The following is a 72,089-nucleotide window of genomic DNA, read 5'->3' as shown; positions in this document are numbered from 1 at the left end:
CATAAATAACAGAGATTTGCAGCTGTTTGAAATCTTGCAGTTTTTTTTAACTCACTCCCACTCTAACATGAGGCACTGGAAAACGCAGGGAAAAGTCATTTTTGTTTTTTTTGAATATGGGATTAATTATGCATAAATTAGTGAAGCTAACATTGGTATTATGTAAAACTGGATCTATTAGCAATTACCGGTAGAATAAAAAAATCAAAAATTTCAACAGGTTTTATGATTTTTCCCCTCAAGGTAATAAAAAATGTAATCACACTAGATGACTCTGCTCACTTATTTACATTATCAATAGAAAGGCCAGAGAAGCTACATTTTATATATATACATGCATATATATATATACAATACATGTATATGCTTTTAAAGCAGAAACATTCCTTTATTTCGACAGTTGTTCATTGTTAACCATAATTGTTAACATTATCTATTCAACGAAATTAAATCCCACATGAAATTTTACATTTCAGAATAATGAGTAGGGTTACATTCGTAACAACGAAATTTAATGCCCACAAAACCTTCTCAGATAACAAATAACAAAATTTTATCCCCACGAAAATTTGTGCTTCTACAGAATATAATCAACACCTTAATGCGAGTAAAACTTACAGCAGATGCATTTAGTATTTTTAAGTGCAGTGACTGGAAAAGCACAGTCATTACTCAGACCGAAGTCAACTTAAATCATTATTTAGTGTTAAGAAATAAGTTGTTTGTAAGTGTATTAAAAATACTAAACAAGACAATAAAAGACAAGACAATAACAACAAAAAATATAAGGGGCCTCATTATCTTTTAGAGGGAATCATTATTAATTAATGTTTGATATCGATTGACTGGCAGACCCTGTAAACCTGAGTGATCAATTATGTTAAGAGAAGTTTTTTAATAAAGAGTATCTGTTACCACTTTAACCAGATTATTAAAATTTCATTTAAAAGGTAAGCATGTTGTTGATAGTGAACAAGTCTGTGTGCCAAGAATATTATATGTAATTTCAAATGAACAAGAAATATTATCATCTGTGTATTACTTAGATTGCATAAATTAAGCTTTCTGTATATATTTTTTGATGGAATTAGAAGAAGTCTGAAAGATTGTAACCCCCTCCCAATTTTTTACCCTCCATGATTATTTTAATTTCAGTTTTCATATACAAATCAATTACACTCTATGTCAATTTTAAATTATATTCCACTTGAATATACTGTACACCAAAGAGCTCTGATTTTATGGTATTTTATGGAGATAGAGACTGATTCACCCTGGGGTCTAAATCAAATTTAATAAATCTATTGAAATCCTAGCAGTCTGTTATTGAATTTTAGTTAATGCAAGCATTCTTAACAATTGAATAAGAAAATCATATTATATAAAGGTATACATAATGAGCTAATCAGATCTATACTTTACTTTCTTGAATTTCAACATGTTCAGCATAGGGTACATTACACCCTAAGAAAAATATTCAAAGACATTAAAGTATTGATGAACAGAAATCTCTACACATTGTTTATTTAAGTGAGAAAACACATGCAAATAAAGTATTCAATTTATTTATCTTGGACTAAAAACATTTTTGATTTAGTGTATAGAGGGTCCTTAACAGTCCTTTAATTGTCTTTAGTCTAATCGGGATCGGTATTCAACTTAACATTCACTTTCATTTTAATCATGCGAATGTGATTTTGACAGCTGAAAAGAATATGTATTAACTGGTTGTGAAACTTTGTTGAGGGTGTACAGTATGAGATATGTACATTTTATGTCATCTTCACAAGGAGGGTTTAATTCGAATTGAACGTAAGTTAATACAAATTAAATTTGAACCACATTCACATGGAGAATTTAATGCAAATAAGTTAATTCAAATTAATTTACTGCACATCAAATTTCTTTGCATTAACTCCGTGTGAACACTAAGCAAAGCAATAATTAGAATTAAATTTTGATGCATGCGTAATATAGCACGATTACATGTAAGCCACATGCCATATGTTTGTGGTCAGGCACATTATTTACATGATTAAATACAATGAAACAAATGAAAGCCACCAGTCCTCCTCAATGTTTGGAAATATAGGATTTTTTTTTAATATGATGACCTGAAATTGAAAATACAGTGTTTTATAAATAACTATATTTTGTATTTCCTGTTCTATACACACTAACGGTACATTACTAGATATATTATGTATAATGATATACTGATGATGCTTTATCAATGGATAGTAATTATTCATTTTTATTCCTACATTAACTTATTCAGGTGTGACCGGTTAACAGAGGATGCTTACTCCTCCTAGACACCTGATCCCACCTGTGGAATTTCCAGGGGGTCCTTGTTTTTTGCCAGGCACTTCACAGATTTGTATTGTTTATAGATTTTCTAAGATTGATCACTATTCATTATATTTAATTTTTTTCATTCACATGCATATCTCTTTGAACTCAAAATTGAAGACACCACAGAGGCTTATACATCTGTTTCATATTTGAATATTTTACTAAAGACATTAATGGCAAGGTAACAATTAAACTTTATGATAAACAGTCACGTAACTTTAATTTTTCTATTATTAACTTCTCTTACTTATGTAGCATTATCACCTGCATATGGAGTTTATGTCTCCCATTTGATTCAAAGGGCAAGAGCATGTGTACCAAGTACAAACAATAACTAAAATGAGGCAAGCTATTGGCAAATAAGTTGATGATACAGGTATAGCCAACATTTTGCAAATTCTGTGTTTGTTACAATGACCTTGTTAACAAATATAGTCTACAGATAAGTCAAGTGTTTACTGATGTTTTTCATACAGAAATTGTTAGGCTGTTATTTTCATACTGAAGTGTCTACAGATTTATCCATTCACCCTATTATGACAAGGAGCTCACAGCAGGTGTAACTAGTTGACAGGGGATGCTTATTCCTCCATGATAACTCATCCCACCTCTTTTGAGCTTGAATACTGTTTGTAATCTTGATATTTCATTAAAGGTCTTCAACATTCTAATAGATGGGAATCACTTTATCTTTTCAGTTATGAACATTTCTTAGCAACAAACCCTGTAAGAAGAAGGACCTCTGTTCTACAGCTTGTGGTGGATTATAGAACACATGATATCAACCAAGTTTAAAGGAAGCATGTATAGCCACATTAGAAAGATTTAAGGATTGTGAGAAACCAAATATGACAAATCAGAATAAATTCCATGGGAGTGTGAAAAAAGAGAATAGTAGAGTGTAATCCTCAGGACTTTCTTCAGACTTCCATAAAGTCAGGAAATACTGTTGAACTGACAAAATTAACAAAAATCATGATTGTCAAAAATTCAAGGAAGATGTGCAAGTTAAGACTAAGACGGATTTTAGGAGTTTTGATGACAAAGAATCAACCTTTGGAAATATGGCTTTAAACTTGGATCTCTTTATTGGTAATTGAATTAAACATTTATCTTGATTGTTAATAACCTAACAATTATGATTACTACCATTTAATTTTAACTAATTTTTACATGTAGTTTCTCTCATTGATTTTTTTAAATACATATATTTTCAATTTTCATGAAAGCTAAAGGACAAGGTGCATGTATGACTTTACACCCCCTCCCTCTTTTTGAGTTTTTAGCTCACCTGAGATGAAAGCTCAAATGAGCTATTCTGATCACATGTCTGTCTGCCATATGTAAACTTTTCACATTTTCAACTTCTTCTCAAGAACCACTTGGCCAAAGTTAAGCAAAGTACAAAACATTCTTGGGTAAAGGGGATTTTAAATTGTTAAAATGAAGGGCCAATTTCCCTTCCAAGGGGAGATCATCAGGAAAATGCAAATAGGGTGGGGTCATTGAAACATCTTTTTTCAAGAAGCAATGAGACAGAAAAGCTGAAACTTATATGGAAGCTTCCTGAGGTAGTGTAGATTCTAAATTATTTAAATCTTGCCACCGGGGGTGGGGGGGGAGGGGGGGGAGGAGAGGGGCACGATGGGGCCACAATACGTACTTACTTATAGGAAAAATCTTTAGATATCTCCTTCTCAAGAACCACTGTGGCAGAAAAGCTGATAAGGTGAGGCCTCAATAGGGAATGGATGTTTTACATTGAAATATATAGGAAAAAAATCTTTAAAAATCTTCTTCTCAAGACTACTGGACTAGTAAAGATAAAATTTAGTTGAAAGCTTCCTGAGATAGTGTAGATTGTAAATTGTTCAAAACATGTCCCCTGGGGGTAGGGTGGGGCACAATAGGGGATCAAACTTTTACATTGAAATATATAGGAAAAAATTTTAAATATCTTCTTCTCAAGAAATATTGGACTAGAAAAGATGAAAATTAGGTGCAAGCTTTCTGGGGCACAATATAGGGATTATATTGGGTAAATCTTTAAAATGCTTAATTCTTCTCAAGAACAACAAAGCCATGATGAATCATATTAATGTGGAAGCATCCTCTGGTAGCGTAGATTCATTTTTTTTTTTAACAAATAATGGCCACTATATATCATCTTCGCTAGCCAAGGGCTTCTGATACGCTACTCTCCTCATAAACCCTTGGCATACGGTGCTGACAAAAGACGTGATTGTTTTCGTCACGTGATCACGCTTCTTACCAGGTACGCACAGATTGCGTCATCGACAGAAATAAAAAGCGTATTTAAAAATATAATGTTTTTTAAAGAATAATTAACAAGAAGGTATTGAGTTATGTTGATTTGTTATTAAACAAGTTAAAATGCAAATTTACATCTTCAGTATAGATTCTTAATCACATATTTTGCACGTAGCTTAAGATATTGGATGACTCATAGAATGGCATGTTATCTTACGGATCGTTGTTTACTTGCGTTTTTCATTCCCGATATTAAAGAGTCAAGATATATCCCGAACGCAAATATCGTCATTTACAAAAAACAATTGCTGATTGGTCGAATGATGTCGACCAACTCCAATCACAGCTTGAGAAAAAAATCCCAACTTTTTTTAACACCGTATGCCAAGGGCTTATGAGGAGAGTAGCGTATCAGAAACCCTTGGCTAGCGAAGATGACTATATATATGATGGGGCCACAAAATACAATCAAAATTTTACATAGAAATACATGTATATTGGGGGAAAACCTGTTGCAGAACAGCAGGGCCAAAGTGACTCAGGTGAGTGTTGTGGCCCATAGGCCTCTTGTTTTGTTGTCAGCCCCTAGCTTTGCTTTGAATCTAATCTCATAAATGCTTTCTCATTCAAAAATTACAAAGTCTAGAGTAAAGATTCATTGAGTTAAAAGTAGGGATGAGTATCGAAATGCAAAAAAAATTAATCATGACAATATTTTGACTTAATTGTGTTTTATGATAAATATTGATGCATATCACTTTTTTTTTTACTTCTGTTCTACGTGTTCTACTGTAGAATATAAAAAATCATAAAAGTTTTCACTGTAAAATTGTTAGGAATAAATGCATTCTTCAAACATTATGAAATAAGGTTTGTTTATAAATATAATTTATAAAATAATTAATACAAAATTCTATATCTCAAAACAAAAACAAACAAAAAAAAAAAAAAACGAAAAAAAAGAAATTACATTTTGTAAAGTACAGTGTACTTTACGATGACTTGAATTCTTTTCTAATTTTTAAATTGACAAATAAAAAAAAAAGAGTTAAGATAATTTATTGCTTTTAACTGGAAACCAACTTCAGTTGAAAGGTATCTCCATATACTGGTATAACAATACACCCCTAATTAAAAGACTATGTGCGACAAATAAAGGACATAATTATATATTTAATGAATTTATAATTGCAATAAAATCATTAGATACTTTTAGATAAAATCTGTTGAAAGCAGACATGTCAATTAATTTTGTAAATTTAACCGATAAGAGGGATATGCTGAAGACATTAAGTGTATATGTAGACAACATATTTAAACAAGAGTACATGTTTCAAGGAACACATGTGTCACCTGCTTTGTAGTTTCATTTCAGGTGTAAACAAATCTATGAGTGCATGGTCAGCTTTTTACTTAATTACTATATATAAAGTATGATAAACTGATAGTTCATGCATTTGCCTGTAAAAAAAAGACATACATGGATTAAGTATACGACTGCAATAGAATCTGACAATCAAAGAAAATATGGTTCCTTAACCCTCAAAGACATGTCAAATAAACATTTAAATTTGAATTTATTAGAAATAACTATTTATCATTTTATTAATTGTTTCCAACAATCCTCCAAAAGATTTCAGTCTGTCTTTACTGCAACCATTGTCAGTCTTCACGATCCATTGTTGAATACTGATCCCGATGTATTTTTATGGTATTTTAAATATATGTATAAGTTTGTGTGGTATCAGAATATTATACAGTTTCAAAGTACTTTTTCATGAGCTAAACATGTTTCCAACAAGCATTCAAAAGAAATTTCAGTCTATCTTTACCATGTGTTTACTGCAAATCTTAGTCTACATGATCCATTATGAAATACCCATCACGATTTATTTTCATAGTATTTGAATATACTAAAGTTTGTCTGGTAACTGAATATCATAGCCGGTTTCAAAGTACATAATCATGAGATCATGAACATATATTAATGCTAATTATCTAAACCCTGCCTCTCAAAATTCAATATTCATAAGTTTAATTAACTGCCCAAGATATTTTTTGCAAATAAGGTCAAATGTCAAGGTCAAGTGGATTGTAATGCTGATATTTTTTGCCTTATGACAAATAGTATACATGCTAAATAGCATAGAATTACCACTTAAATGTCAAATATATGTTGTATATCAGCACTATGAACTATTTTAAAGGTCAAGGTCACAAGGTCAGTACCTCCATGATAATTTACAAAAGCTGTAGTGCCAATCAATGTATGTGCAAAATATCAAATCCATACCTCTAATTGAGATATAGGGTGTGACAGACAGACGGACAGCTAGACACAGACAGATGCTTGGTAAAGTGATCCCTCAGTGCCGATCTGCAGGCGACACCGAATAGTGAATGAATTCTAGCAATGGACAGGCTTTCTACAGCGCAGTGTATATATGTGAAAACTTCCTACACACAATATTGTCATTAAAAAGCCCCTGCAACCTTTACATCTAATATTCTTGATAATTACTTTCTTCAAATTTTAATCTGCCATAGCAAGAATGATGCAAGTGATGAAAAATATTTGCTAAAAAGGATCAATTAAAATTTCTAATGTTTAAAAAATGTTTTCTTTACTCTTTATTCATCATAATTTTATGTGAATCTAGTTTTAAATTTTATATTCTGTTTTAATCACCAAATGTAAGATTATCACTATTTAGAAAAAAAATTCTCAATTAAAAAAAAGTTGGGTCTTTTAACTTTTGAGGGGGTGTTAAAACTTCTTATTTTATTAGTCCCCTGTCGGTGAAACTGGAGGGGACTATAGGTTTTCTCCTTCACGGTCTAACTGTCAGTCTGTTCCATTTGGTTTTCCACACTTCTTTGTTTTATTTTACAGCTATGCTCTGAAAAGTGGGGTTTTCCTTTTAATTTATTTAGTAAGCATGTTCTACATGTATATGACACATCATGTTCATGTACACATGTACTTAGAGATCAATATTTTTATGATGTTCATTTTTAAATTAATGAATAAACTACTGTTTTAGAGAGTCTTCAAAATATTTGAACACCGTATGTAATTATTTTTAATTAATCCCCTACCAGTGACACCGGAGGGGAGTACAGGTTTCCCCCTTATCTGTCCATCAGTCTGTCTTTCAGTCTTCGTCACTTGGTTTTCTGGATTTTTTTTTTCTAAACACTCGCAGATACATGTGTATTCAGCTGATTTTAAGTATATGTGAGTGTACCTGGATAAGTTACAGATCAAGTTTGCATTTCATTACACTTTGTTGATTTTTGACAGAATTATAGCCTTTGGGAACCAGATAACTGTGACTTGCCAGTAGCTTATGCAATACTATCAGGATGATTGTTATTTTGAAATTTATTTTCATTTACAAAATAACAATTAACATATACATATAACAGTAGAATGTATAAGGATTACATTTAAAACAAAAGTAGCACATTATAAGTACATGTACATTGTAGGGCAACATACAGTTTATAAAATGATAATGTATAAATATGCAGGAAGGATTTTATGATTGGACGTGTTTTTTTTTAAAACATGCTTGATTAAATGATCATTTAAATTTAATTTCAATATAGATGCATGCATGATGGTGGGCTGAAGAAGAAAACCAGGACAAATGAAAATTCCTAGTGTTCATCAGAAAAAATGATCGAATCATGCAGCCATTTTGAGTGCTTGAATGCCCAACTGAGAGAGCCAGCCAATGCGGAAAATATTTCTTGGAAGTTACACCAAATCTGCTGTGACAATTGAATTAAAGCTTTAAAAGTACATTTAAAAACATACTGCCTTAAAATTACATTTGTATATGGTGTAATTATTTCAAGGAGATACAACACACCTGGTTTAACAGTAAGGTCCATAGCTAAACCTGGATATGGAATTTAGCTCACCTGATTCAAAGGCTCAATTGCAAAGGTTCAATCGCAATTCTGATAAAAAGAAGTCTTTGGTGTCCAACAATGCATTATTTATATGTTTGAGTGTTTTCCTCCATTAACTTTTAACATTTTCTATTTTTTTTTAACATTTGGTCAATGTAAACCACATTTGGTACAATGTATCTCAGCTTAAAAGGAGTTATAAAGCTTATTCAAATAAAGGGCTGCATCCTTTTCCAAGGGGAGATAATGAAAAAATATGAAAAATGGGATAATGTCAAAGACATTTAAAAACTTTCATTTTATGATCTATTTGGTCATATAAGACAAATGTTATCCAAGAGTTTTCTTAATGAGCATAGATTCAAGTTTTTTTCATTGCCCCTAAGGTGAGGGTATAGAGCTGCAGAAGGGGTTAAATGTTTTGCATGAAAATAGGTATAAGTGAAAAACTAGCAGGGTGACATAAATCAAAGTCATATGCAAACATTACAACATCATATGGATTTAATTTTGTTCAAATTATAGACATTGGGGCTAAAAGTAAGGTTTTCATTTTGCATGTATCTATGTGTCAACATTTAAATTTGTTTAATTTATGGGCATTGGGGTTAGAAACGGACTGAAATTAGGGTTTAAATTGTACATGTATAGAAGTGTCAACTTTTTTCATAGGAATATGGAGGGGGAAAATCTTTAAAAACAATCTTTTTAAGAACAGTAGACACAAAATGTCTCAGGCAAGCATTTTGGCTTTTGGCATCTTCAGTGTATTACATTTTCATTCATATAATTTTAAGATCATAAAAGTACACCCTAGCTTTTCTGAAGAAACAAAGTGAGTTTAATTTTTTAAAATAATAAATGATTTTAATGGAAAAAGATGAATTAAGCCTAGTCATAAAGGTCCAGTTTTCATTTTGAAGTCTTTGTGAGGGTTTTTACTTATTTGAGAAGTAATTTGAATTTGTACTTGGTTGTGTGTGGCACATATCTATATCTGTGTAAACCAGTATATTATATGCAAATATTGTTCAGAATTAGTTGACTTATTAATGAAATTAATTGTAAAGATTCAAGTGATCCTTCTGGTCAGGTGTTTTTTTTTATTACAAGTTCTTTTTTATCATTTTTTTTAAAATCAAATTTGAAATTATGTAAAGAGATAGGCATTATTTACTATTTATATTTCAAGTCTCAGTGGAAGTAATGTTTGAGGTCCAAAATTGAAATATATCAGTCTGTTTTAATATTTGATCTCCTAGCCTAGCCCGTATTCTTCAATGTGCTAAAATATTCTCATTATATAAATGAATTAATAAAGTAATAAAGTAAATTTGTATTCATTTTTATCAAATATCTATGTATATCTTAAAAGATTCTTTGTTTGCATTTGCAATACCCGGTAACATGCCTCAGGCTGGCCCTACCAAATCTAGGGACCAAAATTTGTCACTCTCCCTGCCACCGTCCTTTACAACTTGGAGTTTATGATGAACTAGTGAATTGTGTATGAAATTACGTATGACTTGGGGTGTGGTGAAGTTTGAGATTGTGATGGCTGGGGCCATGAGAGTTACTTTGTTCAAGGAAAAAACGCTACTGAAAGACACACGCTTGGGTTTTTCTACAATACAGAGTACTAAATTTCATGGGTGATATTGAGGATATCAAATCTACTTTCAATAAAGAAATCAGTGACAATGTTAAGCAACCTCAACTCCCCCCCCCCCCCCGCTCCACATTTTGTGTACTTGTATGAGAATCCCCCCCCCCCCCCACTTTTTTTTTTTTTCAAATTTCCACTTTGATGATACTGATGGAAGGGGTTAAGAAAAATAATATATTATTAGTCCCCTACCGGTGAAACCGGAGGGGACTATAGGTTTCCTCTGAGTCTGTCCGTCCGTCTGTCCGTCCGTCTGTCTGTCCGTCCGTCTGTCTGTCCATCTGTCTGTCTGTCTGTCCCTCTGTCTGTCTGTCAGTCTGTCCCACTTGGTTTTCCGCACTTTTCTCCTAAACGCTTGCAGATATTGAGCTGATTTTTGGTATGTGGGTGTATCTTGATGAGTTACAGATCAAGTTTGCATTTCGTTTCGCTTCATTGATTTTTGACGGAATTACGGCCTTTTCAATTTTTAGGGGTTTTCCGCAATTTTCTTCTAAACGCTTTCAGATATTGAGCTGATTTTTGGTATGTGGCTATACCTTGATTAATTATAGATCAAGTTTGCATTTCGTCCTGCTTCATTAATTTTTGACGGAATTATGGCATTTTCAATTCTTAACAGGAACCAGATTACACTTGGCGGTAGGGGACTAGTATTGCTAATGCAATACTCTCAGAATGCTTGTTTAATAAGGTTGGATACAGGTGGTATTGAACCAGGGCTTTGGAGCACACTCCATTAAAGAAATTCTGGAAATATTTAAGGAACCTAAAACCAGTTTTCTTCCTTCTATTGATAGCACATTGCCGAGATCACAAATCCACAAAAGTTCTGTTCACTAAATTCAATTTTCATGCTACAAGAGTTGAAGTGTCTTGATTTTATTCCTTAGTAATAATTCATCATTTATTTATTCAAAATGAAAATAAAAAAAAAATAATAATTAAGCACGAGTTTCAGTGCCCCCCCCCCCCCCTAAAAACCCATAAAGTTCAACGAATGAACGCATTATCTGAAGACTGGGTATAAAATTGTTGTCCTTCCTCTTTGTGTTTTATGTATGCATCAAGATCATATCCCAGTCACTGTGGTATTTAAGAAATTTTATGTAGTATGTAGATAACCACTACATGTACAACGTTGACTGGTGTAATTTCATGTGCACCATGTAGTTAAACCTATAATTACAAGATTGGTGAAATCATAGTGCACTTTTGAACGTCACAGAAGTTCTTTTTTGTGACCATGGCAACACCGTTCACTGAAATAAAAAAAGTGAAACAAAGAATTCTGTGTATCTTAGCGTACTCTACTTGTATATACCAAGTTTTATTTAAATCGGGCAAAACTGTAGGAAGAGATACAAGAAGTCCACACTTACAAATGACGGACACTACCATTGCATAAAATCTTTCTATCATATAAAATCGACAAGTAGAGCTTAAAACTAATTCAATGCATGCTTTATTTTGATAGCATCAGTCACTTCTCTTTAAAGGAAGTACATGTATTACTTGTCAATTTATTTGTATTTCTGGGAAGTTTTTTTTTTTTTTTTCAGTTTTACTACATTTTAATTTGAAGGAAAAAAACCCGGGGACGCAAAACACAGCATTTATTTACTGTGGCCTAATGAAATGAGCTTGTTAGTCCGTTGGCCTGTATATTATAGATTTTTGCAAGAGTATCTGAGGGCCCGGAAATACAACATCGTTATTTTGGTATATTATACTTTTATGTAAATTACTGGAATTTGATTCTTTGAGAAACATTTGTTTAAAAAACACTGTGACCCTCTGAATGATGAAACCACGCCTTCCAGATAGAATTTAGTAACAGTCAACATTGCTTGACGACGAGTGATATCAACTCCCCCCCCCCCCCCCAAGAAAAATACCGCCCAGAATGTATGCGCGAGCGCTTCATCTTTATTTACAGTATTTGTATAAAACACCCAGAATAATATAATAAATACTACATGTAGTAGAGGGTATCATTTGAAAATTTACAATGTTACCCTCAACTATATACATGCAGTATTTATATAATATGATGTCCATGGATACTATAATCAAAGAAGTCACTTTTATGCGATATAATGAATTACCTTTATAACGGATTAAAATTGTTCGTCCCTGGCATCTGGCTACAAGCATGTTTTACTTTGTAATGCGGAGTACACTGTATCTATTAACAATAGTCACAAGAAGTTCTTCAAAAGCGCGTGTGTCAACACAAACAAGTTATGTGATTTGCTGTTTCATTTTAATAATTTTCCATACATGTTTATTTAATATCTTTCATAAATGAAATTCAATTCAGTAAACACTGTGCCGTGTCAGCATAATGTGCATAACGTAACTAGAAAACGTAATTAAGATAGGTTGCGGGTTTACTGGGAAAAAATATTCACGAGAAAACATATCCCAAAATTTTAATTGTTCTAATGCTCAGTGCATTTTGAGACATACCGGTATTATCTGTATTATTTATTTAGTTTGCCTATCTAGGTTAATTGAAATATTACTATAAACGCGGTGTAGTTTGTTGTGCAATTTTTTTTATTGTTTTACTGTTGAAATGCGTATTTAGAAAAATAGCGCTTTCTACATTTTTTTCGAATGGAGATATGATTTAAAAAATCAGATAAATTTTTTATAAGGACGTAAAGGAATTATTCAAGAATATTTAAATGTTAAGACGAGGTAAAATTAAATTAAACCTATTGATATATTAAAAAATTAATATGTCTTCGGTGAAAATTTAAACGGACGAGGAGCAATGCAGTTACATTGTGTATTCCAAAACGGGAGGTCATTACTGCTACATTGCGAAAAATTTCAACTCATTACCGCTACATTTCTTTGAATTTCGGGTGATCATTACCGCTACATTTTATCTATAAAACTATTGGCGATTACAACTCACCGCTACATATTCAAATCTGCCAGCAATGGCACGAAATATGCATGAGTTCTATTCAGGCCGGAAGGAGAGTAACAACACGAGTCAGAAAAAAACTGTACGCAAAATATGAAAATGATGAGATTTCCAGACAGCACTAGCACAGACGTCTGAAAGGATTTATTTGAAAAGAAAAAAGTCTCTCGAAGCGAACGATATAATTTTAAAGTAGGTTAATGATTGATATATGAACAAAATACGAGCTTGAAGTGGGGATGCCTGAAATTGAGTTAGGCACCTTGTGGTAAAAATAAGTAGGGGTGCCCCGTATACGAAACAAGTGCCTGTGAGCACTAGGCCCACGTCAAGCAAATGGCCTTCATAGATCTATCAATTCTGTGAAGACTGTGTGTTTTATCCACAGGTACTTCGGGACAGGACCCCCCCCCCCCCCCCCGATATTCAACCCTGGGGCTTGTTGGACATTTTTTTTCACAAATTATATTTATTGCACTTATTCATCATGTGTACCATAGGAAAAAATCGTGAAAACCCCAAAATAATCGTTCCATACAAAAATACCCCACTATACATTATAATGTATAGTGGGGTATTTTTTTTTTTTTTGAGGGGGGGGGGGTACTGTCCACAAGTACCTGTGGTTTTATCCATGAACAATTTCTCTGTTTTAATATTTTCGAAAACGTTTTATTACGTAGATTTTATATACTAGTAAAAAAGTGAGAAAAAAATCTGCTGAAAGTCCTACATTCACTTCCCTCGTGGTGAGCAGAAAAAAAGTCTTATACATGTGTTTGTTGTACTTTTAATCAATATGTTCATGAAAAAAGCTGCTGGCTATAACAAACGAGGAAATGTAGCGGTAATAATCTTTTTTATAGCGGTAATGAGTATGTAGTTGTAATGAAAATTTTGAAAATGTAGCGGTAATGATACGCACCCTCCGAAACATATGACTCGATCTACCCCCCACCCCCCACCCCACCCCATTTGGCCGACTTATTTCAATACAAACCCCTTTTGATAATTTTTTATTTGTAACAACTTTAAAGATTAAAACGTTTTTATTTTATTTTATTATTTACGGATTTGAATTTAATATTCCAACAAATTTGTCTCTATTAAAAAACTATTGAAAACTATTACATGTACATGTATTACAGTAATAAGTAGATACATGTAAAAGGCTTTTTGAATTGAACAGTTTCATTTTTTTTTTCCCGACTAATCAATCATTTAAGACGACAATAGTATTAGGATATGCACGTACTGTAGTCCCACGTGCAAGCCTATTTTCCGAGGCGAAGTCAGCAAGATTTCAGTTCCCCAAGAGCAAGTCTATTTCCCGAGGCGAAGCCGAGGGAAATAGGCTTGCTCGAGGGGAACTTGAATCTTGCTGACTCCTTCAATGATATACTTTAGCTGTTTTATTACACCGATACAAAAAATATTTTCAGAGAATCAGGAAAATGAGTTAATTTACTCTTATTTGGTGAAAATCAGTATAGGTACAATATTTTTTTTTTTTTTTGTATCGGATAAAATTCTGGGAGAAAACTTTTCAAATAATCAAGATATATTGATAACGTATATACTTGATATATCTATATGTTGCGTTAAGTTTTTTTTATTTACTTGTTATTAAGCGTTATTTTTCCCGATTTCTGTTAGTTTTTTTTTTTTCGGTAAGTATCTGTCGATGTATAATGGGGGCCTATAGCATATAAATTTGCACTTTCTGCTTGTATTTCACAAACACAGAATTTTAAAAGAAACCACTTTGTATGTGTATTGTTGCCACCACCTTTCCTTCTCTTAAATTTTAAAGTACTGTGGGTATATACTGTTCCTAAAAATAAATCAGCGCTCCGTTCATTAAATGCTGGAAGATAAAAAAGTTAATTTTGGCGACTAAAACTGACATTATTTTGTAAACCATATTGGAAAAACACCATTTCATCATGTCTAGAAAAGTAAACTGTTATAGGTGAATTAAAGCGAACAAATGCTTCCAGTCGAAGAAACCCTAAGGGAAAGATAACGAAGTACGGAGCTAGGGCCAAAATGGTCCGTATTATCGGAGGAAAAGTCACTGTGGATGAGTAAATTTGCACAAAATGCACCCTTAATTGGAATATATATAGACGAAGCTTCAGACTTCTTCTGATGATGGCAATTCAAATGCTAAAACTTTTTATATCGACACAAAATCTCACAATGTACCTTTTGTAGATCATTTAGAAAAAAATCTTAAAAACTGTTTCTAAGGAAGCCTGCACACAGGTATTTTTGAAGTATAATGTGATATTGCACGACAATGCACGTGCATGCCCCTCTCACTTGTCTAATGTACATATGATTAGAGATATAGATGTTATTGAAAACCTCCATAGGACTGATGAAATAGGGCGTTAAAATGTCTTAATTGGAATGAGAATTATTTCTCTCACTGGAGGGATATTTTGTTAAAATCAGAAAGTACATCAGTGGATTTCGACAATGAATCCCTAAATAATGAAGATTATAGTGACTTGACTGGAATAAAAAAAAAGGAATAGGTCACATTTAAAATAATATTTGTTTGCCCTTTCCTGACTCAGGGTAATAAATAGTGGGTCGATAGGTAGGTGGGAAAAAATGTTTCCACCTGGAAATTTCAACATACACGTTGAAGGGATGAAAAAATTCAGAAATAAACAAGGAAAAAAAATATCGTTTCCTGGAGGTTTAACAAAAAAAAATTGAGTCGGACCATTTTTAGCCGGTCGGTCGGAAGAGGGCAAACAAACAATTTTTTAAAGATGGCCCTATGAAACAAATAATGCGTCCCAGACTCTGCAAAAGATACTGACACTGATTTTTCATCAGGCCAAACAAAAAAATATGTCTGGTTCCGGTTACACCTCCATAAAAATTAGGGTAGGTAGGTAGGGATTTTTAGCTCACCTCGACGAAGTCGAGATGAGCTTATGCTATACCCCCGGCGTCGGCGTCGGCGTCGGTGTCGGCGTCGGCGTTAGCGTCGGCGTCCCAGGTTAAAGTTTTAGGAGCAAGTCCCATTCCCAAGTAACTATAAGCCCTACCTGGACCAAACTTGCATGGATGATGCATCTAGGGATGGACACTACCAAACTTGCTTCGGATGCTGGATCTGACCTAGATTTTCCAGATGAGTGACCAGGTTAAAGTTGTAGGAGCAGGTCCATTCCTTAGTAACTATAAGCCCTACCTGGATCAAACTTGCATTGATGATGCATCTAGGGATGGACACTACCACACTTGCTTCGGATGCTGGATCTGACCTAGATTTTCCGGATGAGTGACCAGTTAAAGTTTTAGGAGCAGGTTCATTCCCAAGTAACTATAAGCCCTACCTTGACCAAACTTGCATGGATGATGCATCTAGGGATGGACACTACTAAACTTGCTTCGGATGCTGGATCTGACCTAGATTTTCCAGATGAGTGACCAGGTTAAAGTTTTAGGAGCAGGTCCATTCCCAAGTAACTATAAGCCCTACCTTGACCAAACTTGCATGGATGATGCATCTAGGGATGCACACTACCAAACTTGCTTCGGATGCTGGATCTGACCTAGATTTTCCAGATGAGTGACCAGGTTAAAGTTTTAGGAGCAGGTCCATTCCCAAGTAACTATAAGCCCTACCTTGACCAAACTTGCATGGATGATGCATCTAGGGATGGACATGGCCACACTTACTTCGGAAGCTGGATCTGACCTAGATTTTCCAGATGAGTGACCAGGTTAAAGTTTTAGGAGCAGGTCCATTCCCAAGTAACTATAAGCCCTACCTTGACCAAACTTGCATGGATGATGCATCTAGGGATGGACACTACCAAACTTGCTTCGGATGCTGGATCTGACCTAGATTTTCCAGATGAGTGACCAAGTTTAAGTTTTAGGAGCAGGTCCATTCCCAAGTTACTATAAACCCTACCCGGACCAAACTTGCATGGATGATGCATCCAGGGATGGACACTACCACACTTGTTCAGATGCTGGATCTGATCTAGATTTTCCACATGTGAGACCAGGTTTAGATTTAGGAGTAGTCTCATTCCCAAGTAACTATAAGCCCTACCTGGACCAAACTTTCATGGATGATGCATCTAGGGATGTACACTAACCAACCTGCTTCGAATGCTGGATCTGACCTAGATTTTCCACATGAGTGAATTTTAGCCATATTTTAACCAAATTAGCATGGATGATGTATCTAGGGATGGACACTTCCAGACTTGCCTTGGATTCTGAATCTGATGTACATTTTCCAGAAGAGTGACCAGGGTAATTTTTTTGGAGTAGCTATATAATATTATGGCCTGTTATGATTAAACTTGCATAGATGGTGCATCTAAGGATGAAAACTTCCAGACTTGCTTTGGATGTTGGAACTGACCAAAATTTTCTTGATTACTAAACAGGTCAAAAGTTTTTTGAGCAGGTCTATAATTAAATCAAACTTGCATGGATATTGATCTTGGGATGTACCCTAACTAGAAAAAAAATATGATGTGAAATTTGCCTTACATGTAGATAACATTCGTCGAGGTGAGCTTCGTAATCTTTGATTACCTATGTTTTTTTTTTTTTTTTTTTTTTTTTAACAAAATGATTTTCTTAATTTTTTCTTTAGAAATAATACCTATCACTGCTTTGCAAATGGCATTTAGATGTGGTGTGATGATATACTAGTCAATATTGGTAGGGGACACCTACATGCTAGTTTGCTTTGGATTTAACACTATTAAACTATGTTTTGCAAGGAGGCTGTCATTGCTGAAACTGCCATTGATGGAAATCGGGGAAAATTCCGGAAAAAATATGAAAATTGCCAAAAAAAAGTTTAGGGTCGGGGGTATAAAATAGGGAAGGTCGGGTAACCGGAACCACACATATTTTTTTATTTGGCCTCATCCAGCAGCGATGATACTGAAATTTGATTTTTTCAAAGATTTATTTCTTACACAAAGAGCGTAGTTCTCTATTATATTTCAACCTCATATTTGTCGGAGCACTTGGATTTTGCCAAACTAATTAATAAAATGTATATGCAATGAAATAAATATTCTAATTATGCACTAAATCATTCATCTTTGATTTTCTCTGTAACAGAAATTTTTTAGCAAGACAATTACATCATAACTAAATTATGAATTAATCATGATATAAAGAGGGACAAATGTGTTGTAAATAATTAAAATACAAATGAAAAAAAATACACAAAAATGCAACAAGCAGAATATAACACTTATATGGTACACTATTTTATAGTAAAGGTTAGCCAGACAAGGGGGTTTGACTCTTCGTTGACAAATTCATGCCAGCAGTCTGTTGTAGAGTTCACTGGATGTGACAACATTTGAGCACTGAGTTTTTCAAATTCGATCTCCTCCTCTTCATACAAGATAAGTGTTGGTCGTCCAAGAAGTATGTTCATCTTTTGGAAGACCGCATACATGTAGTTCAGCTTCCAGGTGAACATTGAACGAGCTGATAAAGAGTTCCACCATATGTTTTGCTGATTGACTAGGACCGGAAAAGGTACTGTTGCATGTGAAAAGACGTTTGTAATAGCGTAACCGCATAACACACATGCGAATGGAGTTTGAGCGGGTTATGACCCATTAAGTTGCAAATGAATTTAAGGTTCTGGCCTGGCCTGAATTTCGCTCATAAAACTTACATGTAGTACATCTCGAACACGAGCTAAACTTTTAGTTTTTAGGCATATCTATACAGACCATGCTTAGAGTTTTCAACTAAAGTATGACAATGTTCTGATTTGAAAAGGTAAATTTTGTGTTAAAAAAGGGGCGAAATCGCAATGTAATGAAGAACCATCCTTTAAAGTGACATAGTGTCGTTCACTGGCACATATTGTCATCGTTGACATAATGTGCCTATATAATAATTATGCCTTATTTTTCTTCTGCCGAACGAGTGACAATGTGTGCAGAACAATTTTGCACAATGACGCTACAGGCTATACGGTGTGTGCCATGAATTTTCAATTAATTGCTAAATAGTAAAATTAATTTTAATTGCAACCAGCAATTATCATCTTGCAAACTCTGAAGTTCAGGCCGGCAACATGTGTCACAAGGGTCTGCATACTTTGTCGCCGGCGACAGTGTGTGCAGGTATGTGACGGTACATATTGTCGTTTTGTACATATTGTCGTCGGCGACAAATTGTACCTACCCTCACTGCACATATTGTCGTCCATAGGTACATATTATCGCCGGCTGAAAAGTTACACATGTACATATTGTCGATGGCGACATTATGTGCCTCACCCTCACTGTACATATTGTCGCCCCAAAGATAGTGTTGCTTAAAAATTTCTTTCGTTGTTTTTTGTTTTTGTTTTTTTTTTTTTTTTTTTTTTTTGTTTTGGTAGTTTTGTGAATGCAATTGGTGTCTGAATCACACTGACGTGTCTCGTATGCTATTTCATGCAACGTGATTGTGACGGTACATTTTGTCGTCCTGTTCATATTGTCGCCGCCGTTCTCAGTGGTGGATCAAGAAATTTCAGACTGAGGGGTGGGGGGTGGGTGCGGGCGGTTCAGAATTTTTTTGACAAGCAAAAAAGTCATTTGTGTGAAAAGATGTGTTAGTGTATATGTTAAGTAAATTATTTAATTATGACATTTTACCTGTAAACTAACTTGAGAGTATCTAAAAGTTAAACAAACAGAATTTACCAAAGAAGAAAAAACAAAATCAACCTACCGGGCGGGGTTGGGGGAGGGGGTGCGCCGGTGCTACATCTGTTTGGTTTTTGAGAAGATTTTTAAAGATTTTCTTTGTATATTCCGATGTAAAACATTTATCAACCATTGTGGCCCCACCCTATCCATAATTTGAACAAAATTGATTTTTTTGTTTGTTTGTTTGTTATAATGTCCATCTCGAAAATTTTTAATTCGTATATAGACGTCACCGCTTGCCGGTGGAGGGCTGCAAATTTAGACCTTTTCTTGGCACTCAGGGTCATTGAGCAGTTAGAGATCTTTTTCGTGCCAGCACCTCAAAATTGATCGTACGATACGTAACGAAGCTTTCACATAAGTATCGTCTCCTCTGACCAAGCACTTCTTGAAAAAAAAAACATTGAAAGAATTTTTTCTAAATATTCTATGAAAAACTTTAATCACCTATTGTAGCCACACCCTTTCCCTGAGGGACATGATCTGAATAAAACTGAATCTACACTTCATAATGAAGCTTTCACATAAGTTTCATCTTTTCTGACACAGTGGTGCTTGAGGAGATTTTTAAAAGATGTCAGAAAATTTTTCCTAATTCTTAGCTACTTCCCTTGAAAGAGGGCATGGTCCTTCATTTGAACAAACTTACATCCCCTTTATCCAAGGATGCTTTGTGGAAGTTTGGTTGACATTGACCCAGTAGTTCTTGAGAAGAAGCTGAAAATTTTACAGGCAGAGGGACGGTCAGATAAAATGTGACCAGAAAAGCTCACTTGAACGTCTAGTTCAGGTGATCTAAATATGTCAACCCCATACCTATTATATCGGCACATGATTGTAAATAAGAATAACTCAAAAAGAATAATTTCCAAAAAATCATTACTACTGAACAAAAAACTAATACATGTATTTTATCTCTAAATATATTTTACAAGAAAAAGAATAGGCTGATTTATCAGATATCTCAAGAATTACGGCATCTTGACATATCATAGTGATGTATATCAATCCTGGACACAATTTTCTGACCAAAAAGTTTCCTCCCTACAGTATTGAGATTAATGCCGTCTGTCTCTCTCCGTGCGTGTGTGTTTATCAAATTCTCAAGTAAATATTCGTCAATAGAATATATCGACGACAATATATGCCGACCTTGACTGTACATATTGTCGCCGACGACGACAATATTCTAGTCAATAAAACACTACTCTCTGGCTACATGTTCACTTCCGTGAATAATTTATCTAATCGGCTTATTTAACTTATATTTTGGTAGTCTAGTTGAAGTCTTGCCAGAGTGGCATGTACTGATAATTCCACTTGTATTATAATTTACTGAACACCGAAATATAGAGGGTCCCAAACAGGTTTGCGGGGATGAAATATGGAGCTCATTGAAGATAATGTAACAAAACGATTTGTGCCTCCACTTGAGATTGAACCCAGAATTAATCTCTAAAATGCCAGTCCAATACTCTTTCAACAGAATTCCAATTTAAGGAATTCGAATTAAGCCAATAGCCCAAGCTTATAGGAATCAACGTATCACACAATACAAAATTGTACCCCTCCAGAGATAGATATGTCCTTATTTCTTAAGGAGTGCTAAAACATGAAGGGTAGTTCCTGGACCGGGGGGCAATCACATTCACCCGATAAAGAATACACAGTCACAACTATGGTCATCAAATGTAAGAGAAATCCGTTTGTGCTTGGGATTGAACCCTGGACGTCTTGTTTATCCAGTCCTCTACTAATCGAGCTAATGTGTTAACCGTAGAAACCGTGTTAACCGTCTTTGCATCACACACTGTCGTAATTTTACATAAATATTGCATTTAGTTGAGGGCAACATCGAAAATTTTCACCCCAAGAAAACAATTGTCAACGGAGGCGCAGCCGCGGTTGAACTTGGTGGGTGGAAATTTTCATTGTCAACTACATGCAATATTTTTTAGGAATCACTGTCTAGTTAGTCGAGTATGCCAGGGCATCAACGATAGTTGGAAACGTGGGATAATTTATGCATAACGGGCTTCGCCCGTTATGCATAAATTATCCCACGTTTCCAACTATCGTTGATGCCCTGGCATACTCGACTAACTAGACAGTGATTCCTTATATTTCCATTTCATTGTGAAATAAAATTGTAAATTTAGATTTCAAAAATGTAGACTAATAGATTTAAATTACACGAGGCCTCACATGTCAATTTCAATAGTCCCCGCCCACTGACGTCGAACACAAAGACAGCCGCACGAGAGTTACATGCATATTAGGCCTCCTTAGTGTCAGACACAAAACAGCCGCACGTGAATTACATGCATATTAGGCCTTCTTAGCTCCTGACCTTTCGCTTGGCGAAATTTGCATTCCGGTGGAATGATCAAGAAATCAACTCTCCTAACTTTCAAAGAGTTATCACAGAGAAAACAAATAGAAATGGAAATATATTATATTATACTAAATATTTTATATAAATACATCTAATGCTGAACCTTACGCGTAGTAATTCCACGCATCATGATTTTTTTGTAATATCACCCGTCGTCAAGTAACAGGCATGTATAGCTGCCCCCTTTTTAACTGATAATATAGTATGGAAAAAATTCATTGACTTAGCGGTCCCCCTCCCCACTTTTTGTTGCAGCAGAGCCAATTAATCCTCCGATGCGAATGTTATTTAAAAGAAAATTCTTGAAAACTATCCCCTTAACCCCCACCACCACCACCACCACCACCACCACCATCCCCGTAAAACATGGTTTCGAGTTTGGATAATTTTCCTCTTTTGGTCAAAGATTTTCAGGTAAGTTGTCATTTCCCCCCGGCTGTCCCCCAGTTTCAAAATTATGCTACGTGCATAACTTATGGTGACTGTTGCTAAGTTCTATACCATGCTGGGGGCGTGGTATCATCATTTAGATGGTAATATTGTTTTTTTAACAAATGTAACTCGAATCAAATTCAACTAATTAACCTAATTTACATGAAAAATGATATAAAGAATTATTTCAAGATATCAATTTCCACACTACCTCTAGTTAATATTTTTATCGAAATATCATCATAAAGAGTATAATACATCTTAAATATAAAGGTATAACTATATTTTATATTCGTCTTGGGGAATCTACCTTGGCTATTCTACTTTCAAATATAAAATTCCTTAATTAAACAAAATTAAAATTGTGATATGTACATACAAGACTATACACGCTACACAAACGATGATACTTGATTAATTCTTTGTTGACAATAAGTTTTAGCCACTGTAAATAGCATAAAAGTTCACAGTCAAAATATTTCTCATCCCTGTATTTCTTTTTCAGTGCTAATTTCCTTTCAAAATAAATATGCAATTCTCCTCTAGAAGCGAACAAAATACTAGTAATCAAAAAACGTATTACAGTCCCTGAATCGTTCTACTTTCCCACTTGAATGGTGATCGAACGCTGAGTAAACGGCGAGCTAACACTAAACGCAACTTGGTGAAGGGTGATTGAACGTACGCAGAAAGCGAATGGAGCGCAAAGTGAACGAAAGATGAACGATTTATTCGGAATTTCCTTGCCTTGTACGTATTCCATTGTATTCTTTTGTCAGGTAAACAAAAAATTGTACATTATATATGTAGTCACAGAAAAATGATCGCCGTGGAACATTGTCACAGATATCGAACTCTGCCAGTTACTATAAAGAAAATTATTCTATAAAATGGACATGGTTATTATTTTTGGCCAATAAAATCATTTCATAGCTCGCCTTTCAGAACAATAGATGGCCTATTTACGAAATGAATTACAAGCACATTTCTGTACAAAGGCGATTCGGTGTGAAATGATAAAAAAGTGTCTTAATCAGAAATATTTTTCATAGGTCTGTGGATGTGTCGCAGAAATTATACATGTAGTCAAATTTACTATTTTCCACGATGATTTTTTTCTGCAGATACCTTTGGACACCTCCTCCCCGTGATTTATATTTGAAGATTATACAAAGAGGCATCTATATTATTTTATTATAGATTCAAATTTTAAGAAATTGATATTTAAATAACATGCTGTAATAGTTTAATGAAAATAGACAAATTATATGGCTATGGATTACATGTGATCACTGAGATTTATATTCAGTCTGTATTTTTTCACGTTATTATAATGGGACTGAAATGTCAAACATCCCAAATTCGCTGCAATACACCTGGCGGGGATGCTGAGATTTCTTATTATTGAATTAAGGATCAGTTAAAAATGTAAATATAGGGAAAAACTGTCTGTTGATTGGAATAGATAACCATACTTGTAAATCCTTTTTATGTTGCATATATCGCCCTCCAAACTGGGATAGAAGTTTTTGGACTCAACTCACATGGTGCATTGACAAAGTAGACGAACTTCAAATATTATTAGTAGGTGACTTGAATGCAGATCTTCTTAAGTACCACAAACAAACATAATTCTTGAAATTGTTTCAACACACAATCTTTTTAACATTGAACCGACTAGAACTTCACACACGTCGAGCACGCTTCTTGACCCAATTCTTACATCTGTTGACATTCAAATATGCGATTCGGGCACTCCAACAATAGACGCTTCTATTAGTGACTATAGAGCAACTTATTACGATGGCCGACAGCGGCCGCCACTTTTGATTCTGAATATTGTCATTTTGTACAGCTTTTTTGTCAATTTTCGTTGACAAATTACAACTAAACTGGTAATGCTATATGTCCATATACAGTTTTTAAACAGACAATTTACACTGGAGAAAATCATTAAAATTCTTTCTTGTGGTATAAAATGAAGATACATAAAACAGGTTACTTGAAGGTGATAAGCTTAAGGTTCTAGCAGAACAGCAAGGCCGGGGTGATTACAGATTAGTATTGTCTTCTAGATATACTTTCTTGATAGATTGTAGTAATTAATACATAAAATTCCATGTTGGTGTACCTGCTGGTCACATCATAGGTAACCAGGATGAAATTTTCCAGGTCTATCAGAAATTTGATTTTGTTCATAATCGGGCGTGTCTTTGATGTATGAATTTTGTTTTTCAAACAATGCGCACGAGGAAATGATCACATTAGTTACATGTACCTATATTTTCATTCCCGTGCCACATTGAAAAATCATTGGCCAACCAGGTGGAAGTCTTGAGAGGTTGGCCTTTAAAAGTGTTTTAAGCATTTAGTTATTAATTTTATGTTTTCAGAGAGCAAATACAGACTCACACATTTAAGGTTGTCATTTTATTCTTGCTTAAAAACGGGTATATTTCCGTATCTAAAGTTTTGTTTTTGATACATTCCATGGACTTTTGATTGGATGCTCACATGTAGAGATACTAAATCCTGTTTTTCTATCTCTACTTAATAGGTAGAATCGAGTTGTCTCATACAATCTGAGGATCGAGATATATCCATTATATTCATGTATATCCATTACAACAAACGTATTACTTTTATTCCCCTTTTTAATTACAATCCCAAGAATATCTTTTTAATGATACAACAAGGTGACAGAATGACGATTTACGTCTAATCTAGGATTAACTTGGATTACGATATCTCAGACTAATTGAGGGTGAAAATCATTAAAATGCTCCTTATCTCTTTCAAGCCACCTGTACTATGTATCTTAATTTCATATCACACGAAAGAATTTTAATGTTTTTCGCTGGTGTAAATTGTCAGTGTAAAAAATGTACATGTACATATAGCATTACCAGTTTAATTGTAATATGTCAACGAAAATTGACAAAAACGCTGTACAAAATGACAATATTCTTAATCAGAAAGTGGCGGCCGCTGTCGGCCATCGTAACTTATATACTTGAGGGAAAAAGAAACGCAGGGTAACATAATATGAGAATTGTTTTTTACTGCTCAACCGAAAATTATGAAAATTGGTCAGAGGGATATCTTGGTTACTGTGCATTAAAATCAGTGTTCAAAATTACTCAACCGTGACATGTATGACGTCACGTAGGGAAAGTGGTAAAAAGTCGAAAACACGTACATATTGATGACGACATGTTTTTCAAGACATCTTTTCGAACCATTTGCTGCACTTAAGTTATACACATCGTTTTTCGGTATTTACAGACGATGTGCATTTTTTGCAATCATGGTACGGTTGACGGAGTTCCATGGGGTCTGGCTATTGCATTGCCTAAGTAAGGACAAAGGCAACAACAGGTTTCTGTGACGTTTGTTGTGAATTTTTCCACCATGGAACGTCTTATCTGTCGTCAAAGAGGGCGTAGAATGGTTTCCACCAAATCGTGTCGATGATGTTGACGCGTAACAGCGCCACGTCAAGATCTGGCTATTCATCCTGCCACCTGTATAATCACCACCACATTACCCCAAAACTGCTATTATTACAAAAGGCTATGATAGTCGTTACATCCATGCGCGAATTTGGTTACGTTGGTGTCCCTCTCACTCGCGCACGCGTGCGTCGTTTGCCTATTTTTTTCGGCTTGTTAATCCCCGTCCCAGTGCTGCCAGGGTTTGTCGACTTTCTCGCAAACTATCACATTCATCCACTTGACTGGTCTCCGTAAAGTCCATCTTTTCCGTATCGAACATCTTTGGGAGTACGTGGACGATAAGATTCAAAATGCCCAAGCTGGTCTCAATCAACTTAAGGCTGCCTTGTCGGAAGGGTTGAATAATATCCCTGTTGGAAGGATAAGCACACTGAATGGGAGAATCAAGGCTGTAACAGATGCACGAGGGAGACATGTGAGATAATGAGAATTTTCAATTTTCACTTTTGAGGGGTACCGTCATATGAGGTTCAATAACTCATGAATTATTGGAGAAAATCAAATGAGATTTTGGTTACATGTTTATTAAAGATGAAATTTAATGTTAGATAAGAAAACTGAAAAATACGTCTGAAACATATATAACCTTACTTCACCTAAAAAGTTTACCATGCGCTTCTTTTTCCTTTCAGTATATTTCGCTTTCTTCCAGTATAAATTATGATCGTTCGTACAAGTTTAAAGTGTGGGCTTATAACAATTCAGATTTCAAAAACTAAACTCTCGAAAATTGTTATTGGATTAAATGCACCAACGAAGCTGAATCTATAGACCTTGCAGCTGAAATTTTTACATTGAAATTCCTTTCCTGTGTTCATGAATGTTCACATGAACAAACTATTACCGTTCCTTCTTCGTGACAAGCCATGGTTTGATTCAGTGCTACGTGAAGCAAAACGAATTAGAAATCGTCTTAGTAATAAAGCACTAAAAACTAAAAAAAGATTCCGATTGGTCCACATATAGAAAGGACCGAAATTTAGTTAACAATATGAAAAAGCATGCAATATCAAATTATTATTACAATATAGAAACCTACTTGGAAGATTCAAGTAATATAACAATAAGTTGTATTGGAAGTTGATGAAAGACTCATTTAATATGAAATTATCTTACGAAATACCACCAGTACAAATATTTACTGACCGAGGTTTAAGACAAGTGGCTTATTCAGACTTTAATAAGATTGAAGCATTAAATTCATATTTTTCATATATTTCCTCTATTGATGATTCTAATGAAACACTGCCAAACATGTATGTGGTGCATTATGCAATATTATCATTGATGAACACGAAGTATTAGATAATATATCAATACTTTCCTTAAACAAAGCTATTAATCCTGATTGTACTAGTCATAAATTGTTAAAATTTACTCCTTTTTACTGTTGTTAATCCACGTACTATGTTATTTAGTAAGTCTTTGTCAGAAAAGGTTTTTCTGTCTTTTTGGAAATTAGCTGATGAATTTTATTCCTCTTTTTTAAAAAGGATGGCCCATCTGTGGTTTACAATGTAAAAAATATTCTAATGCAAGAATTAATCTTTTCAATCGCTTGTTCATGTTTGAATTGGACACTATTGATATAAGTCTATTATTATGTGGTGATGTTGATTTGCCTTTACAGATAAATAACAGTATATTTGCTGCTGTTCGTAAATTTATTGAAGAAACATGTAGATTCTCTTACTTGATATGTTATTTAAGGTTAGTCGACACGTTCCTCAAATATATATAATTTTCCCCAAGAATATGTCATTGAAGTATTGCTACTTAAACAAGTTTCCTCACAAAAAAATTGAGGTACCTTACCAGGCATTTCTGCAAGATACCAGCAGTTGGTGTTTCTTATTGCCTGATGCCACGTGCGTCAGGCAGTATTAGGATTAATTAGTTTTCCATGGTCCGAAACTAAGCAATCATTCTTAATGAACTAGATTTTGTGCAAGCTGATTTGCATCGGAATTTGTTACCTGCATTTAAACAAATACAGATTGCAAAAGAAAGAATCATATTACTGATGCAAAATAATGATGTGTTTAATTCCTCCAGTTTTTTTTAATGCACATGTTTATTCTTTGCGATTATCTGTACGGACATGTCCGTGTAACATTTTGTCTGCATTTCTAAACTACTGGATCAGTCCATTTGTTTCTACGAAAAGGGTGAGCAATCATTTCGCGCCAAATGTCAGAAGTAAATTATCTTGGCGCTTTTTTTCCTGGAATTGTTCTATTGAATGGGTTTGATAACCTCTATGGAAATAAATAAAGTTTGTTCTTTTAACCTGATTCTTAAGCTTCAGATATTTTTTATTAACTGCAAATTTTATCTCATTTTTTAAAAGAACACATTGTATATGGGCAGGCAACACTAAAGCAGTGGATGTTACTATTTTGTTTCCCAGTGATCCATTAAATGGACTAGTCCAATCATAAACAAACTCCCTCCACCTAGTAAAGTCATCTCTTCTTGATTCAGTCTGTTTTCCATCATTTCTTTCATTATTACATTTATTAATAATGTACGTTACAAGGTTAGGTTTGTACTCGTAGAGGAATGGGCTTCACTCCCGTAAGGTTCTTAGTAAAGAATCGGCAAAATGAAGAAGACATCATGATCAGTACTGGTTTTCATTTCATAAAAAAGCACGTTATTATAGAAGAAACGAGAAAGGTCCTAAAATTGATGGAAAAGAAAAAAATTTAAAACTGTACATAAAGATGTGTTTTAAACTCATTTATAATAGATGTATGTAGACCATCATTGCGTGAGTTGTGTCCGGGGGGGGGGGGGGGAGGGGGTATTAGTATCATGTTTTGCTCTAGCTATAAAGTGTACAGGCCATTTACTTTGAGTCCTAGAGCAGCATTGAAATATTTTCGTCTCAAATACTTCAAGACAACTTTCCCTGTTAAAACTGTTCATAATTTACTTCGTCGTCGAGAACGACGGAAAACAGACTATTTTTCCCAAAATTCCAGTCTACGCTAGCTCACTTGCAGTTTCATCCGAACATAACTAGTCAGCCCGTTGGCTAACTAATAAATGACCAAATAGTGGCATGTCTTCGATATTCGTTAATGTGTAGTATTTGGTTATGACATTTGAGAAAGTCAATTGTACATATACATCTTGTGTAATAAAGTATCTATGTCGCTCCTTGATTACGGAAACGTTTAGCACCTCTCTTGCTTATACGTTCCATAGATATTGATTGATTAGTCAGGCAAGCTTTTTGAAAAGCTATTACTTGTATAATCCTATAAGAAATAGCTTGAGTTTGCCAAAATCACAATTTTTGATGTACTTATTTTTAAAAACCTTTTCAAAATAGTTTAGAATTCACAAGAGAATGGCAATTGTCAATAGATTTTGAAACAGTACAAAGAGAAACAAATTAGATATTTGAGGAACGTGTCGTCAGACCTTAATCGCTTTTCACTTAATATATCAATTTTATTATTTTTCCTAATTTGCACGACATACCAGTACTGTATTGTAATACATGTATTAGTACATTAGAGGAACTATATAGTTATAAGAACTTGTTTCCAATCCTTTTGATGTTCAATAAAATATGTTCAAAACAATGTTTTGTGAACAGTTAACGCTAGGGGATGTTGAAAGCTGAACGCAAAACTGTGAACATTGAGCGCATGATGCTCTCATGGTAAGCAGACGTTGAACACACGGTGAACGAAAGGTGGGCTAACGGAAAAACGGGAAAGCAGAACGTTTCCTAATATATCAATTATATGTGTTTAGATGACAGTGTGTGTCAGACGTGCTCAGTTGATCGTGTGTATCAGCGGTGATAAGTTGACTGTGTGTGTGCTAAATGTGTTTAGTTGACTGTGTGTATTATACGTGTTTAGATGACAGTGTGTGTCAGACGTGTTCAGTTGGCTATGTGCTTCATAAGTGTTCAGGTGATAGTTTGTAAATGAAAGTGTTCAATTGGTTGTGTATCAATTAAGTGTATACTTGGTTATGTGAAAAATCAAGGAATAAAATGACCTTTTATATACATATTAGGTCTGATACTAGTATTATGTTTAGTGGTGTTGTTTGCAGTGTAAATAAAAACTTGGCCTTTAAAAAAAGTGAAGTTCAAAATAGGTAGGAAAAACTTATCAAAATTGTATTTTTAATTTATCAGACTTATGCTTGAATATGCTTGAGTAGTTTGGGATGGCTGCTCTAAACAATATTCTGAAAAGCTTGAAAAAGTACAACTTACCGCCGCTAGAATTGTAACAGGACTTCCTATTTTTGTGTCTAGAGAAGCACTTTATTCTGAAACTGGTTGGGAAGCTTAAAAGATCAGGCGATATATTGCAAAAATGACTACTATATTCAAAATTCACAGGGGAGAGTGCCTGAATATTTGCACAAAAGTGTTTCCAAAAAGCGTGATCATGTATCCATATACAATACCCGTGACAAACAAGATTATATAGTTCCGAGATGTAGATTAGAATTATTTAGAAATTCCGTCGTACCTGATTCTGCAAATCAATGGGATTTATTAAAAACAGAGGTCAGAAAAGCCATCTCAATAAATACATTTTGAAGAAAAAAAACTTGATAACAAAAAATTAAAAAACCACCATCGTACTTTTCTTTCGGTAAGCGAGATACCAATATCATTCATACTAAGCTACAATATTACTGTAGAGTGTTTACTAAAGTATGATCCATATAAACGAAATTATTAATAGTCCATTATGTTCATGTGGAAAACATGAAGATGTGTAACATTTCTTTTTTGCATGCAGATGAATAATAGTATATTTGCTGCTGATCATAAATTTATTGACGAAACATGTAGATTATCTAGTTGATATGTTATTCAATTGCTTTTTCACTTGTATCAATTGTATTATTTTTCTTTAATTTGCATGACATAATGTAATACATAAGGAGAGAAAATAGTAAGTTATAAGAACTTGCTTCCAATCCGTTTGATGTACTCAATAAAATATGTTCAAAACAATGCTTTGTAAATCGGTTAACGCGAGCGATTGGTGAACGCTGAACGCAAAACTGTGAACATTGAGCGCATGATGAGCTCATGGTGAGAGGACGTTGAACGCACGGTGAATGAAAGGTGGACAAACGGAAAAATGAGAAAGTAGAACCTTTCCTAATATATCTATATATTTACAATATTTCAAAATATGTTTATTTACAATTCTTGGCTGTGCTAAAATTCAGAATAAGATGAATTAATGGACTTTTCCAAAGTAAATTCTCAAAAAAGATTCATTTCTATTGATATTATTGTGCTTCAATTGCAAGATTAAACGTTTTCCGCTGTAAGTGTTCTCACCATAAGAAACCAAAACACGAGTGGACACTTGTTTGTACGATTCGGTTCATCGGTGATCATGCATGAATTCCGGGATGCGTTAAGGAGGCTGGGGGGGTCAACAAATTAACCACCAGATTTAACTTAATTTTTTAGATATGATATCTTAAGCTGTCAACTATCATTTGGCAAAGAAAAATTTCAAAAATTTTAGTTTTAAAATTTGATCATTTTCTATATCTTCATATGGAGCTCTTCTTCTAAAGGAGATCAATATAGTCTAAAAATGGCCACAACCTCCAGCCTCTTTAAATCTTGTTCATAAAGAATATTTACATGTATACCTGACTATGTTAACGAGTCAGATCGACTTAATATTTCTATCTTGTTAAATTGTTTTTTTCATTTTAAAAAAAAATCTTGTCCATAAAGAGCATTTACATGTATACCTGACTATGTTAACGAGGCAGGTCGACTTAATATTTCTATCTTGCTAGGTTGTTTTTTCTGGAGATGGTATTGTTCATTGTATGTTTAAGATGCTTTTAATTAGTTGACTGTGTGTATCAGATGTGGTTATTTGATTGTGTGTTTGACAGTGTGTTGGAGGTGCACAGTTAACCATGTACAAGTATTTAAGAAGTGAATACTTGGCTGTGTGTGTTGAACGTGCTTAGTTAACGGTGTGCATTACATGTGTTTAGATGACAGTGTGTGTCAGACGTGCTCAGTTGATCGTGTGTATCAGTGGTGATAAGTTGACTGTGTGTGTGCTAAATGTGCTTAGTTGACTGTGTGTATTATACGTGTTTAGATGACAGTGTGTGTCAGACGTGCTCAGTTGACTGTGTGCCTTAGAAGTGTTCAGTTGATAGTGTGTAAATGAAAGTGTTCAATTGGTTGTGTATCAGTTTAGTGTTCACTTGGTAAGTGAAAAATCAAGGAATGAAATAAACCTTTTTTGATACATATCAGGTCTGATATAATGTTTAGTTGTTATTTTTAGTTAAAAAATTAACATTTCTGCCTTCTAACTCTATTTTATAAAAAGTGTCCATTTGCATGTGGGAAGTTAAGGTGTTCAGTCGGCACGTCATACACGTATGTGTGTGTGTGTGTGTGTGTGTTTTTTTTTTTTTTTAAGATATATATACTGTTTTGTATATAATATATAAGAAGTTTACAATCCTGTTAATTTTTGACAAAGGAATTTCACCTAATATGACATTGTTAATATTAAATCCACAAATCCAATCCTTATCAATAAAAGTAGATCTGTATATGTGCTAAGACTTCTGCACAATTGTAAAATTACAAAATAAAAATATATGTTGTATTGTTTCACTTTCCTTTTTACAAAAGGCACAACAATTGAATTTTAAGATTATTATTTTTAAGGTAGCAACTTATCTTGTGATCATTGCGTATATTTCATTTGAGTTGTAACTAGATTTAAGTTAAAAAGTTGATTTAAAAAATTGGTATTAACATTCTTCCTAGCGTAATCTACGTCTCTTATAACATGACCATTTTTTTAAGTACTTCCCCGTATGCTTTACACGCGTCATGTAAGTATCTCAGTAATTTTTTTAAGTGGAAAATCGCTCTTAACTTAGGGACTCATTAAAATTCACCACTGTCCATAGTCCCTTTTTTTATCAGATTCAAATTTCAGTCCTCAAAAGGTTGCCTTACATTGTAGGTAGCAGAGAATACACAATCTTGATGTCGATTGTGACCCTAACGTTCCTCATCGTTAGAATTTAGCAAACAGAACTCTACTTAATTCTTATAGGCGTAACCATTTTCGGTTCGAAGGTGAAAACTGTCCTTGAATCATCATTTAAAAACAATTTTTTTACTATCGTTTTAGTGTGTAATGTCACTTATGTATCTTTTTCCGTCTCTGAAGTGGCCAAACCACCTTTGAAACAATTTTAATACATCCCTCATCCCGTTGCGCCACTAACACGTTTGACGACGTCATTTGCAGCAAACTCAATTCCAACAACACTTATTAAACTTATTAGAATTATAACACCAATCCTCTATCTATTATACTATTTATTTGCAAATCTAATATATTGCTAAGATTTTGTTTCTGGTTTTACTGATATAAATTTGAGTTTGATGTTTTACATATTACTAAAGAAGCAAATGGAATTAGAATAGTTACATATGTAAATTATTCCGGATTTTGTTCGTGCGCCGACATACCATATCGGCTTTCCTATTAATCGTCATAATATTATTACTATGACATATATATATATATATATATATATATATATATATATATATATATATATATATATATATATATATATATATATATATATATATATATATATATATATATATATATATATATATATATATATATATATATATATATATATATATATTATATTATATTATATTATATTATATTATATATACATGTATATATAATATTCAAATGTAGCCCTTTCTTGAGATCGATCCATAGATATACTAACTTCACAGAAAAGCATATCGACGGAGCAATATGATTACATGAAACCATATTGTTAACTAGTGATCAAATTTGTCCCAGTAAATTAACATTCAATGTCGTTAACAGAAGCTTTACCACTATAAAAAAACCAGATGTATATAAATGTATTGTTCAAAGAATACGTAAACATTAAAAACTTTCCTCTGTCATCAGCTTCATTTTTTAAAAAACTTTTCTACACTTTTGGACAATAGAAGTGTCCTTTAAAGAATCACGGACGAAAGGGTCGACTATACGGAAGTACCGTTGTCTCTTTGAAGTTATTCGGCCCGCCCGGAGGTAGAATATCTGGCATAACTGTGATTGTGGGCATTAGTAGCTAGATTTATGTTTCGCTGAATTAAGCCCCCCCCCCCCCGACTTTTTTTCCTTCATAATGTCAAACTCTCCTACTTATTGTTTATTAATAGCAACAGCTGAAATCTAATCTCAAGCCTTTTCCATCAAATACATGTAGATTTTTGTATTTTGAAGGGGGTTGAGCTTTTCAAAATTTGCTTCTCTTTTGTTTTTTTGTTGTTTTTTGGTTTTTTTTTTTTTGTTTTTTTTTTTTTGTTTTTTTTTTTTTTTTTGCTTGGTTTGTTTGATTTTGTAGACTTTTGTTTTGCTTTGGTTTGGTTTTTGTTTCTTCGTGACGTTTTTTAATATTATCACTGTCTACAAATCGAACATGACATGACCGCGGATTTTGGTAGGGATTGTTTCTTTTCGACTATAATTACCGTTTTTCAACGCCTCTTATCCCCCCTTTCATTCTTTCACACACAATTACCTGATTTAAAATTCCTATATCATCCGGCAGTATTCAATGTTAACTAATATCACAAATATTAGGACTGAATAGAACATTCCATAAATAAAGTTCAAAAACTTTTTAAAATCATTTATCATATTTTCCTCTTATAAATTCAACTCTCTTAAAAACGCCGTCTTTTGTAATTTAGAAGAATTTGGCGATGAACTGAATTTTGCATCCTGGGAGCAAAACAGGGTTACTGTTGAAATAATGAATAGAGTTTACATTCTTTGCAGTAAAATTTTGAATATTTCTTCATTTTCTTAATAGATGTATATATTATGAGACTACATTTGAAAATTTAATAAATAGTTCAAGTAGTTATTTTTTATTATTATTATTTACAACGATTTCGGTTGTTTTTTTTTTAAATACACCATGAATATGTTTATAAACGTATTACATGTAATATGTTACATAACACTGTATGCATGGATGTGCCATTAAATCAGTACACTAAGGAATACGACCCATACAAATTAAAAAATCATATCGGATATAATTGAAATAAAATTGGTATGTGCCAAATTTTCTAGATCAAAACTGAAGAAGAAAAGTAAACGCATTTAGTGAAAAAAAAGTCTTTTAATGAAATGAAAAAGATTTTGCTTATATTCCAAAGATTGTTTCTTGGAAAGATTATTGATTAGTTTTATTATAGATCTTTGTCACGATCCGATACAAACTAAAATTCTGATATCCTCCTGAGGATTTTTTAATTTAAAAAATATTATTACAACCTCTCTATTTTCCTTCAATTATTTTTGAATAATTTCCTGAATTTATTGGATATTCCGAATTTAACACGCATTCACTGCATATATAAAACCATATAAAAAGGGAGAAAATATAAGGAAGAATCGCCAGTTTCTCTGTAGCTACAAGCACAAAAAGCTTATTTTTTTAGCCCTTTCCAACAAAACAAAATGTCTTGTCTATTTCATTTTTGTGGCGAATACACAGTGTGATTCAAGAACAGGTATTTTGATTATATATATATATATATATATATATATATATATATATATATATATATATATATATATATATATATATATATATATATAACCAAATATATTGGGAAAATGAAATGTAGAAACTAATTATCTAAAGCATTGCCATTTAGCTGATAAATATGTAAAATATTTGGTTTATAATATGTAGAAATTCTTTGATGTGAATTTTTTTTAAGTTATAGAACTTTAATTTACAATTGAAATGTTTTATCCATTCTCAAATTACTTGTAGTTTCTTATGAGAAAATCAACATAATGGGATGCTGTATTTCCGTAAAGCAATTCGAACACACTGAAAATAATGATCGGGAATTTCCAAGGAAAAGGAGGCGATCAGAGGTATTGTTCATATGCACAAGCAAACTTATTCTTGACTTGTAGGGGACATGGTACATGTATTCAAAATTTGCGCTCTTGCTGGGCAGTATAGATATATATATATATATATATATTCACGTTTTAAGAATTCATCTCTTCTGAATAAAAGATTCTGGGCAAGTGGAATTTACATTTAGAAATAGATGTTTCTTAAAGATTTATTGGCAATGAAAGAATTGTAATTTTCAATTCGCTTATAAGCCCTTTTTCATAACGATCTTTAAACATATTTTCATAGGCTCGCTCTCGTCGTGATCATCATGAGGTACCTGGAGACAGACAACAACCAGTTTATCAAACATACAACTTTTACTACAATGGAAGTTCTGATCCTTACACACTTCGAGTAGATGAACAGGGTCAAAGTGCATCCAATTACATACCCGTGATTGTTCCACCTTTTACAGAACAACCACCTGCAGTTCGAACGTTGCCCCTATTAAATCGTCTACAACTTTCTCCAGATGTCGAAAGAGAGAGACCTGACCTTACCCCGCAAGTACTCAGAATAGAGTACGTTCGTTTGAAACCATTGTGAAATAATGATTTTGTGTGAATCTTCTTACTTTACCGTTAATATGCATTTCCCCCTTACATGTATCACCTCACCTGAGCTTAAAGCTCAAGTGAGTTTTCCTGATCACCCGTTGTCCGACGTCCGTCCGTATGTCCTTTTGTCTGTATACTTTTTTTTTTTTACATTTTCGACTACTTCTCGGGAACCACCGGGCCAGTATTAACCAAAGTCGGCACAAAGCATTGTTGGACAAGGAAGATTCTTAACTGTTTATATGAGGGTCAAGCCACCTTCCAATGGGAGATTATCAAGGAAAAACAGATATAGAATGGGGTCATTATAAATCTTCTTTTCAAGAACCATTGCGACAGGAAAGGTGGAATTTACTTGGAAGCTCTCTGAGCTAGTGTAGATTCTAAATTGTTCAAATCGTGCACCAAATCATGGACCCCATGGGCAGGGTGGGGCCACAATAGGGGATTCAAGTTTTACATTGAAATAGGAAAAATGTTTAATTTTTTTCTCAAGACTCACTGGACCAGAAAAGATGAAACTTAAGTGAAAGCTTCCTAAGGTAGATCGTATCTGTTTAAATCATGACCCTGGTAGGGTAGGGCCACAATAGAAGATCAAAGTTTTGCAATGGCCTATATAAGAAAAACTTTAAAAATCCTCTGAAGAACCACAATAGAACAATTATATAATTTGCAAATATCCAAAGATGGATGGATTTAATTGTTGTTTTAAATTATGAACCTCGGGTTAGAATTGGTTAGATTAAATTGAAGCATTCCCCATTGCGTGAATTCAGAGACCTCTTTTATTTAGGGCAGGGTCATGATATGGGGTCTCAATTTTCATGGGAATATAATATTCTTTAAAAATTCTTCTGAATAACAGAAGGGCAAAAGTATCGCAGTTGAAAATTGTGGTTATGGGTTTCTTGATTTTTATTTTTGTTGTTGTTGTTTCTTTTTGTGTATGTATGTGTGTTTTTATTAGTAATATTTTGCAATTTGTTACAATTCATTCTGTTTGTTATTATTCAAGAATATTGAAAGACCTTGCAGTAAAAGGTTGTTTACCAAAAATTAAAATATAAAGGACAATTTTAAAATACATGTGTATATGTATTTTGATTGGGTACTGATGCTGTTCTATGCATTTAATTTTGTCAAATAAGACTCTTAGAACTGTGGTATTATTCGTCTATTGCATGAGTAAGTGCTTTACCAACGTCGCCATAAACTCCAAAATGTTTGAAGGAGAATTTCAAATTCAATAAGAAATTGAAAACGTATTTGTTTTTATTATTGGATCAAATATTTATTATAAAATCATGTTTTATCATCATGAAATGTCCGATTTTTAAATTAATCATTCTAAACACAGCATCCGCCTTAAAATATTTTTAAACTCAAATAATGCCAGCTTATTCAAAGCAGAACCACAACATAATTTCCTTTATCTAACTATATCAACCATTTTTAAACTCAGAAAAATGCCCGCATATTCGAAGCAAATCCGCAACATAATTTCCTTTATCCAACTAGTATATAAACCATACTGAAAATAGAATCAAACTGCGTCCTCTAAAGATTCGTCATGTATTCTTATGCATTCGAAGTAAAAGTCTTTTATTTTTCATTGTTCAGCAAATTACATGATTGTATAATAACTGAGGATTCTCAACAGTAGCTCTGGGGAGACGTCCGTGAGACTACAACGAGACTGTCAATGGACCAGATAAATACATGTAACCATATACACTCGCCTATAAGTCGGTTTTTTGGGAGTAAAATTTTGGTCCAAAACTCTATGTCCAGCTTAAAGGCGAGTCATATAAAGATTGGTATCTTTCTGAACTGCGAAATGAAGTATTTTTTAATTACTTTCAAAGATTATCGTAAACAAAAGTCTGGACACATTATTTACGTATTCTAAGATTGAGCATAAAGTACAAGTAATTATATAAAGTTTATCATAAATATCATCAGAATGTTTGTAGATTATTTGAACAAAGGTAAATACATTAGAGTATTGATATAAAATTTATTTGTTGAGAAAAAAGTTTGAATATCGGTGTCATTAATTTCTTATAACATTATTTGAAACACAGGTTAAAATATTAAAGTATTCATTTTAAATTGTCAACCTATTCTGGCAAAAAGGTTGTACAGACTTATAGAGGGTCAATGGGAAATCCCTCAAAAATAACCTTAAAAAATACAACCGACTTATAGGCGACCCGACTTATAAGCGAGTATATACGTTTACAGGTACATGTATTCACGGAAGCTATAGGAAGTGACAAGTACTTGGGGACATGGTTTCTGGTATAAATGCGTATACCAACAAATGTTACTCAGGATCCTGCACCTCCCTTTCTGACGTTATATAAGCCTCCAATCCCCCCACCCCACCCCCCTGTCAAAAAAGCTACTGAATTATTTGCCTGCAAGGATATGTAGAAATACTCCTTCCTCCTATTAATTCCCTCCTCGCCTTCACCGTTTCAAAATTCTTGAATCCGCCAATTTTTGTTATTATAATTGTAATATTCTTGCTATCATGGAATTTATTCATGCATGCGTATCTGAGCAAAACGAAAATACGAGACTGAGTGTAAATTAATTAACATGACATATGTTATTTATTTTCAAATTAAAATTTTCACCGGTTTTGAACTTGAATAACCTCATGTTTCCATAGTTAAATTGATTTTAAACTGTGTCTGTTAATTAAATGCGGAGTCGGTAAATAAATCGGTTATTGTTTTAAATTTCTTATATCTTTGAAACTGATTGTTTTAAATTGTGTAATTTACAGGAAAGTCCTATCTTTATATAAAGTAATAAAATAAATAGGAAGATCTTTTTAATTTTAGTTAGTCTGAACTTATAAAAAAAATACGCCATATATGACTTTAAAGATATTAAAGATAACAAAACAGGCAATATCTATGAACAGTGGCAGTTGGCATTAAGCAGTGAGCAGTTGGCAGTAAGCAGTGAGCAGTTGGCAGTAAGCAGTTTGCTGTCGTATATGGAATTCCATAAGAATTAGAGTCATTATAGCTTTAAAATACATGCATAAATAATTAAATTAAAATAAAAAAAAATAGGGAAAAACATACATGCAATTTAAAAAAAAATACTTTCCTTTTTCAGCGTGGTGGTAGTGAATCAGACGGAACATTGCCGTGTAATTTCAACTTATTTGACGCAAACCGTGATGGATCCATTACGCTTGAGGAATTTCAGAGACACGTGGCTCCAAAATCAAGATCGCTTACCGATACTATTTTCTACAAAATGGATGCTGATGGTTCGTATATGGATTTTTTTTTTGAAATCATATACCGGTAGATTAAAATCTTGCATCAAAGATCTAAGCAAGTAGAAAGGGGGTGGGTTACTGATTTTTTTTCTCTCTAAACAGTGTTCAAAATGTTTAATTGTTAAAATTTAGTATGAAAAATGATCATTGAAAGGCCGGTTGGCGGTTACTAAAATAAACAAGAGGCCCATTGGACACAACACTCACCTCAGTCACTTTGGCTCTGCTGTTCTGCATCTGATTTTCTTCCCTATAGAAATGTCTATGTAACATTTTGATCGTTGATGGCTCCACCCTATATACAAGGGCTGGGTCCGCCGTCATAAAACATACTTAATTCTGAGAATCTTCTCAAGTCTGAGAATATTCTTGGCTGAGTAATTATCAAGAGTTGAGTTGAGAATTTTTTTGAGAATTCTCAAAGTTTTATGACGGCGGACCCAGATACTCTTATTACTTTGAGTAATTATCTACTTTACTCAAGAAATTGCTGTTAATTCTTGAGTAGAAAGAGTTTTAAAGATTTATGCTTATGTAATCCCTAACGTGGCCCCATCCTACCCCTAGGGACCATAACCTGAACAATCTAACTACCTCAAGAAGCTTCCACATAAGTTTTCAGCTATTCTTGTCCAACAGTTCTTAAGAAATTTTTTAAAGTTTTTTTTTTCTATACAGTAAAACATGCTTATAGTGAAGTGCCTGGGACCAACAATTTTGACTCGTTATAAACATGATTCGCTTTTTACGTTCAGTTAGAAAAACGTTTCAAAACCATGGGGAATGGAAATTAGTTCGCTGTAAGCGTAAATTCATAGGTGTGTTCGCTATAACCGTCTTTTACTGTATATTTCGTGCCAGCACCTTCTGCGACACGGGACCTCGGTTTATACGGTCTCATCCGAAGGACCGGTCTCCACGTCCCACAGTGGGATTCGAACCCGCGACGTAAGGATCAACTCCTTACTTCGCGACTCTAGAGCAGACGCTCTAACCACTGCGCCACGCGGGCGACCTTTATATATCGATGTAGAACTTTGATTTCCTACCGAGGCCCCAACCTACCCCCTAAGGGACATGATTTGAACAATTTGAAATTAACACTACCCCAGGATGCTTCCACACAGCTTTTCTGGTCCAGTGGTTCTTGAAAAGAATATTTTTAAAGAATTTTCTTATATATTTTAATGTAAAACTTTGATTTCATATTGTGGACCAATCCTTCCGCAGGGGCACATGATATGAAAACTTTAGAATCTACACAACCTCATAAAGCTTCCACTCAAGTTTCAGCTTTTATGGTCTAGTGGTTCTCGAGAAGATTTTTTAACGACCCCACCCAATTTTTGCCTTTTCTTGTAATATTATCTCCCCTTGGAAGGTGTCTTGGTCCTTCATTTAAAGTCCTCTTCACCCAGGGATGCTTTGTACCATCTTTGGTTAAAATTGATTCAGCGGTTCTTGACAAGAAGTTGAAAATGTGAATAGTTTACAGATGGGCGGCTAGACAGATGACGGACAATGGGTGTTCAGAAAAGCTCAGGTGAGCTGAATATACTAACATAAATCTGGGGATTTTCGTGTTACGACAATTTTCTTTAAATTTTTTGCACAGTGCAAATGCAGGGGCGGATCCAGGATTTTTTTCGGGGGGGGGGGGGGCACTATCTTAAGTCAATTTTCTTCAGGTACACAACTCTCCTTAACATTTTAAATTTTAAGGGAGGTCCAAGGTCATTATTTCTGGTTACATTTACATATTAATTTAATAACTCTAAAACTAGCAGGAGAGGGGGTTCCAGACTCCCAAATCCCCTTTAGGTCTGCAGTTGAAATGTTAGCCCATATGTGGTGTAGACAAAAAAAAAATTTTTTTATTTCTAGTGAGCCTAAAAAAAACAAAAGTCTAGATTGAATTGGTCTGATCATTGATATTAAAAGTTTTACTAACAGCTTGCTCAATATGAAATACAATTTTCATGTACCAGTATATCAAATGAAAATGTACTAATTCATCAATCAATTCTTTTAATAGCTGATGCAGCCATAACAGAAGCAGAGTTCAAAGACAGTCTACCAGCACTAAAGGCTGAGAAAATAGCCAACTGCTAATCAATTCAGGTAAAGAGATAGTGTCCTTCAGTTAATACAAATTTGAATACCCTTTACTCACAAATATTTTGTTTGACAAACTGAGCAGCAGATATACACATATCTACACAGATAAACATGAATACGCTCTGAAAATGTTCATGAGAAAAGCTTTTCTATGGTAACTCTGATTTATAACCATGTATGAACTGTTTGTATATTTTGAAATTCCATTTACTTCAAATCATAGGAAGTAATGCCAATGGATTACAGAAAAACCTGGAGAATAAATTGACAAAATAAACCTACTAGCAAAATAGTTCTATGATTGTGTAATTCTCTCAGAAATCTAGACATATAGAAGCAGAATCTGCAAATGAAATATTAAATCATGTACATTAGCTGTACACACCTGGGAACTAATATCTAACAAATATCATGTCCATATGATTTTAAATGCATAAAGGCACAATACTTTAGTGTATCAATCTTTCTTTTTAATCAATGTTGATTCATAAAAAATGCACATTTTTACAAAAAAAACTGTTTTATGTACTGTACGTGCTCTGAAAACATAAAATCAATGCATCTGTAGTAGATGGAACCAATTGCAAAAATTATGTTAAAAGTGAGACTGTCCTGTATACTAGAACATTTTTCTGTGATTTAATTTTATATATTTACATTTGCAAATGTTTTCTTTTATATAACACTATTAAAAGCACCGTGTATCTATATCCGTATAAACACGGGTTCCTTGCGTCATAAACATTCGATGTAATTTCTCAGTGACGTCATAAAGGGTCGACTCGCAATTCAGTGGATCAAACACGTGCCGTTGGGTTTGAAAAATAAAACATTTCACGTGTTAAAGATTATAATCAGGCAAATATACAAGAGGCCCAAGGGCCTTAATGGTCACCTGAGTATGATACAATAATTTAAAGGATGCATAGAGTATAATATGAACTGAAAGGTGAAGCTTTGTTGCCCAAAAGAAAAAAAAATAGGGTGATCATGTTCAACAAAATAATTGGTCTTAATATTCATTAACAGTTCATAAATTAGGTTCTAATCTGTTCCCCATTTATCACTATCACCATACGGTATATTAACAAATTATCAATGCTTCTGTACTATTTTAATCCCTTGTTGAAATCTCTTACATTGGCCTCTCTTGGTATTTGATGAACATTTAATAAGACAAGTTATTTTTATCTCATTTTTATTTATCTATTACTTACAAGTCTATCTGATCATTAAAACAATGAAAGTACTTTTTGTATTATACAATAAAAGTTTTTGCATAATTCTCTTATTCTATTTACCTTTCAAGTACATTATTTACAGTGATAAATTATCAAAAGTAAATGGCAAAAGGGAATAACTCCTCTCAGTAGAATACAAACTAAAAGAGCCCTGGCCAGGACCAGAACACTTGACCAAATGGTCCAGATGTTCAAAAATCTGGTAAAAATTCTCTTTCTTATAAAATTTTTTACTCTATTTACCTCAGATATGTCCAGGTGCAGAGAAGATTTTTAAAGAAATAATGCATTTTTACTACAGATCCACTATATTATCAATAAAGCCAATACCCCCCCCCCCTTCCCCTGAAACACCAGAGCTTCTGACCCTGGGACCATAAGTTTGCTCATCATAACTAATCACTTTGTTTATCTGCTTAACACTAAGGAGCAAACAGGATTATTTAATAGAATTAATGCATTTTCACTATATTATCAAGAGCCCCACCCTCACACCAGCACATCTGACCCAGGGGTCATGAAATTCACTACTCTGAAAGAAGCACTCTTGCTCATCATAACTATACACTTAGCTTCTTTGCTTTTTTAACCAGAAGCAGAAAAGAATATTTTCAAAGAAATTTTGCTTTTTCACTTTATAATCAATAGAAGCCCCCCCCCCCCCCCCCCTCCCAGAACCCTTTAAACCTGGGGTCATAAAATTCACAATTTTGGAAGAGACATCCTTGCATATCATAACAATGTACTTAGTTTGGTTAAACAATACCAAGGGGCAGAGAAGAAGATTTTCAAAGAAATAATTCACCTTGACTATAGGATCTATATAGCCCCGCCCTAGCACCAGAACTCCTGTCCCCGGGGCCATGAATTTCACAATGTTGGAAGAGACATCCTTGCTTATCATAACAATGTACTTAGTTTGTTTAAATAATACCCAGGTGCAGAGAAAAAGATTTTTAAAGAATTAAAACATTTTCACTTTATAATCAATAGAGCCCCACCCTAACACCAGAACCCCTGATCCAGTGGCCATGAATTTCACAATTTTGGAAGAGGCATCCTTGATTATCATAACTATGTATTTAATGTGTTTCAACAATACCCAGGAGTAGAGAAGAAGATTTTCAAAGAATTAATGCATTTTCACTATATAATCAATAGAGCCCCGCCCTAACACCAGAACCCCGACCCAGGGGCCATGAAATTCACAATTTTGGAAGAGGCACTCTTGCTCATCCTAACTATGTACTTAGTTACTGAATTTAATACCCAGGAGCAGAGAAGAAGATTTTCAATGAATTAATGCATTTTCACTATATAATCAATAGAGCCCCACCCTTACACCAGAACCCCTGACCCTCGGGCCATGAATTTCACAATTTTGGAAGAGGCACTCTTACTCATCATAACTATATACTTAGTTTGTTTAAATAATACCCAAGAGCAGAGAAGAAGATTTTCAAAGAATTAATGCATTTTTACTATATAATCAATAGAGCCCCGCCCTAACACCAGAATCCCAGACCCTGGGGCCATGAATTTCACAATTTTGGAAGAGGCACTCTTACTCATCATAACTATATACTTATTTAGTTTATTTAATACCCAGGAGCAGAGAAGAAGATTTTCAAAGAAATAATGCACTTTCACTACATGATCTATATAACCCCGCCCTAGCAACAGAACCCCTGACCCTGGGGCCATGAATTTCACAATTTTGGTAGAGGGTCCAATGCTTATTACAATCATGTCAACAGTTTGACTGCTTGATGTCCAGGAGTAAAGAAGAAGATTTTTAAAGATCCATTAATTTTGGTGGTTTTAGCCCCACCCCTCAGGCCCCAGGGGGGCAGGGGCCATGAAATTCACAAATTTTGTTCCCCTTCACCCATAGATGCTATATGCCAAATTTGGTTGAAATTGGTTGAGCGGTTTCAGAGAAGAAGCTAAAAATGTTCAAATGTTACCGCACATCGCAAGACACACGCCACACGCCGACGGACAAAAACGGATAGCAATAGGTCACCTGAGTGACTCAGGTGACCTAAAAATATGAATGTCACAAATGTAAATATAAGTAATAAGGTATCATTTTAAAACATCTATTGGGCTATAAATACGGGTTGGTACGAGATCAAATTTACCATAAAGCCCTTTGGGCTTTATGGAATTTAATCTTGTGACCAACCCGTATTTATAGCCCGATAGATGTTTAAAAATGATACCTTATTTCTTAATAAAAATATATAGGAACTGAAGGTAATCAATTTACAGAATGAAAATTAAATTAATGGAAATTTATCTCTGTCCATCGACTGCATGTATGTAGTGCAACAGTCATGAATAATAACGACACAGTATTTGCTAAAGTCTACAGAACGACATCACGTGACAGAAGAGATTTCTGGGAAAAAACTGGGAAACCAGTATTGTCTACAGTCCGACGCTTGGTCATCTACCCAGGCTAGGCCTTCCTTTACCATGTAGTCCTAAAACAAAAATAAGTCATTTAATAAAAATCTTAATTGTACAATTCAAACAATTATGTTCCATCTTCCCATAGCAAGCATATAAGCATTAAAATTTTGCACTGCAATTTATTGCCCAAATGTACATGTATTTTCAACTACTTTTGATAAATCTGGTTGAATTTGAATAGTTTAGTCTGCAATAAATTTCATTATTATATAGCTAATAAATAATATAATACATGTAAAAACCTAATAAAAGCTAATAAATAGACTATAATAACAAGAGGCCCAAGGGCCTTAACGGTCACCTGAGTATAATACAACAATTTAGAGGATCCATAGAGTATAAAATGAACTGAAAGGTGAAGCTGTTGCCCAAAGCAAGAAAAATAGGGTGATCAGGATTAACAAAATAATTAGTCTACTGTTCATTAACAGTTCATAAATTAGGATCTAATCTGTTCCCCACTGATCACTATCACCATACAGTACATGTATATTAACAAATTATCAGTGATTCTGTATTATTTTAATTCCTTGATGAAATCTCTTACATTGGACTCTCTTGGTCTTTGTTGAACATTGAATAAGACAAGTTATTTTTGTCTCATTTTTATTTATCTATTACTTACAAGACTGCCTGATCATTTAATCTATAAAAGTACTTTTTGTATTATACAATAAAAAATTTTGCATAATTCTCCTATTCTATTAACCTTTCAAGTACATTATTTAGTGATTAATTATCAGAAGTAAATGGCAAAGGGAAATAACTCCTCTCAGTTGAATACAAATTAATAGAGCCCTGGCCAGGACCAGAACACTTGACCACATGATCCAGATGTTCAAAAATCTTTATTAAAACTTTTACTCTTTTTGCCTCTGATATGCCCAGGTGCAGAGAAGATTTTCAAAGAAATAATGCATTTTTACTACAGATTCACTATATTATCAATAGGGCGCCCCCCCCCCCCCCAGCACTAGAACCCCTGACCTTGAGGCCATGAATTTCACAATTTTGGTAGAGTCACCCTTGCTTATCATAAGTATGTATTCAATTTGTTTCAATAATACCCAGGAGTAGAGAAGATTTTCAAAGAAATAATGCACTTTCACAATATGATCTATATAGCCCCGCCCTAACACGAGAACCCCTGATCGTGGGGCCATGAATTTCACAATTTTGGTAAAGTCACCCTTGCTTATTAAAGCTATGTATTCAATTTGTTTCAATAATACCCAGGAGTAGAGAAGAAGATTTTCAAAGAAATAATGCATTTTCACTATATAATCAATAGAGCCCCGCCCTAGCACCAGAACCCCTGACCGTGGGGCCATGAATTTCACAATTTTGGTAGAGTCACTATGTATTCAATTTGTTTCAATAATACCCAGGAGTAGAGAAGATTTTCAAAGAAATAATGCACTTTCACAATATGATCTATATAGCCCCGCCCTAACAACCCGAAGAGAACCCCTGACCCTGGGGCCATGAATTTCACAATTTTGGTAAAGTCACCCTTGCTTATTAAAGCTATGTATTCAATTTGTTTCAATAATACCCAGGAGTAGAGAAGAAGATTTTCAAAGAAATAATGCACTTTCACTATATGATCTATGGTTGAGCGGTTCTAGAGAAGAAGTTGAAAATGTTCAAAAGTTAACGCACGACGCACGCCGACGGACAAAAACGGATAGCAATAGGTCACCTCAGTGACTCCGGTGACCTAAAAACCTAATAAAACTCTACAGTTTTTTAGCATTCAATATCTTAGCATTTTATTGAATGCTCAGTTTGCAACACATATAAGAGTATGTCCCCGGAACATGCCGAATGTGAGCGTTTAATATCAAACTCCACGTTGCAAACAAAAAGTGTTGTCTGGTCAACATCAATATTAATGATGTGTAGTGGCAGCTACATGTATGTATGATGCATCCATTTTCACACAAAATTGAAAATATTAATAATTTAGTACCTATAGCCTAATAAACAAGAGGCCCATGGGCCACAACGCTCACCTGAGTCAATATGGCCCTGCTGTTCTTTGTCAGCAGATTTCTTCTTCTATATATTCATACGTAAAGCTTTGATCAATTGTTCCAGGCATAACCTATCCCCAGTTGCCATGTTTTGAATGAAATTGAATCTAAATTTTCTGAGGATGCTTCTATATTCATATAACTAATCATGGTTTTGCTGTTCTTGAAACAGAATTTTAAAAGTGTCTGCCATCCTACCCTGGGGGGTAGGAAGGGAGGGGGGGTTCAAGATTTGAACAAACTTGAATCTACACTACCTAAGGATGCTTCCATATCAATATGACTAATTATGGCTTTGTTGTTCTTGAGAAGAAGATTTTTTAAGATATTTCTTATATATATTCTTTTGTTAAACTTTGATCCCCGATTATGGCCCCACCCTACTACCTTGAACAAACTTGAATCTACAATACTTGGGGATGCTTCAATATCAAAATGACTAATCACAGCTTTCATGTTCTTGAAAAGATTTTAAAAGATTTTTCCTATTTATTCCTATGTAAAACTTTGATCCCCAATTGTGGCTCCACTCTACCCCCAGGGGTCTTGATTTCGACAAACTTGAATCTACACTACCTAAGGATGATTCCATATCAATATGACTAATTGTGGCTTTGTTGTTCTTGAGAAGAAGATTTTTAAAGAATTTTCCTATATATTCCTTTGTAAAACTTTGATCCCCCATTGTGGCCCCACCCGACCCCCGGGGGTCATGATTTGAACAAACTTGAATCAACACTACCTGAGGATGATTTCATATCAATATGACTAATTGTGGCTTTGTTGTTCTTAAGAAGAAGATTTTTAAAGAATTTTCCTATATATTCCTTTGTAAAACTTTGATCCCCCATTGTGGCCCCACCCGACCCCCGGGGGTCATGATTTGGACAAACTTGAATCTACACTACCTGAGGATGATTTCATATCAATATGACTAATTGTGGCTTTGTTGTTCTTGAGAAGAAGATTTTTAAAGAATTTTCCTATATATTCCTATGTAAAACTTTGATCCCCCATTGTGGCCCCACCCGACCCCCGGGGGTCATGATTTGAACAAACTTAAATCTACACTACCTGAGGATGATTTCATATCAATATGACTAATTGTGGCTTTGTTGTTCTTGAGAAGAAGATTTTTAAAGAATTTTCCTATGTATTCCTATGTAAAACTTTGATCCCCCATTGTGGCCCCACCCTACCCCCGGGGGTCATGATTTGAACAAACTTGAATCTACACTATGTAATGAAGGTTTCCCATAAGTTTCAACTTTTCTGGCCCAATGGTTCTTGAGAAGAAGATTTTTAAAAGAAGACACCAAATTTTCACTTATTCTTAATTATCTCCCCTTGGAAGAGGGCATGGCCCTTCATTTGAACAAACTTGAACCCCCTTCACCCAAGGATGCTTTGTGGCAAGTTTGGTTGAAAATGGCCCAGTGGTTCTGGAGAAGAAGTCGAAAATGTGAAAAGTTTACAGACGGACGGACAGACAGACGGACTACGGACAAAATGTGATCAGAAAAGCTCACTTGAGCTTTCAGCTCAGGTAAGCTAATAAAACCCAATAAGCAAATCATAACCTTTGGTAGGGTCATCAGTATAATTTTTGAACACTTCCAGGACAGACGCTGATACTGCACACTCAATTTTCATTCAAATACTGACATTGAATAATTCTCATTAATCTGGAAATTTTTCATTTAAATAATTTTTATAATTCAATGATAAAATGTTTTAGCTATAAAATAAAGGCGTTATTGAACTTATATTAGTGAGTATTGGCAGTCTTTGGCTGTGTACTTGCAAGATCATGCATTTGTAAAGCAAACTTGTGCCAACATTCACCAATATAATTTCGATAACCCTTTACTATTTAATAACAGAGCTAAGTGCCAGCTTTGGAACAGATTGTATTGGTTTGTGGTTCAAGAAGCATTGAATTAAAAATAAAAGTAGTTTGAAAATTTATAAGATTTTGTGGAGGACTCTTCATGCCACAAAGCATGCATTATCTATAATTATACCAAGGCTCTGGAAGCACGCTCTTCTTCCCACTTCAAAGAAGACATCAACGATTTCATAGACACAAATCCTTCACTCTACAGAAACAAAAAAAAAACAATACTGAGGAACTTGACAGGAAAAAAACTAAAACTAAAATCTTAATATGTGCATTTCATCTGAATTCTTATACAGAATAAAATACTGATCATTGGGATTTGTCAAATTGAAGGATGACCATGGTCTCCATAAAAACAAGATTTTGTTTGATCTCTCGACAAAAAAAATCGCTTCCTCTACAATGATTAAATTAAAGAAAATATTTATATACATGTACCTGAGCTTCTTGCAGTAGTTTGGTGTGATCCATAGTTAGCTCCCCTGGTACACTCTGCATCTCTGAAACACATGAACTTGTAAATTAGATTTTCAGCCTTGTCATTTGAACTAGAATGGTACATGACCAACTTCACTTTACACTGTTTTCAATCTATTTCACAAGGGTTAAAGATCAGTTGTAACAGGCTAGGGGCTGAGGTTTATGAACAAAATCTCTTACAATTATTTTTCAAATTTTTTATTTTTAAGTGGCATTTATATCAATTGAAGTGCTCAATTTGGCCAGTAGCTAGTTCCTACTGAAAACACTGAATATATCCATGGATTCAAGATAATGAGATTAAAATATATAAAGAAAGAGTGATGGGGACTTTCAGCTCACATTGACATATTCAAGATGTTTGAAATATTGATGGTCAACACAACAAAGTTCAACTGTAAAGCTTAGGCCTCAGTGAAGATGCAGTATACATTTAATTCATCATACATTGATGTAAATTAGTTGAATTTGATTTGTTGAGAAACATTTGTTAAAAACACACTGTTATCCTCTAAATGATGAAACCATGCCTTCCATCTTGATAGAACAACAGTCAGCATTACTTGACAATGCCAGGGTTATATATTCCAAAAAATATTGAGTGTGCAGAATCTATGCGCACACTGTTCATTGTTATTAGTATTTATTTAAAACATTCAGTATAATATAATAAACACTTTAAGTAATTAAAGGAAACAATGAAGATTTTCACCCCAAGATAACCATTGTCCAATCTGATTAAAATCAGAACTTTGTTACGCTCCGAAATTCTGATGGTTGCTGTACAAAGCAGCGACCATCGGAATTTTGGAGTGTAACAAAGATCTGATTTTAATCAGATTGACCATTGTCAACCTTGGCTGTGCCTTGGTTGACAATGGTTTTCTTGTGGTGAAAATTTTCAATTTTACCCATAACTACATGAATTATTTATATAATAATGAATTTCTACATTACTTATTAAAGATAGTCAAGACTACGTCTATTTCTAATGAATAACATAATTTTTTTAATTACATATTAGGCTGACGACATCAGTACTCACATACTAATGAGCTGGCTTTTCTTTCCCCTGGAGGCTGTAACTTTGTCCCTTAATTCCTCTATACTGATTAATCCTGTAACATCAAAGTAAATCCAGTTTATACATGTATATACTCTTGATGTGTAATTTAATATTACTGGGGTCATATGAGTGAATAAGTAAATTTACAGATTTTCTAACAAACTGAACAGTATCAACAAGACACCCAAGGACCATGATGCTTACCTGAATCATCCTTTTGACAAAGAAATACATTCATAAATAAAACCACTTCTAGTTTGCCCATCAACTTTAAAAACTCACTACTTTCAGCAATTTTGATTTCCGGGTAAGTATATTGAAGTTTGAAGTCAAGCATATGTATTTTAGCCATGGTGTTCTTGAAAAATTTTGTACATTGCTATCAAATTTTAATGCCCTAATTGTGATCGCATTCCTAACCTGGGACTACTAATTGAATAAACTTGAGAATTCATGTATGTGCAGTGTATAAATGTAACTAATTTCTGAGTCTTTGTTCTTGAAAAAAAAATTGATGTTTAATTCTATGTCCCAACTTCACCCCCATTCTAATCTTGAAACAATAATTATACATATAGCCAGGAAGCTTAACTTAACTTTTAATTAGTCTTTCTTAGCCAAATGGTCTTTGAGATGAGAACTTTCAAATGACCCATCCCATTTTATCATTTATTGATTAACTCCCCTTAGAAGGGAGAACAGTCAAATTTAATTCTCCTGCACAAAGAGATGCTAGCAAAAGTTTACAAAATTTTGTTAAAAATTGCTCAAGGGCTTTGGTAAGAGGTCAAAAATGTTAAAAATTTACAGACCGCAAAGGACAAGGTATGGTAATGGCCCAATCTGGCCCCTTATTTGATGTAAAAATCAGAACACAGTTAAAATTGTGATAGTTTGTAGTTAAGAACTTAAAATGATGCTTGTTTGAAAACCAGCACTAATTTAGATTCAAAGCTTACACAGAGGCCACAAGAGGGTGCAAAAGAAGGACATTTTCCCAAATTTCCTCAATTCTGGTCAAATTTTGTCAAATTTGAGATACATTTCACTTCGGGAAACATAGAGCACAAGCTTGCCTATCTGAGATTTTTATACATAAGATGCATCTGATACTAGTGTATGAAATATATAAATTTGGTAGATAGGCAAGCTTGTGCTCTATGTTTTCTGAACCAAAATGTGCTGTAAAATTGATGAAAATTTGCATAAAAATGAGAAAATTCGGAAATTGATATATTTTCTGACCTTCCTGTGACCTCTGTGTATCCCATAACTTAGAACCAATACTCATTTTGTGGCAGGGGTGACAACAGGTTTTTAACTGATAAACTGTTGCATCATTCTAACAGACACCCGAACCGGGGGCCAAAAAGGGGTCTTAGCCTATCTTGTCCTTTGATCTGAAAACCTAGATCTCAGGTGAGATAATAAAGAGAAAATGATACACAAGCGATACTACTAGTATATGAGGATGGCATTTAACTCCACAAAAATGAAATTCCTGGGAAAAACAAACATTTATAACAAACTGAACAATAAGTCACCAGTTATTTACCTCCATTTCTATGGTTGGTTGCCATACACACTTCAATAATCTGTACTCCCAGCTCGTAGTAAAAGTCTCCCACACCCAGCATCTCTGCCCAGAAGCCTTTACTGGCTAGAGAGAAAAAAAACATTCCAATAACAACAACAAACAAGAGGATTAAAATAGAAGGCAAGATAAAAATAGATATCAAAATATATATATTTAGTAGAAAATTCAATGTTCTGTAGTTTGATATGATAATCATTTCATGAGTAAGGGATGATTTTTTTGTATATTTTCTTGGTACAAGGGACTACTCTTAAGGATTCCTTCAGCAAGAGGGTCCACTCGCAACAACAAAAATACTAACAGCAGTGATGTCTTCTCCTACTGATTTACTGTAGATTCCTAAGTATTCGCGTAATTTCATATGAAGCATCACTTGCGAAATAAAATTACTCACTTATATATTTATGGTGCTGAAATCCATGTAAAATCAGTTGATCAACAGTCCATTCACCAATTATTGTTCTCGTGATTTGACGCCTAACGGCAATTTCATGATATTAAGTACTCACATAGAATAAGGAATCTACAGTAGATACTTACAGGCTTGATGTCTACTCTTACTGATATAGGTACATACAGGCTTAATGTCTACTCTTACTGATATAGATACATACAGGCTTGATATCTATGTTTATGATATAGATACTTATAGGCTTGATGTCTACGTTTACTGATACAGATACTTACAGGCTTGATGTCTACTCTTACTGATACAGATACATACAGGCTTGATATCTATGTTTACTGATATAGATACTTATAGGCTTGATGTCTACGTTTACTGATACAGATACATACAGGCTTGATGTCTACGTTAACTGATACAGATACTTACAGGCTTGATGTCTACACTCACTGATACAGATACATACAGGCTTGATGTCTACACTCACTGATACAGATACTTATAGGCTTGATGTCTACATTTACTGATACAGATACATACAGGCTTAATGTCTACACTTACTGATACAGATACATACAGGCTTGATGTCTACTCTTACTGATATAGATACATACAGGCCTGATGTCTACTCTTACTGATATAGATACATACAGGCTTAATGTCTACTTTTACTGATACAGATACTTACAGGCCAGTGGGTCCACTCCTATGGAGGCACACATCTCCTGGAAGCTGACCCTGAACTGTGGGTCCTTTTTAATGTCATCTTTGTGTTTAGCAGCAAAGTCTTCTAAGTTCACTTTGAACATTTCCATTTGTTTGGCCATCTAAATGTTCAATCAAAGAATGCTTAACTTAATGCTAACCATGCAAACATAACTTTATGATCCTTGAAGTTCATTTAAAGACACAGAGATACAGGAAATATTGGGTCAGAAATCTTGAAACTAAAAGGCTTTGTTATCCCCCTCCCACACAACTCCCTCCCCTAGAATCATTCTCCTGCTACATTCCTTGTGGTAAGTTTATCAATGCTTATAGTAATTTACTCCTTTAAAGTTAAGTTATATAAATTGGTATTGTAATTCAACTTTATTAACAATACAATCATAAATATATACAGCTCTTTTGCTTAAGGTATGTCACTCGTCAGCTTTTTAGAGAAGTTCAGGCAGAACCTCTTACTTCAAAACTATTTATCAAAATTAATTTTTCGTAACATACTTAAATGAAACAATGTAAATTGTTTAACTTTCAATGAAAAAACTGCTCAAAAATTCATAAAGAAGCAAGATTTATGAGGGACTATTTCTTGTGGTGGAAGGATATTTAGCAGACAATTCTGCAAATCTGCACATTTATTAATTTAATATCTTGGAACTTTAGACTCACATACTTTTACTCAGAGAATATTTTTCATTATGATATGCTAGGAATATTAAATATATGTCTCAATTTATATTTTTATAACAAATTTTACACCTTCCCTCAACAAACTTTGCTGAGAAATGAAGATATATTAAAGAAGTCAAGATAAAATTTACACCGTTTTTTGGCCTGAAAATCGCATATTTTACAAATATTTCAAAATTTACATCACTGACCCCAACTTTTTCTTTCATTATTTTAAACTACTCGATACTTGTGACTGATCAGCACTGAAGTTGTAAAAAGTTTGATACAAGAAAATATTTTATTGCCTATTTAGATTTTTAATACCCCAAATATGTTACTTTTTTAGTGCAAAAAGGTCACACAATAACTTACGCGCATTAATTTGCAAGATTTGTTCAATGATAAATATTATTCAAACTATTTTACATAAAATTAGATTATATTTATCGCCATGGTTACATCTGATAAAATATGATAAAGGTTAAAGTGATTAACCAAAGAGTTAAAATTTAAGTGCAAAAAGGTCAACTTAATTGTACCGTAGCTCAGTAAGATGCACACTGACCCCCTGTTTTCTCTGCGATTTTGAGTCATACTATATGAGTACTTATCCAAAATATACTTCTCAAAAAATCCTTGATATAACAAATTTCACGAGTGACATACCTTAAGTTTTATATCTCTTGTTTGTAAACACATCAAAGTAGAATTAATTTCTTATGAAATGAATAACTAATAAAACAAAAACAAAACAAAAACAAAAACAGAAATTTGTCAATTCTAAATGGCTAAAAGTATTTTTTTTTTTTTGTTAAGCTAGTTTAGGAAATAAATAAGAATAAATCAAAAGTTGTACGCAATATTTAAACATCAAGCATAAAGGCTTGTACCTTTTAGTCTCCACAAGACAATTATTTCAAATTCTTTTAAAATTGAATATTTGGTACATGTAATGCAGATGCTTTTCATACTGGTCTGTGGCAGCTAGGGATCATTACTCTTACCTCAGCCATTTGGCTTTGCTCCAGCTCATTGCCTTTGTTTTTATAACGAGCCTGAAACAAAAAATTAATCAAAACATGTAAATCAAATTTTATCTATTATCCATTATTGAAGAAATTCAGAAGAATGCATAATACACTTTTCCATATTTCTATACAATTTAATAAAGTAAATTTTAAAATAAAAACATTAAACTTTTAATAACCAATCATTTAGATTGAGATTCTTTCTGATAAAATTATTTTGTGCATGTATATAACACAGTTTCATTAACTAAAGTTAATTTCATGGACTGACCAATGCATGTAAATGGTGGTACATGTATAAGTGTTTCTCAACTAATTTTCCTGAATTGAACAATTGAATGTTCTGTTTTTTGATCACAGTGATTTCCCATATATAGGGTATATGCCATAAATATAAATATGGACTGTGATTGCTGACCTGGATCGGGGTTAGAGCATCTGATTAGTCATGCAGGGGTCCAGAATTCCTGGCCCAGCCTTTCAATTTGATTAAGTATTTATAAATTTTCATATGTGCACTTATGTGTATAAATTTTCAATGTATGTTAATTAATTGTTATAGATCTAACTTAGGTCCATTTCTCCTCTACATGTAACACATTGTGCAGGTCCAGCACAATCTCTTGATTTAGCTATATAGCTTTATTAAGCTATTCAGAATAGCTTGATTTAGCTATTTTATCACATTTTTCTCTTAGATGTGTTGTTTTCTCAGCATGCACAAAAAGTCGCACCTTGGTGCAGTGATAATATTCAACCTTGAACTCTTCTGAAAATAATGCATGTAAAAATCAATCATCAAATTGGGTCTCCTTAAAAGACTTTGTACTCAAAGTTCTAAAAGTTTTGGGGCTATATAAAGCAATTGATACTGTACAGTTACTTCTTCACTGAAATTATAAGAGAGGTCAATTATAGTCAACAAGATAATTGATTGGTAATAATTCAGTACAATGAGAAGCAATCATACTTATCCACACCTCAACGCACACAAGGTAGTGTACAGTTAAGATGAATTTCCATTGTTTGAGTAACTGTACACTACCTTGTGTGTACAGTTACTCAAACAATGGAAATTCATCTTAAAAGTATTGAAATGCTGCAATGATATAACTATCTTTGATTTCTGTTGTTTTGATAGCCCATAGTACATATATGAATAATCAAATACTTGCGACTTTTTTTCTATTTCTTACAAAAAACATTTTTCTGAAAAACTGCACATAAATATCTTAATCAAATATTTTAAATAGCTTAATAAAGCTATTTAGCTTTTTAAAGCTATATAGCTAAAATAGCTAAATCAAGAGATTGCGCTGGACCTGTTGTGTATGTCTCTTTTCTTTCTCCGCCATGTCAGTCCTGGTATATTGCTGTGGAAAATAGCATTTCCCTTTATCTTTCCTGTGATACCTTTTTTATTAATAAAATTTATAAAATATTTTGTGAACTTTACTTCTTGTTGACACTGCTACCAGATCCCCCCCCCCCCCTCCCATTGCCGGCGAGTGCCTTAGTTTGGGTCGAAGTCACTTTTCTTTAAGTATTCCTCCTACAGTTAGTTTTACACTGATTATGTTACTAACTTCCGCTAGGGATTTGTTTTTTTTTTTTTACTGCAGCAACTCCAACACCTCGATTTCTCATCCTTTTCTAAAAATAGAGCGACATACGGAAGTAGTCAACAAAAGAACCAAACATGAATGCACTCTTCAAAGACGGAATACTACAATGCTTCAATTTATTTTTTAGCCCTTTAGTTGATATTTAATTAATACTTACTAAAGCCTACCAGTATCAAGTAACCCCCCCCCCCCAAATAATAATAATAATAATAATAATAATAATAAAAATAAAAAAACATTAACTTCCCATTTTATCGCAATCATAAAATACTAAAAAAAATTATAACATTGGGCATTATTATTTTTTTCTTTTTTCATGGTAATATGTTTGTAAGCCAAAAATATCAGAGCCATCAGGCCTAAAATATTTTTTAGAACAGATATCACAGAAGTTCAGTTTGCATTGTAACCATAATCTTAATTTAGTTACAATGTTTGTTTAAAAATAACTGCAAAGGATAGATGGGGTAATTTTTACAAATACAAATACAAATATTTTATTGGCACAAACACAATTACAGTAATTGGTAAAGGCCCATACAGAACACATTAATAAGTATAATAATACAGTAGAACACAACTAGAATACAAACAATTGGTGTAGCAAATAATGTAGTGTACTCATCAGATACTAGGTGATTCATAACAATGTAGTTACTCATTTATAGCTAGAACATTTTTTCTAATATCAGATATTTGACGTAAAAATGAAGATAATATTTTAAGAACCCTTTTACACCTGGTTTTCATCAATGATTTTAACAAATTGTCATTATTATGGATTGTTTGGTTGAAATTAGGGAAAGTAGATAATTTTGTTTTGAATATTTTTCTCTGTGCTTCATATTTCGGACAGAGCAAAATGAAATGTTTTTCATCCTCAATATCAAGGTTTTGACAAACTTTACACAATTCCTATCATTTTTATTAATTTCAACATATCTACCTTTTTCAATTTCTAAATTATGTTCACTTAACCTAATTTTTGCTAAAAATGATCTATCATGCAGTGACTCTAGTTTATCAACATAATGTGCACGTTTATTATTAAAACAGAAGTTTCGATAGAATGATAGTTTTGAGGAGTTCATAATACTTGCATTTTGTTCTTGTAATATTTGATCATGAATACGTTGCTTAACAATGCTAAGCACTGGTTTCAATGACATATTAAAATTTGTTAAATAAGAAAACCCTAAGTTATTAAGACAAGTCCTTAAACACATAGACCATGTGTTATTTTCTTAAGTTTTGATAAAAATATCATGTGCCAATGTATGTTCAAATGAAATTAAATGATCAAGGTATTTGATAGCAAACATAATAATTTTTTATCTGACTGGGAGTCTTCCGAGTTCAGAATAGCAAACATTATTTGAAGTTTTGCAATGAACTCCTTATGTACATTATCTGACCCACCCCCCCCCCCCAAAAAAAAAAAAACAAACAAACAAACAAACAAACAAACAAACAAAAAAATACAAAACAAAACAAAAAACAGTTCTCATCAGAGATTTCATAAAATTCATTAAAGAAATACAGAGCATGCTGGATAACGACATGGTGTTTTTAAATGTAAATACATACATGTATACTTCACAAACTTAATTATTACCAGCCGCCGCCCCCCCCCCCCCCAATTAACAACATTCAGAGAATTTTACGTGTAATGTCCTCCAAATCAGCTTAAGTGAGCGTCTCAGAGAAAACCATGCAAAATGGCAAAAATGGTCCACAAGCTTACATCTCAGATATTTTAAAACTGGTATAAAACTGGAAGAACCTAGCTCCCATGAAAGTCCAAATTTTGAATTCAATTGCCCCTCAATTTTGTTCTATTTTTAGCTCTGACCTACTTTAAATATTGGCCCAAATATCCTTTGAAAATTGTAAAAAAGATACCAAAAACGATACATTTTGAGTACCAAAATACAAAAATAAGAGAACAATTCTTACAATTTTTTTTACTCAAATATAAGTTATCTATGTCTTATATTTTCAGTAAAACAAAGTTGACTTGATAATACTGCTTTTATAAAGATCAGGCAGAATTTTGAAAACTGGTATATCGATACCACTGCCAGATATTAAAGAAAATGCTTACTTTGAGTAAGGTATAAATATACCTGTAAACGCTTGCATCTTGTCTATTTCACATGATTATAGAAGTAGAAGACCTAAATGGAAACTGAAAGAAAATCCATCTTTGGACTCTCAAAGTTTACTGCACAATTGATAAAAATTGATCTATACATGTATAAAATGACATATTCTAGGCCATTCTTGAATTTATTCATATTTTAGACATCGAGACCTTAAAATGCTTTTTAAATTTTGAATTAATTTTAAAAATATATTTTTTAGTCATAAATACTTGTTAGATCAATATCTTCCATGTTTAAATCCTGTAGATAAGTTTTGTTTCTATGAAAAATGATTTATAAGATTTACCTCCCCTTAAATGCAATCTCCAGGCAGAGGAGGTAGAAAAGAGAAGAGAAGTCAAATGGAGGTCAAAAAATGATTTATCAGATGGGCTTGATGCAATTTTTTGATCTATGTGGTATGATTTTTTAATTAAAATAACTTCCAAGATTTTTCTGATTAATTTAATATATTTATAAATGGAAATGGATGTTCATTTACAAGCACTGCCAACCAAATGCCCTGCTGTGTGTGACTTTCATAATGGAGAATCTGATTGTAATTTTGGAAACACTTTTTATGTTTATGAATGTGACAGAGATATCTGGAGTCATCTATATTCTCTACAAAGTGCGGAAATAATAGACAAGCATGTATATGATGCTCACGTTTGTCCTGAGTATATATTAATATTATATCGAAGTGGGTATTTCGCGGTTGATAAAACCGTTCTTTCAATGAGAATATGTATAAAGCACCGTGAAGAGTTGGGGGCACGATGGAAAAGACCCAAGAGAACTGTTCCTATCCTGGTCATCAGGGAAAGATGAAAGCAGACAGAGGAGCCAGTCCAACAATTTGTAAAGAACTCTTGGTTGAATACAAGACAAATATTACCAAGGTTGGTTATAATTATTATGAACCTAGTAAGTAGTTATCATATTTTCAATAAAATGATTATAAAAAAAGTTGCATTGAATTATGTGTATGAAAGAAATATTTATTCCAGTAGAATAAATTTAAATATAAATTCAAGTTAAGTTTAAAGAGCATATGTATACATGGAGTAATTTGAGAAATGCAAACTGATCACTGCATGCAAGTAGAAAGACTTACATGGTCTGTTAGGATCTTATTTGAAAATTACACAAACTATCATAATTTAAAAAAAAATGAAAAAAGAGGGGGGGGGGGGGGCATTTAGGCCTATTATTGGAAATCGGCATTTAATTTTGTTTGTAACCTAAATTAAGGCATTCACAGAAAGCTATAGAAAAAAAATTATTATATCTCAAAACAGTTAAAGTACACCAGGTGATCACTATTATTTATAATTTGTTTATTTACTCAATATATTATTAAGCATAGGAAATTTAAAGAAAATGAATTCGATAATGATGTGTATATGCCATAAATAAGTTCTATTACAATGTACTTGTACTTTGACAAAATGTGCATTATTTATTCAATTACTTGTCTTGTAGCAATTTGCAAGAGGTGCTCAATGGAGCATAAGAAGAATGTTTCTCCCTCTTACAATAAGTTCAATGAATAACAACCATTTGATGTTTTTAAAGAAAAAAAATACCAAGATAATATCATTACCCATTACAACATATATGTTCTGCATTAAAATGTTTTTAAGTTCCTTTTATGTAGAATTGTGTTATAGTTGTCCTGTTTGTTTTGAAATATTAGGCCAAAAAAAATAATAGTCTTGTTTCCTGCTACCCGACCTACCCTATATTTTTGCACCCGATCCTAAAGTTTTTTTTAAGTTTTGGAAGAAAAAAAATTGGGAATTTCCAGAATTTCATCATTCTGTCACCATAATTGGCTTTCATGTTTACACAAAACAAGCATTTCATGAAATTCTTGTTTTAAATATGGACTTTCATAAAATACCACTTGAGTTTTGCATAAAAAGACATGAAATTTAATTTTAAAAGACAATATTGACCTGTGACATGTCTAATTTTATCTTGTATTAGTTCATATCCAAAAAACACTGTCGGAAAAAAATAAAAATAAAAAATAAAATAATTTTCCTACCTACATGTACCTACCCTATTAATTTCAGGCTGGTAGCAGGAAACAAGACTATTATTTTTTTGGCCTTATAAAGTGACATGCTGAAACATTTCCAGTTAAATTATGATATACTAGATATGAGCTATTTTAACAATGTTTATTATGATTTGCAATACGTCAAAACATAGCAATTTGTTCGTGACCTCATATCTGCCCTATTTGAAAGAGTCCAAAGATAGATTTTTTATATTTTCCTAATTATGGTCTGTACTTACAGGTATAATTACAATAAAACAAATTGCAGTGTTTACAGAATCTTTAAAAATACTTTGAAAGTTCATAAATATTTGAATTTTTTGGAAATGTGAGTTTTGGAAGATTTGTGACCTTTTTGTACTTAAACTGGATAAGTACTGAATAAATTTTACTGTCCTGACTGATACTCTAGGCAACATACTTTTATGCCTATGAATTAATTTCAATGCATGAAATGTCATAATTTGTTGACACTTCCTCAAATACGTCTAGATTCCATGATTTTAAGCTCCTAGTTTGACTACATGTTCTATTTTTAGTAACATGCCTCTAAGTCATGAACTAAGGCATATATGTGGCAAATTTAATGGTATATCAATACTATATTGCACACAAAAATTGATATCAATACATAAACCCTGCTTGTGGACTGTTTTGCATGGTTTTCTCCGAGACGCTCACTTAATTTATACACTTGAAAATCGCTAACATCAATATTCAGCATTTTTTTTTAAACAAATGGATTTAAACAAATGCATTCAAAATTATGATATTTCAATTTTTTCGAATAACCGATAAAAAAATTTTGATTACCATCCATCCCACCAAGTGACCAGTTAACTGGTTAACGGTTGGAAATTTCCATCCCTAGGATTTATTTCCATAACTTTCTTTTTTTTTTCTAAAAAGTCTAGATCTGATGTGCTCTTCTGGACATTTCTGACTCTTCTTAACATTTTATACGATATCAATAAATCATGAATCGATTAACAGCAAATTCTAGTTTTAAAGTGTCGTATTTTCAAACAAAATACCAAGGAGCAGCAGACAGACAGACAGACAGACATTCTTTATTTCCTCTATAGTATAGAGATTGGTTCTATCATATTGAAAAACATTTAAGGTCAACAGTGCATAAATTAATAATATATGTACAGGTGCAGTGAAGACAAAAAAAAAAGTTCACCTTTTTTTCACATTGAAATTTCAAAGAGTTTTTATCTTTAACTATAAAAGATTTTTCATATCCTTCAGCATTCCTGTTATGCCGGTAGAAACCGACAATATAAATCTGATGCTATCAAACAAAAATCCAAAACCAATAAACAGAATTATGTATCTTAGTATAGTCTACTTGTGTGCCACATTATATTAAAATCAGACCAAAACTGTAAGAGGAGTAGCATTTTTGAAAGTATTTCACAGAAATTTCTATTTTTAGTAACCATGGCAATATCATTCATCGAAATCAAAAACTGATACATAGAATTATGTTTCTTAGATTCTACTTGCGTGCCAAGTTATATTAAATTCAGACCAAAACTGTAGGAGGAGTAGCATTTTAAAAGTATTTCACAGAGAATTCATAATTTTAGTAACCATGGGAACACCATTCAATCGAAATCAAAAACTGATAAACAGAATTATGTTTCTTAGTTTAGACTACTTGTTGTCAAGTTATATTGAAATCAGAAAAAAAACTGTAGGAGGAGTAGCATTTTGAAAGTATTTCACAGAGAATTTATATTTTTAGTAACCATGGCAACACCATTCATTGAAAATCAAAAACCAATATAAAAAATTATGTATCTTAGTGTAGTCTACATGTATGGTAAGTTATATTGAAATTTGACCAAAACTGTAGGAGGAGTAGCATTTTGAAAAATTGTATACAGAGAGACAGACAGACTGGCAGACACTTCACTTTTGCATAAGCTCTTCTGGTCTCTGACCAGTAGAGCTTAAAACCTTTTTCGTGGTGGTGGGGTCCACAATTAATAACTGCAAATTCCTAGGGGGGGGGGGGGGGGGTCTGGACCCTAACCCCTCTCTAGATCTGCATATGAAATCACACAGACTTTTCATGTAGGCATATTTCATGAAATGTGCTAATACTTCATGAAAATTATACCTACATGCAAGCTCTGTAGCCTCATTTTGGTGACACTTTAGTGTGATTTTTTCTCTTTAAATTTCTAAGCATGAAACGTATACATGAAATTTGACATTCAAATCAATTTCATTGTTGGCTAAATAGAAAAGCACAGCAAATGTAACAAGAAGTCTGTGAGCCAATGCTCACTAGTAATACCCCTGCTTTGATATGAATATAAACTCTCATGTGAATACTGTAGATCACCTTTTATTTTTGAAAACTTAATTTTTGCGTAATTATGCGAGACTGCCTGCTCGCAAAAATTTAATTCACGCAAAAAGATTATATAGAACAATAACCAGAGTTCGTGAAAATTACGTCTCGCTCATAAAAACCAAATGCCCATCTCGCAAAATTAAAGTGTTGCGAAAATTTGGTGATCTACAGTATATTGGAATGGACAGACGCAGGGATAAACAGGAAGTTGACATCCAATTCATTCAAAAATGAATCCTACCATATGGCACGAGAAAAAAAGAGCGTGCTAAAATTTCAAGCATCTGTGATAAGTAGTTGCTGAGAGAACTGTGACGTAATTTGGTACACACAGATGCAAGGATTAACAGGAAGTTGACATCAGATTTGTACAAAAATGAATCCCACCATATGACATGTCTTAAGACAAAGAGTATGCTAAAATTTCAAGCATCTGCAAAGAGTACCAGTAGCCAATGAGAAAAAATGCGACAAAAATTTGTTAAGGACAGACAGACAAAGAACACAGACAGACACATAAGGGTAAAACAGTATACCCCCCTCTCCTTTGGAGTGGGGGTATAAATATTAGATAATGTTCTACATGTACATATACACTGTACATATAATACCAAAACTTCTCCTCTGCTTTCAAGGGCTTGGAACCTTCTGCTTGAAAAAACATGCTAAACATGTTAATCCAAGCAGGCAGCATTAAAAGTTTTGTGCTATTTTGGTTTTGTTCCTTTTTTCTGTTTTTTTTTTTTTTTTTCTTTTTTTTTTTTTTTTTTTTTTTTTTTGTTTCTTTTTTTGTTTTTTTTTTGTTGTTTTTTTTTTTTTTTAATTATTTTTATCATTTTTTTCTGTGTACTTCTGATTTTGTTTTGTTTTTTTCTGTTTTTTTTTTTTTTTTTGGTTTGTTTGTTTGTTTTTTGTTTCTTGTTGTTTTTTTTTTCATTTTTTGCACAAAACTTGCCAATGATTCAGAAAATTTAACATTTACAAATCACGATGTAGCATTTACAAATCACAGTACAACATTTACAAATCACAATGCATGTATAACATTTTCAAATTGAAATCTAACATTACTGTACAAATCACAATTTAACATTTTCTTCAAAATTTATCAATTACTCTCACTGCGTATTAAGTCTTCACATTTCAATTACTCAATGAATTAACATTTAGTGTCAGCTTAACAATTATTATTACAATAGCTAACATGTGTACATTCTAGGAACACTTCTGTAATTTAATATTTTTCATTATCTGCAATATATATATATATAATGTTTAATTTTAGATAAACTAAAAACAAAGAGCATGAAAGACAAGGCAGCCTACAACTAGTCACATTTTCAACCTCTCCTCCCCGGGCCAGCCTGGCTACCGTAGCGGTCAAGGAACTTGAAGTTCCAACCAGTATTGCCCCAGGGTATTGTAAAGGTCTACTTATACAACTAGTCTTCAACTACTTCATCTATTTAACGATAACAATAACTAATGGTTATTTCAATGATATAAAAGAAAAAGAAAAAAATGGGGTCAGTGTGGGAGGAAGCCGGAGTACCCGGAGAAAACCCACGTGTCCGAATTGGGCAACCCCATACCCTTTCGTAATTCGGACACCCATTACAAAAATGTTTTTAAAAATGTTTCGATTTTAAAAACACATGAAAAACATAAATTAGCTTTGAAGATTTGGATATCTGCATTGTGTCTCGCTTAGAACTCCATATGATCTCAAGGATGTCCCTCTTAAATTTCTTCACTCAGGCTTTCTGCAAATGAATGAAACAAGATCTAGAGGTATTCATCAGATTTCAGTAAAAAATGAAGAAAAAAAAGTAAAACATAGTAATCAAAGAAACTCTCCATACCTGAAGGGTCCTTGTCCTTGGTTGTTGTTTTTTTCTTCATTTGTTGTTTAACATTCCTTTCGAGAATTTTTCACTCATATTGAGACGCAAAGCCTTGTCCTTGGTAATGTCAAGCAAACCAACGTGAATTCAGCTTAATTCCCTAGCTACTCGGTACATGCAGTCACCAAATCTTAAAACTTTAAAAAAAGAGAAATTGTTAATGCTACACATCAAATATAGGACAGAACAGAAGATAAGACAAAACTACATGCATTTGAGTAAAATAATTCATGAGGATATCCATACTCATTGTGCACTTCATCATAATCCTTATATAGTGTCAGAAATGTACGTTTGTACAGGTTCAGGTCTCACACAAGGAAATATTTTCAGTACATGTTACTATATAGCTTAATTAAATTAATCAATTAACTAAGACTCTCAGCAGATAATCAGTGAGGGAGTCTGTACATGTAAAAATGTTTTATTTTTTATTAGTTATCTTATTAAAATTATTTTAATTTATTATCTTGTTTTCTTACCTGTCTGATGAACCCAACAAAGGTTACAGAGGTGATTGGTAGAGATACGACAGGTGTCAAAACTCTCTGTTAATGACCAGACAGCATACCACATTGTATATTTGCCATTATTGATCTTAAACAGGGGAGACTACTCCTAAAATCAGAGAAATTGTAGTCAGAATGAGAGTTACCTGTTACTCTTTAGATCTCACACAAGGATTCCAAAATATTTTCACTATAGGTTACTTTATAGCATTAATTAAATTAATTAACTAGACTTTCAGCAGATAATCAATGAGGGAGTCTGTACATGTAAATATGTTTTATTTTTTATTAGTTATCTTATTAAAATTATTTTAATTTATTATCTCGTTTTCTTACCTGTCTGATGAACAAAACAAAGGTGTTTGGTAGAAATATGGGCGTCAAAACTCTCTGTTGATGACCAGACAGCATACCGCATTGTATATCTGCAGCCATTATTGATCTTAAACAGGGGAAACTACTCCTGAAATCAGAGAAATTGTAGTCAAAATGAGAGTTACATGTTACTCTTTAGGTCTCACACAAGGATTCCGAAATAATTTCACTATAGGTTACTATATAGCATTAATTAAATTAATTGATTAACTAGACTCTCAGCAGATAATCAATGAAAGAAAAAATAAAGATTAATGCTTAGACAAAAATTAGATGCCTTATGCGGCTTTTAAGAAAGAAAATTGACAGTAAACATACCTACCCCGAAATACACATGGGTTTCACATGTTGACAGACTACACACCATCCAGAAAGTTGTATCATGCGCACCTGAAAAAAGTTCCCTTTAATTCAGTGTAGAGTCCAACCTGTAGACTCCTACACAGAAACCATGTCAGATGACCCAAACTCAAAACTATACAAAGTCCTTCACCAAGAAAAGACTGCTTAATTGTGGAATCAGGCATTTAAAGAACACTTACAGAAGTTTCCAGACTGTGACGTTTCACTGGACTGGAATCAGCATGGGGAGGAAAAACGAGGCCTGGCATGGATCCTTTCCATCTAATATAAGAAGTGCCACTATATCAGTCACCGAGAAAAGCTATATGAAGTGGTGAGATGATCCAGAAGGGGACGTAGAGCTGCACAGCTAAGTGTGGCCATGGCTGTCAGTCACCTGGATACCAGTCTTACTACAGAGGGTATGCGTGATATGCTTCTTGGTGCAAATATTGAACCAGCATCAACCACCAACATGCAACAGACCTGCAACAAAGTGGGGAAAATTATCACAGATGTGAATAAAACTAGTATGAAGAAAATAAGGCAGAACATTCAAGAACTTCATGAAAAATATGGACTTCCTGATGCCCCTAACAGAGCAGAAGGAGATGCCCGATATAATAATGCCACTTTCAGTGCCATTGGAAAAACCCCATTCCAAGCTGCCACCCAAGTGACTAAATATACCATAAGTAAAAATGTAACTCAGAGGAAAAATGTTGTGACAGTGTTCTGTGGGAATAAACTATGCAAGAAAGGCGCACATCTGAGAAGCAAAGGAAAGGAAGTTACCTGCCCAGGACACGACAACTGCACTGCAACCATTCCTCCGGAGACCACCATTGGAGATGAGAAGAGATGGGACGCAAAATGTATTGGTGAGTTACAAAGTGATGACCATCCACTAGTCATTTCCCATTTCACCAGTGATGGAGATAGTGCCACTGCATCTGGTGCATCTGAAAAACAAGGACATGTCATTGAAAACTTAAAGACTTGCATCACTTCTTTAACTCTCAAAGAAAACAGACAGCTAATGCTCCATTCAGCAGTCACACATTTCTGAGAAAAACCAAAGCCATAAGAGAATCCATACAGAGAAGATTTGCCTTGGACCTATAGTTTCGATGCAGGACAGAGTACGAAAATTGCTACCAAACACTACTCCAGAGACTCACCTTTGATGAAGTGGGCTATGTCTACTGCTGTCGGTTCCATCGTAAGCTGCTACCAAGGACAGTGCAGAAAGTCCTGTCAACTTTATTCCTTTTCCTGACCTGGACTGAAAAGCAATAAGTGGAAATCTTCAGTGTTGCCTAGTGACTTTAAATTAAATATGACAGAAGAAGACAATTAAATGTTTGTAAAAAGGATGTATAAATTTGACTTTAGGACCAAGCAATCTTGATAGAATTAAATATCATACTTGTACACAAAAATCTGAATCTGTGAATAGGGCATATTTAAAATCAAATCCAAAATGTATTACAAGTTGTAGTAGTAGAAATTTTGAAAGTAGAATACATAAAGTTGTGCACTCACTGAATAAGGTCATGGAAACTCAACACTGGAACTCTGTGAATCTGTAGGGGCACCTGTTGCAAAAGGAAGTAGAGTGGTCCATCATCTATAGCAACAAAATAGGCAAAATTACTTAAAAATGAAACAAAAACCATTAAAACATAAATCTCAAAGAAAATACTTTAGATCTAAAAGATATCAGCTCATTGATAAAAAATCTAAAGACACTAGCTTACAGTAAATCACTAACAGATCCAAAATTAAAAAGGAAGTTGTAAGTGTGAAAATGGGGGGGGGGGGGGGGGTTGATGCTGATATTTAAAAGTATGAAATTTGTATTTAATACATAGTTTGTGAATTCTATTAATGTAATAATTGTTGCTATGTTTTATTATGCACTGATTCTATCAACTGTGTAAATGGGGAAAATGTGGATATGTAAATGATGTATAGTTGTATAATGTGACATTTTCTTATATGAGTCTATACATGTAAATATTTTTTATCATTTGTCTTATTAAAATTATTTTAATTTATTATCTTGTTTTCTTACCTGTCTGATGAACACAACAAAGGTTACAGAGGTGATTGGTAGAGATACGACAGGTGTCAAAACTCCCTGTTGATGACCAGACAGCATAATGCATTGTATATCTGCCATTATTGATCTTAAACAGGGGAGACTACTCCTGAAATCAGAGAAACTGTAGTCAAAATGAGAGTTACCTGTTACTCTTGTCTCACACAAGGAAATATTTTCACAACATGTTACTTTATAGCTTCAGTTAAATTAATTATCTAGACTCCCAGCAGATAATCAATGAAAGAGAAAATAAAGCTAGATTAAATTTGAGATCAGAAAAAAATATGCCTTATGCAGCTTTTAAGAAAAAAATTGACAGTTAACATACCTACCCTGAAATACACATGGGTTTCACATGTTGACAAACAGACCAACAGACTAAACACCATGAAGTTGCATCATGTGCACCTAAAAAAAGAGTTCCCTTTCATTCAGTGGGACAGTTCTGATAAAGATATGACATTCCTAGTACATGAGTTCAAAATTAATACTGTAGGCCTAAAATAAGATGCCAAAAAGTGAAAAAACAAAAAGAAATTGTCTTTCTATATATAGTACTATAATTGACTAAGTTCATGAGTATGAAATAAAAACTGAAGTGAACTGTTATGTCTCGCAATGTTATCACCCGCTTTTTATAGTACCTGATACGTATTAATATTATGCATGTATAACAATTTAAGTTATAATATAAGAACTATATATACTACCACAGAAGTAGTCAAACTTTGTTATCTGAAACTCGATGGGACAGAGAAAAAGTTCAAAATATCCAAGGATTTGAGATATTGAAGGTAAAATACATAAAGAATAAGTTGTTGGGACTTCCAAATCACTTTGACATATCCATGGTATTCAAGATCCATGGTGTTAGAGATAATGAAGTTTAACTGTATTATATATTAAAAAAAAATATGCAATTTTTCTAAATGTCCAACTACATGTTTTTGTTTTTTTTTATCTGAAAATATATTGATCAGTTTTCAATTAGAAAATGTATAAATTAGAGCTTTTATTTAACAATCATGTTTCCTAAAAATTTATTTTTATATTTCAGATTTCATAATTTTCCATATATATAATTATGTATAATATGATTGATTATAATGATAAACTCCGAAGAAATAACGTGGGCATATTTCCATTATATTTTGTGAATTTAGTGACATTTTCGTGAACATTTTCAATTACTTTACTGCTAATTTTTAGAACCTGAGGATTGGACTACCTTAAGAAGATTTTGGATGATGGCTGTGTCCTATACCTGATCAGTGTCAGTTATCTACAGTAATTGTGGTATATCTTTTGGGAGGGTCAACTGATCTATCAAGCTCTTCCATTTGTTTCCATCAAGTCCTGCAGCTGCTGTTTCCACATCTTGGAAGATCAGTATCCATCAAGCTCGTCTCTTCTAGTTGTTTCCACCAAGTCCAGTTGACTGCAGCTGCTGTTTCCACCAGATCCACATCCACCAGGCTCGTCTCTTCTAGTTGTTTCCACCAAGTCCAGTTGACTGCAGCTGCTGTTTCCACCAGATCCACATCCACCAGGCTCGTCTCTTCTAGTTGTTTCCACCAAGTCCAGTTGACTGCAGCTGTTGTTTCCACCAGATCCACATCCACCAGGCTCGTCTCTTCTAGTTGTTTCCACCAAGTCCAGTTGACTGCAGCTGTTGTTACCACCAGATCCACATCCACCAGGCTCGTCTCAAGTTATTTCCACCAAGTCCAGTTGACTGCAGCTGTTTTTTCCACCAGATCAACATCCATCAGTCTCCAAGTGTGCTACTGCTTCCACCAATTTGTGTCCGACTGTGTATGCAGCTGCTGTTCCACATCTCTATAGAAAAGAAGATTTTTGAAAGATGCCATTAAATTTTTACTAATTGTTAAATATCTCCCAATGAAAGAGGGCATAGCTTTTCCTTTTAATAAACTTGAATCTCCTTCATCCAAGGATGCTTTGTGGAAATTTCAGTTGAAATAGGCCAAGTTGTTCCATAGAAGAAGATAAAATTCTGAAAAAGTTTATGATGATTACAATGACAACAAAAGCAATGACAACGACAATGCACAAATTTTGATCAAAAAAGCTCACTTGAGCAAAGGCTCAGGTGAGGTAAAAACCTAACATATCCAATGTATTTTTTTAAAACTGAGGATTGGATGAATAAAAATTATTGGACATGCAGTCAATGAGATGTTTGACCACTTCTATGTTTTAATTGACATTTGTTAATCCTTAGTTGAGGCAGGATCATCCAACAACATTAGTCACACAGCTGTATTTGCATTTTTGTTAAACAAAATGGATTTTTGCTAGCCCTAAAGAATCAAATTGTTGCCTTTGTTTGGTCTGATAAAATGCCTGTTGCCCTTGAACCCAGTCAACAAAAGTGGGGGAAATAACTCATGGTGTGAATACATGTATATTGATTGAAATTATCCCTTGTTGTGACCCCACCCTACCCCTGGGGGAATTAACATTGCCTGAGGAAACTTCTGTTTTAAAATGATTAATAATTGATTTTCTGATCTTGAAAGGAAGTTTTTTAAAGATATTTCCTATGTATTCATTTGTAAAACTTTGATGGCCCATTGTGGCCCCACCCCACACCTGGGGGTCATTATTTAAACACATATGAATCTACACTACCTGAGGATGCTTCCATATGAATATGACTAATCGTTGCTTTGAGTGTTCTTGAAATATTTTGAAAGATTTTTCTGTGTTAAACTTTGATCGCCAATTGTGGCCCCACCCTACCACTTGGGTCATGATT

The 72,089-nt window shown here is 33.6% G+C and overlaps 2 long non-coding RNA genes and 2 pseudogenes across 2 annotated transcripts in view; 2 read left to right on the top strand and 2 right to left on the bottom strand.

The window, feature by feature from the left end:
• LOC133193668 (uncharacterized) overlaps positions 1-8,623 on the top strand; it is a 10,168-nt gene extending 1,545 nt beyond the window's left edge. Inside the window, exons 3-4 of the long non-coding RNA XR_009721968.1 lie at positions 3,054-3,447; positions 8,239-8,623. This is a non-coding gene — a long non-coding RNA (uncharacterized LOC133193668). The remainder of the gene's footprint in view (positions 1-3,053; positions 3,448-8,238) is intronic.
• A 37,033-nt stretch (positions 8,624-45,656) lies between these two features.
• On the bottom strand, positions 45,657-57,217 carry LOC133193941 (vacuolar-sorting protein SNF8-like; annotated as a pseudogene).
• Positions 57,218-60,111: 2,894 nt separating this feature from the next.
• Positions 60,112-61,187, top strand: LOC133193940 (uncharacterized; annotated as a pseudogene).
• Positions 61,188-65,938: 4,751 nt separating this feature from the next.
• Positions 65,939-67,242, bottom strand: LOC133193667 (uncharacterized). The gene is made up of 4 exons (XR_009721967.1): positions 67,181-67,242; positions 66,820-66,946; positions 66,457-66,592; positions 65,939-66,111 (listed from the first exon to the last, which is right to left on the bottom strand). It is a non-coding gene; the product is annotated as an uncharacterized LOC133193667 (long non-coding RNA).
• Between the last annotated feature and the right edge of the window lie 4,847 nt (positions 67,243-72,089).

Source organism: Saccostrea echinata, unplaced genomic scaffold, assembly GCF_033153115.1.
Source record: "Saccostrea echinata isolate AGI-Se365-2 ecotype Australia unplaced genomic scaffold, CSIRO_AGI_Sech_v1 ptg000028l, whole genome shotgun sequence".
Taxonomy (NCBI): domain Eukaryota; kingdom Metazoa; phylum Mollusca; class Bivalvia; order Ostreida; family Ostreidae; genus Saccostrea; species Saccostrea echinata.
The sequence above is the reverse complement of the archived record's forward strand: the minus strand, read 5'-3'. Positions and strand labels throughout refer to the sequence as shown.